This window comes from Camelina sativa, chromosome 3 (genome assembly GCF_030686135.1).
Source record: "Camelina sativa cultivar CO46 ecotype springtype chromosome 3, ASM3068613v1".
NCBI lineage: Eukaryota > Viridiplantae > Streptophyta > Magnoliopsida > Brassicales > Brassicaceae > Camelina > Camelina sativa.
In genome coordinates this window covers 24,482,477-24,553,967 of record NC_141882.1, presented here as the reverse complement: position 1 = coordinate 24,553,967, position 71,491 = coordinate 24,482,477, and the positions used below count along the sequence as shown (strand labels likewise).

The window sequence follows — 71,491 nt, the reverse complement described above, 5'->3', positions numbered from 1 at the left end:
GAAAAATAGAAAAAAAAAAAGGTTTGGAACAAGTAATCAGAACCCTTTTGCTGCAACCACCTTTGGAGTAATTTCCTAAGCCGCAGAGGGACTGACTTAATATTGTAGAGAGACTTGCTAGTTGTTGGACCTGTTTATGAAGCCTCTCGTAGAATAAGCCTTGATCATGATTTGATTTGAGAACTACAAAATGCTATGTGCGTACCTGAAGATAAACATTAATTGGTGGATGATTAATCCCTAAACTAAATAACTAATTCAGCTAACAAATCAAACACTAATACAAGGTTTTTCAACTCGGTCAAAATTGATAATTGTGTGTGAAAAAGAAAACAAACAGTAAAAGTTGTGAAATGGAGTGTTCTCCACAAAGAATAAAAAAGAAGAAGAGATTTTTAGATGTAAATTTGTTTGTACCAACTTTAGCATTACATGACTTTGACAATTTCCTCACCATGCGATCATAATGTCTTTCACTCACTTCAACCCTTTTCAATTCATTCCTACTTTTTTTTCTCTCACTTTCTCAAGAAAAATAAAAAGAGAGGGAAAATTGAAAAAGAAAGAAAAAATAAAGTGAAGGTGAGCGACAGAGTGAGTCTGAGTGCCCAAAAAGCAAAGAGAATTTTGTTCATTCTAACTTTACTTTCCAGTGCTAGCTACCAAAACACGAATCTTCCATATCATTTTCTTTTAGGTAAAAATATGTCTTTTTTTGTCAACTTCAGTAAATAGATTATGGATCGAGATAGTTGAGAGAATGAGTTGTTTTTTTCTCTCTCTTTTTAAAATATTTTGATTATTTTTCTTGTGAAAGACATCTGACTAGCTTTTGTATGAAACAAATCGAAAAACCTTATCAATGAAAATGGATCCAATGTGAAACATCAAATCATCAAGAGAACGGTTTTTATGTGAGAAGTCACACCAGTGATGGCAGTGAACATACATATTTTTTTAGTTTTCTCATTACAGTTCTAGGCTGAATTGCGTTGACGACCCATAAAAATCTTAGAACCATCACCAATTTTGAAAACGTTTTATGTTATGCAGGTTGAAAGATACTTTTGGAAAGAGTTCGTGATTTTTTGTATGACCAATTACTAGTAGTAGGAGTCCAAACAGTAATCCTAGTTCTAATAAAGGAGGAATGGAGAATGGTAAATATAAAATAGTGAGTGTGGCCGAGGACGAGAGAAAAAAAAACAGAAAAAAAAAAAAAAAAACCCTTTGGTTGTTCCTGTCTCAGATTTTGTTATTGGTCTTGTTCTTTTTCGCTTTTTTGCCGCATATATGGGATGGCTTAGGATCCTTATCAGTTCCATTTAGCCTTTGCCTTTTCTCCCAGTCCTTGTCTCCTTGATTCAGCTTGTGGTTCCTGTTAGGCTCGGCTCCTTTCTTAGCAGAGGTTTCGTGTTTAGTGTCTGGTTGGTAGTCTTCAAAGCTTGCAGTGGTTTCTTGCTCTTGGTGTTCGCGGCGTGTGTTAAATTTGAGAAGTTTTGCTTTGCTCCTTGTCCCCGCCTTCATGATCTGTTTAGATATGATAGCCTTTTGAAGGATTCTAATTAGACGTAATGAGACGCATCAGTTATTGTCGTCGCATCTGGGAGTTTGTTTGAGTCTCTATGATCTTCTATGAGTGCTTTTTGCTTGCCGAGTTATGATGTCCTTGTTCTCGAGAGATTGGCTCTCACCATGATAGGAGGAGGTAGGTGTTATCTACGGATTGGCCGTGGGCGGCCGTGATAAACCGCATACGCAGGTGTTTCAGAAGAAGAAGTTTCTCGGCTATCTTTGGCTCTTCCATATTTAAGGTTATGCCTTGTTATCTCTGTTTTTGTTTAAGAAGTCGTCTTCTTTCGATTTGGGTTCGATATTATCTGTTTGTATACTATTCCCTTAAATAGGACTCTTAGTTTCTAGGGATTTCTTTTTCCTTCGACAGTTGACTCTGGGGACTTCTAGTTGTTCGCCGGCTTAAGCGTCCCTCTTTTGGATATATGTAATCTACGTTTTGGTTCCAAAACAAATTCTAATAAAATTCAAGATGACAAAAAAACAATAGTGAGAGTGGCCGCAAACAATGTATCAATGTATCATCATTGACTGTGAACAATATCGTCGACCGTATTCAATATTTATAAAATAAATTGCTTCACTTAATCAAAGGGAAGGGATTGCCACGTGCGGATGACATGCACGTGCCTACGATAGCAAATTTGTTTGGTTGGATTACAATACGAATTGGTAATGATTGATGAATATTATTATGGCACCGATTGCTCCACTTAAGAGGTACTCTCGACTTCATCACCTATCTCTTTTGATTCAATCATTCTCCCTCGTCCTTTTTTGACCATCCCAATTTCTCTAACTCATGATCTATTTATAACACAAGATAGCCAATTTCTCTAACTCATGATCTACTTTTTCAACATTTTACGTGAACGACAATAGTAGATAACTAGTGCCACACTCTTTCCCGAATCTCACACAGTTTCTTTTTTACCTATATTGATGAATTGCAAGCATAAATACTTAAATATAAATTTCAGTAATAATGTCGTGATCTAGCTAAAATACTTAAATATAACGTTTAATTCTTAAGTTCAACACACTACTACGTTGTAAAAATAAAAATAACATACTATACTTTGTTTTGGTTTGAACTTTTTGAAGTATAGTTATTTTTGCTAAATCATGATATTTTCGTAGTTTACCTGAGACATGAATTATAAAGATAAAGTACAAGAATGTGTATATGGGTGGGTTTATTAGTGTCAAACGTGATATGATTACCCCCACGCACCATCTCTAGATGGAATGACACTTGTCTTTTCACATTTCCATTTAACATGATTGTCTTTTGTCATTTGTACTAGCTTTTTTTATTTGTAACCAAACATTTTATTTAATTTTTCAAAAATCTGAATTATACCCTACTTTGTAAAACATCGTTATTTCCGACAATACTCCACATTCCGAGAGGCATTTAGGATGGGTCAAACCCTTCCTATTAAATAGTACTCTCTCTGTCCCAAAAAAATTAATGTTTTAAGATATTTTTTTGTCCCACAAAAATTGATGTTTTGTAAATTTCAAAAAGTAATCATTGAAAATATTTAAATTTTTTGAATTGTTATTGGTTTATATTTTTTCTCTCTACCAAAAAGTAATTATAAATTCTTAATATGTGTGAAAGTGTCAAAACATCAATCTTTGTGAGACAGAGGGAGTATCGTTTAAAAAATTTAATAAATATTTCTTATAAACTATTCATTCCAGTTCATAAAAAAAAAGTTCTACATTCATATAGTATGACATTTTTATTAATACATCATATTATTTTACCTCTCTAATTAATAAGCAAATTAATAGGAATAAATTTTAATTTTTTGTTTGAAACATATCCTAAAATTAAGAACTCACATCCTCTGCAAATAAAAATAAAAAATATAAACTTGTTGTAAAACACGGATGGTGGATCTTCCATAACCGTTCCATACATGTCCTAGTGTGTAAGACCCATGGTCGAAGGCCCATTGCCTATTTCCTATTCCTAGTCGGTTTTGTACTAAGGGTTTATCTATCCCTATATTTATGTAATATTCGATTGAATTAATAATAAGAAGAAGAGAAAACCTCCTTCGAGTTTCTCTAGTTTACAACACGTTATCAGCACGATAGCCCTAAACTCCAACTGAGAAAAAGTTCCTAACCCTAAAAACCGCCGCCGCACACAGAGTCCCTGTTCGTTCAAGCTCGGCGATCAGCTTCCGTTCATGTTCGTGGTTGGCTCCTGTTCGTGATCGGTTCCTGTTCATGACTAGTCCGCGGTTCGTGATCAAGCTCAAGGTAAATCCGAGGTCTTTAGCTCCCGGATCAATTCCAGTCAACCCCCAAACGGTGGAAGGTAAATAAATCAAACCTCCTTAGAACATATGAATCGAACCTGATCTCTTAAATCTAATAGAACCCTAAAATCTACAAGTAAACAATCAACAAACAAAAAACCCTAAGCTTTGAAATCCTAAAACCCTAAAACCCTAAAACTTTAAAATCCAATGGTTGAGGTTTAGATTGCTTAGATTGTTTGCAATTAAACTAATTATGATATGTTTAAAATCCGGTTGTGTTTGATTGTTTGCTTGTTGCATGAGAACCTTAGAACTAGAAACCTAAAATCGAAATTCATAGAGAAAAATATTAATCTGTTTGTTCTAAGTTCAAACCCGATTATCTTTGATTGTTTGTTTAAAATCAAAACTCTAAAATCAGAATCCTTGAGAAAGTCTAGCTCCCTAAATTTTTTGTCATTATCCTGTTTATAGAAAAAGGAAAATTTAAGAAAATGAAATCTTATCTAAGAAAAGGAAAATTTCTAAAACTTAAAATTATGTGCATACTTTCCTGTTTCATATTAGACTTACGTAGGATTGTTTTCATGCACGTTAAACCACAAAATTATGTGTGAATGGCATGGCATGTTTCGGTCTCAAATACCGCATGGCCTAAGTTTAAATTGATGGCATGGTTCAGTCTCAAATACCGCATGGCCAAGTATAATTGATTGCATGGTTCGGTCTTAAATACCGCATGCTAATGATCAGATGCATGTTTTGTATTGTGTAAATGGCAAAGCACAATAATCTCCAATATTCTGCCCTTAACGTTTCTGGAGACAACTATCTCCAATGGGCATTGGACACTAAGATCAACCTGAAATCAAAGGATCTTTGCGAATGTATTGAGGATGATAATGAGTGCACTGAAATGAATAGATATAAGGCGATTTTGCATATACGCCATCATCTTGCTGAGAGTCTCAAGAACCAGTACCTTACCATTTAGAATCCTCTTGAGCTTTGGACAGATTTGAAAAACAGATATGGACACCAAAAGATGGTGCTCCTACCAAAGGCTCAATTCGATTGGAAAAACCTAAGGATCCAGGATTTTAAATCCGTAGATGAGTATAATTCAGAGCTATTTAAGATAATCTCAATCTTGAAACTATGTGGTAAGGAGGTTACTGTGGAGGACTTGTTAGAGAAGACATTCTCAACCTTTCACACCAATAATATACTGCTTCAGCAACAATATCGTGAAAAGGGTTTTAAGACATATGCAAGCCTCATCTCTTGTTTGCTACTTGCTGAGCAAAACAATGAGCTATTATTGATGAACAGTGCAGTGAGGCCTCCTGGATCTACCCCATTACCAGAGGCCCACAAGGTTTACATGGCTAAGAAAGAGTATAAAGAGCCCAAGGAGACCAAAGAGTCTAACTACGTCCATAGAGATAAGCATCATGGCTGTGGCCGTGGTGGAAGAGGACGTGGTGGTGGTGGTCATGGCCATTACCAAGGAAACCATTATGATGGTTATGGCCGTGGGAACCGGTCCGACTTCGTTTGTGGCCGTGGTAGAGGCCGCGGAATATTCAAACCGCAACACAAGTCTAAATCGGTTTGTCACCGATGTGGTATGTCGAATCATTGGGCTAAGACATGCAGAACACCTAAGCATCTCATTGATCTCTATTAAGAGAGTTTGAAAAAGGATCCAGAAGCTAACTTAGTTCATCTTGATGGTGAAGGAGATTTCGACCATGAGAATGATGACCAATTGGATTATGAAAGTTCTGATTGCCTAAAAGAGGATAATTAAACATTGGTTGTTTTTATTTATTTTAATTCTCTATGTTTTATGACTTTGGATTTTATTGAATTATAATTTTGGATTAAATTCAATTATTTTATTTCCTTCATTATAAAATTATTTGTTTATGTTTAAAACATAAAATTCTTGTCCATTTAAAAAATGGCTAAGGACAAGAAGAATAAAAGATACTTTGTTAATCTCATTTTGAAAAATGCTAATATTAGCACAATAGCGAGTATAGCAAGTTGAATTGAAGGCTACGGCCAGGCACATATTCTTTTGCCTAATAGCACACATCTTGAACTAAGTGATGCTTTATATTCACCCAGCTCAAAGAGAAGCTTATTGAGTTTTAAAGATATTTGTTTGAATGGTCTACATGTTGAAATTAAGGGTGAAGGAAACCAAGAGTTCCTATATATTACTGAAATCACCCAAGGACATAAGAAAGTCCTAGAGACTATACCCGCACTAGCCACTGGTCTTTACCATGCTAAGATTAATATGATAGAGTCTAATTTGGCAATGAACAACATGTTCAATGAACAATTCACTTTATGGTATGACCGGCTTGGCCATCCGGGTTCTAACATGATGTGTAAACTGATATTAAATTCAAATGGGCACACTCTAAAAGAGAGAAGAGTTATTCCTAAGAATCTCACATGTGTAGCATGTGCACAAGGAAAACTCATTATAAGGCCATCACCAGTAAAACTCACTAAAGAGACTTTAAACTTTCTGGAAAGGATACAAGGAGATATATATGGACCCATACACCCACCTTGTGTGACGTTTAGATATTTTATGGTCCTTATTGATGCATCGACTAGATGTTCGCATGTTTTCTTATTATCAACTAGAAACCTTGCATTTTCTAGATTGTTAGCCCAACTCATAAGACTAAGAGCACACTTTCCAGATTTTCCACTTAAGACTATACGTCTAGATAATGCTGGTGAATTTACATCCCAAGAGTTTAATGAATATTGTATGTCCATGTGGGTGAGTGTGGAACATCTTGTGGCACGTGTCCATACACAAAATGGATTAGCTGAATCCTTTATTAAACGTATTCAATTGATTGCTCGATCATTACTCCTGAGGTCGCATCTTCCTGTGTCGGCTTGGGGACACGCAGTATTACATGCAACAAAGCTTATACGTATCAGGCCATCTAGTGAACATAAATATTCACCATCTAAATTATTAACGGGTAATGAGCCAGACATATGCCATCTAAAGAAATTCGGGTGTGCCGTATATGTACCGATTGCACCATCACAAAGAACAAAGATGGGATCTCAAAGGAGGATGGGAATATATGTTGGATATGATTCTCCCACCATTATTAAGTATCTTGAGCCAACTACGGTGATTTATTTAAGGCCAGATACGTGGATCGTCAGTTTGCTAAATCCGAATTTCCTATGTTGGGTGGAGAGAAAAACAAGCTGGTTAAAGAAATATCATGGAATCAAACATCCTTAAATTAGCAAGATCCTCGGACTCTAGCATGTGAGACAGAGGTCCTAAAGATTATACATTTGCAAAAGCTAGCTAATCAATTGCCAGATTCCTTTGATGACCCAAAGAGAGTTATGAAATCGTACATACCAGCTTGTAATGCACCAGTACGTATTGATGTTCAAAAGGAACACAATAATCAAGTTGCTACAGAGTCTAAGGCCCGTTTGAAACGTGGTAGACCAATAGGTTCCAAAGATAAGAACCCTCGAAAATCTAAGAAAGGTGCAAATAAAACCGAGGTTAAGGAAATTATAGACATAGTCGCGGCAAATCCTAAGGCACCGAATGAGGTTTGGGATGCTGAACCTCAATGTCCTGAAGGTATTGATAATAATGAGATCTCAATCAATTATATCATGTTTGGAATACAATGGAACCGAAAAGATGTCGACATTGATGAAATATTTGCATACAAGGTAACAGTTTAAATAAATGAGGATTATGAACCCACGTCTATATTAGAGTGCACTCAAATTAAAGATTTGTTAAAATGGAAAGAAGTCATTGACGTGGAGTTAAATTCATTAAAGAAAAGGAATGTGTTTGGTCCGATCTAAAGGACACCATTCGATACAAAGCCAGTTGGACATAAGTTGGTCTTTGTAAGAAAAAGAAATGAGAATAATGAAATCGTGAGATATAAGGCACGACTTGTAGCACAAGGATTCTCTCAAAGACCCGGAATAGATTATGAGGAGACATACTCCCCTGTGATGGATGCAACGACTTTTAGATTCCTAATAAGTCTGGCTATAAGAGAAAAACTTGATTTGCGGCTAATGGATGTAGTGACCGCATATCTATATGGTCCACTGGATAATGAAATATATATGAGTTTACTAGAGGGTATTGAGCTCAAAGATAAGAGCGGTTCTCGAGACCAATAATGATAAGGCTAAACAAATCCCTTTATGGACTGAAACAAAGTGGGCGAATGTGGTACAATAGACTAAGTGAGAACCTAGCTAAAGAAGGCTATAAGAATGATCCAATCAGTCCATGAATTTTTATAAGGAAGTTTGCAAACAAAGGGTTTGTAATCATAGCAGTATATGTGGATGATTTGAATATCCTATGAACCTCTGGGGAAATCGCCCAAACAGTTGAATATCTAAAGAAAGAGTTTGAAATGAAAAACCTATGTAAAACTAAGTTCTGTTTGGGATTGTAACTTGAGTACAGAAATGATGGAATCCTTGTGCATCAAATGGCATATACTGAAAAGGTACTCAAGAGGTTTAATATGGACCAAGCTCACCCATTGCCTAGCCCAATGGTTGTGAGAAGTTTAAATTTGGATAATGATCCATTTGGTCCATAGGAAGGACGATGAAGAAATTCTCGGTCCTGAAGTACCATAGGAGTGTTAATGTTCTTAGCTAGCCACACTAGACCAGATATATGTTTTGCCGTGAATCTCCTAGCTAGATTTAGCTCTTGTCCAACCCAAAGGCACTGGAACAGTATCAAACATATATTGCGTTACCTACAAGGAACGTTGGATTTGGGTTTATATTATACTAACTATAACAAAGAAAATTTAGTTGGTTTTGCTGATGCAGGTTATTTATCGGATCAGCATATTGCTAGGTCTCAAACTGGCTATATATTTACACACGGTGGTACAACTATTTCGTGGCGTTCTACGAAGCAAACCATTGCGGCCACATCATCTAATCATGCGGAGATTTTAGCTATGCATGAATCCAGCCGTGAGTGTGTATGGTTGAGGTCGATGACTCAACATATCAGCACAGATTGTGGCCTGGCTGACGATAAGAAACCAACGGTTATATATGAAGCCAATAGAGCCTGCATCGCACAGCTCAAGGACGGATATATCAAGGGAGATCGGACAAAGCACATTCTACCGAAGTTCTTCTTCACACATGAACTACAAAAGGCCGGAGAAGTTCAACTGGTACAAGTTCCGTCTTGCGACAATTCAGCCGATCTTTTCACCAATTCATTACCGACATCGACATTCAAGAAGCTCACGCACCAGATTGGAATGCAGAGACTTAAGGACTGATGTTCATATATTTTACCCTGTTTTCCCTTAATATATTCACATCTTTTGCATCTTTTGCTATCTATTTTGACCATTATTGCATAGCTTTAGGACTGTTCTTGCATTAGAGTTTAGTTGTATTGCATTTGCATCTTTTCATGCATAAACAAGTGATTTTGGAGCTTAAGGAGCATGGAGGCAATGCTGAGGAGAAGTGAAGCAATCATGAGGAGAAAGCAAGAGAGCTAAGGCTGAAGAACCAAGGTCCGGAGTCCAACTCGACTGCCCACTCGACCAGACACTCGACCGTGTGCTGAGAGGGACTCGACCGAGTGGGAGGAGCACAAGAGGAGCCAACTCGACCGAGCACCAGGTCGAGTTGGTCGAGCCTGGCTATTTTGTCTTTTAACGTTTTTAGGGCTTCCACTACTTTTTCTATATAAGGGCTTGTACCTGCAGCCACCAAAGGGGTCCAGCTTTTTAGAGAGTCAAAAACCTAGTTTTTACCTTTTTGGGGATTATTCCTTTTGCACTTTTATTTTCTTAGATCTTGTACTTCTTTTAAAGGAGAAAAAGACTAAATTCTTCAATATGTTGGTTTCATAACTTTCTTAATATTGAGAATTTGAGTTTGGTTCTTTCTTCAATATTGTAGATCTTTGATTTATCTTTCTAATGATGCAAGTTTCAGTATTTTCTGGGTTTATGACTTTGTTGTTCATCATGTGTTCTTGTGAGTAGTTGCTTAGGATCTTGAGGATGGGTTAGGCTGGGTTGTGTTTGAGGTTTGTTTGATTTGGTCAAGCTTGATTGTTGTAGATCTCTTTTGGGCTAGATGTTCTTAATGCTGATCCTATATCTGAGAGGGTAGGATCTGATTTCAAGCCTCTTAGCATCACACCAATGTCTAAGGAGCATAGATAAGGCTAGATCTAGAGACTATCATTAGGCTTGCTAAGAGCTTAGAAGTCTTGTTTGATTTTTGACATATTGCTTAATGCCTGCTTGTGTAGATTCTTTACTTTGTGAGAACAAGTCTAGAGATGCATGAGTTTGATTGTTTCTTGCCATGAGAGTGGATTAAACATGTCTTAGAAATATATGTCTAGAGATTAGCTCAAGTTGTTTGAGATTTTTTGACCAAGTTAGATGACCTCAATCATACTCCATCCCATGAATCCCTCCTCAAGACCTTCCTTGTTTATTGATTTCTTAGCTTAAATCCTGTTGTTTGATCGTTGTTTGATTCGTTTTGGTATTACTCTGTTTTACTTGTATTGCTCTGTTTTGCGTATTTGTCAGGCTTGACCTTGCAATCGATCTACACTCGATCGAGTGCTTGCTCGAGTTCCAACCCAGAACTTGTGTTTATGATTTGTGTTTGTCCTGTTTCATTCTAGTTGCATTTCTGTTGCATTCATTTAGTATCATGTTCATTACTTACCTTGCATTAGTTCAATACTTGCATTATCATAGTTTCTATTTCTGTTTTAGCTTCATAATTGTCATAGTCATTCTGTTCCATTTGCATTTAGCTCCTAGTTCTTGTAGTTTTACTTTCTGCATTTTACATTTCATCATAGGATTGTTAGTGACAAACAACCTTTACATCTGGCTTGACTTAGACTCATATGCACACTTGATTGTTCACAAACACTGAGATTGGATTGACACCTCTTATACTACAACTGCATAAGGGGAATTGAAACATCTTGCTTTCATCATTGTTCATCATCATATCATCCATCTCACACACCAAAAAAAAATATGAGTTTCAATTTGGCGCTGTTGCCCATTTGAGTTTGTTTTGTGACAATTAGGATCATTGTTAGTCTAAGATTAAGTTCGTTTATACACTTGTGAAGTTACTGAACTCGAATCTTCTTTTGCTTGGTTGTCTTGAGTTTCAGGTACCCACTCGACTACCCACTCGACCACCACTTGACCGAGTAGTGATCGAGCACTTGATCGAGTCAGAAGCCGGATACAAATAGACATCACTTCCCAGTCGACTCGACCACCCACTCAAGCTTGCGCTCGACCGTGTACCTGTTCGAGTCTGTACTCGAGTTTGTTGATGCACACAAGGTCAAAAGGCAAAGACAATCTTCAAAGACCTATTGACAACATCCACAGGCTACAAAAGGGTTTGAGACATAAGAAAAGAATAGTAGTTTAAGAACAAGAACAACAAGTGCTAATGGAGCAACAAGATCAACAAGCTCCAAAGGCAAGAAACATTGGTGCTGGGGATGCACCTAACACACACAACCATAGAGCTGGTATTGTGCCTCATGCTGTGGCCAATAATAATTATGAAATCAAGAGTGGATTAATCTCCATGATACAAGCCAACAAATTTCATGGGTTGCCAATGGAGGATCCTCTAGATCACCTTGATGAGTTTGACAGAATATGTGGACTCACAAAAATCAATGGAGTAAGTGAAGATGGCTTCAGGTTAAGGCTATTCCCATTTTCCCTTGGAGACAAAGCTCATCTATGGGAGAAGACTCTTCCTACTGGAGCAATAACCACATGGGATGCATGCAAGAAAGCTTTTCTAGCCAAGTTCTTCTCCAATGCAAGGACTGCTAGGTTGAGGAATGAAATTTCTGGGTTTGCTAAAAGGAATAATGAGAGCTTTTGTGAAGCTTGGGAGAGGTTTAAAGGATTGCAGACTCAGTGTCCTCACCATGGCTTCAGCAATGAGTCCCTTCTAAGCACTTTGTATAGAGGAGTGCTTCCCAAAATAAGAATGCTTCTTGATACAGCCTCCAATGGAAACTTTCTCAACAAGAATGTGGAAGAAGGCTGAGAGTTGGTAGAGAATCTTGCTCAATCAGATGGTAATTATAATGAAGATTATGATAGAACCATAAGGATACCCTCCACTGATCAAGAGGACAAATACAAGCAGGATTTAAAGATGGTCAATGAGAAGCTTGACAAGATTTTCCTAAGCCAATCAAAAACCATTCACTTCATTGGTGAAGAAGAAGCTCCAGTCCAAGAAGGAGCTCCAGTCCAAGAAGGAGATAGGGAGTTTGTTGAGTTGTGTTATATTCCGAACCAAGGAGGAGGATACAAAGGCTACAACCAAGGTGGAGGATTCAAGCAGAAAAACCTCTCTTATAGGAGCACCAATGTAGCCAACCCTCAAGACCAAGTCTATCCACCTCCTCAGCTTCAACAACAGACCAACTATGCACCCAAGCAGCAGCAACAAGTGTTCCAGCCCCAATTGCGTCCCCCACCAGGGTTTCACACTAACCAAGGCCAGGAACAAGACCTAAGAGCAATGATACAACAGCTGTTGATTGGGCAAACCAATGGAAAGATTGAGGAAGCCAAACAGTTTGCTGAGTTGAATCAAAGGTTAACATCACAGTATAATGATCTCAATATGAAGTTTGAAGGTCTGAACTCAAGAGTGAAGTATATGGAAAGCAATATAGCATCTACTTCAGCTCCAAAACCCACCCAACTCCCTGGAAAAGCAGTTCAAATCCCAAGGGAGTTTACTGCCAAAGCCATTCATATCTTTGAATCAGAAGTCACTGAGGACGTGAAGTTCAAGTTGGGGAGGATTGGTCATTTCTTGAAGCTCAGAGTTAAGTTTGTGCAAAGCAGACTGAATCCGGTATTGCACTCGACCAGGTGCTCGAGCATGCACTCGACCGAGTGAGTGTTCGAGTGGTCGATCGAGCTGAAGAGTCAGAAGCTGTCAAGCCTGCTAAGTACATCCCTCCTGCTTACAAACCGCCTCTACCATTCCCAGGACGTTTCAAGGCACAGAAGCTTAAGGAATTAAGGGAAATCATTGAGAAAAAAAAATGTTGGCTTTGCAACAAGAGGAAGAGAATGCTTTGAAGGAAGAGGTTGTGATTGAGAAACAAGAAGAAGTGATGGCCATACAAGAGATTATCATTGCTTACCAAGAATAAGAGAGAGGACCTGCCTTGGAACAGTATGATCCATATCCTCTCTATAAGGATTTTTTGCTTGATTTATCAAAGAAGAAGGCTCAAGCTCAAGATGAAAAGGATCTTGAAGACCTTGGAGGATTTATCATCCCAATTAAGCTTAAGGATCCAGGTCCATTCTACCTGCCTTGCACACTTAGCTATCTTCACTACAACCAGTGCATATGTGACTTGGGAGCATCTATCAGTGTGATGCCCTATTCTATAGCACAAAATCTTGGGCACACTGACTTCAAGTCCACCAACCTTCATATATGCCTAGCTGATGGTTCAAAGAGAGATGTGGTTGGCAAGTTGGAGAATATTCCAGTCAAGATAGGAAGAGCAAGGGTTCATACAGATTTTGTGGTATTGGAGATGGACAAGGAACCTGAAGATCCTATCATCCTTGGGAGGCCATTCTTAGCCACAGTTAGAGCTGTTATTGATGTTAAGGAAGGTCTTGTGACCTTGAACATTTTTGAGGGTATAGCTATGAAGTTTAACATCTATAACCCAACCAACCTACCTACCATTGATGATCAACCTTTTACTATCAAGGACAAAGGTGGTCATGAAAGTTTAAGTGAAGAGGCAACTCCAAAGGACAATCTCTCTCTTCAAGATGATTTTGTGGAAAAGCTTAAGAGATCAGTTCAAGAGTGGACTGGTATGGTTAAGGATCTCCAAGTCAAGCTAAACAAGAGGTCTTTGAGGAAAGCAAGACCAAGGCTCAAAATCAAGAAGAAATATGGTTTGTGTGTTAAGGGTGAGGTGATCAAGGATCAGACTCACAGTGATCAAGAAGTGCCAGGGAGGATTTCATCACCTCCTTGGTATCTAAACAAAGCCTAAGAAGGCAACCAAAGTCAAGCTTAGTGACTCTAAACAAGCTCACTTGGGAGGAAGTCCCTAAGGTATCCTTTGTAAATATGCTTTATTTTCTTAGTAGTTTTGATGAGTTTTCTTTTATGTTTGTGTTGGACAGGCCTTTCAATGAAACTGTAGATGGGTATGGAGAGATTTGGACTTGGGGGAAGAGATTCGCAAGCCCACTCGACCAGCCCACGAAAGGTACTCGACCGAGTTGGCAAAGAAGTAAGGCCCATTCGATTCTCATTTCTCTAGAATAATCGAGTGGAGGAAAAAAAAAGAAGAAAAATTTTGAAATTTCAAACTTTGGTCAAGGAGCTCGACCACGCGCTGGTCGAGTGTGGAGTCGAGTGGCAGCAAAAAGCAGGTCAAAGATTCCCATTTCAAATTTGAATGGTATGGACGCTCCACCCTTGTCTCCTTGTCCCCTCAGCTTCTTTAAATAGAGCCTTACACGATCCTATATCTCTCACACTCTCAAAAAAACTAAAATCAAGTTTTAAAATCTCTCTCAAAGTTCATTTTTTGCTCAAGCTTAGCTCTTTTAATTTTTTGGGTCACTAACCTATTAACCTTAAGCTTTGAGTCTATTCCCTTTAGTTCTATTCGAAAATGTCTTCAAGGATTACTAGGAAGTCTCAACAAGCGGCTGCAAGCTCCATGGAACGTTGTGATGATCGCCTACAATCAAGAGGAGAAGCTGGAAGAACCACTCGACGCCCCACTCGAGCATGCACTCGACCGAGTGGTGGTCCGAGTGGTCGATCGAGTAAGATGCCGTGTTCAAGAAATCAGTCAGTTGAGGAAGATCCTGAGAGAACCGAAAGTGAAGAAGAAAGGGAGCCAACTCTTAGTGAGTTCATGAGGAGAAACAAGACTAAGGGGAAGAGGCCAGCAGTTGAAATTGAACAGGAGGAGATTGAAAGTGAAAGTGAGGAAGAAAGTGAAGAAGAAGAGTTAGAGGATGATGGAGAAGCAGAATCTTGTGGATTGACAAAGAGGCAACTTTATGAAGCCTTCATGAGAATGGAGTTCCTGGGAACTAGGTATCCACACAAGGAAACCATGGAGAAGCTAGCCATTGATGAAGATGTGGAGTATCTTTTTGAGAAAAGCAACCTAACCAAGTTCATGGGGCTTTGCATGGAGGGGTATAAAGAAGAAAGTTGTGAGTTTCTAGCCACAGTCAAGCTGCACACATATGCAAGGAAGGATGATGAGTTTGGAGCTGGTCATATTGCTTTCACAATCAAGGGGAAGAACTATGAGCTTTCATTGAAGAAGATAGCAAATGTGTTTGGTTTTGAAGTTGGTAGTAATAGGAGCTTGATGATACCAAGAGAGGAGCTCTATGCTATTTGGGAAACCAATGGAGACAACATCACCTATTCATCCTCCAAGACCAAGAGTTCAAAGATAAGAAGCCCAGTCCTAAGGTACTTCCACAAGGCCTTAGCAAATACATTCTTTGCTAGGAAGGAGACTGGAAATCTCAATGAGGGTGAGCTCAAGATAATTGACATGGCTCTCAATGGAATCATCCTTGAGGCAAGAAATGGAACCATCATTCTTGGGACCACTGTGGAGACTGACCTTGCAATGGTGCTCATTGACCACATGATATATTTGAGAAGTTGGGTAGGCAAGCTACAAAACAAAGGGTCAAGAGGAGCCTTAGCCATTGGAGGCATCATCACTCTAATACTACAAGCTACCAAGGTCCCACTTAGAGGAGAGAAGGTTTTGCCAAGATGGATTGACTCAAGCTACCTCACCTCTACTCTCATATTGGCCAAGGAAATGCATCAAGGAAATCACATCTTCAACTTTGAGCTTCCAACAGTTGGGAAAAAACAGTTGATCTTACCTAACCAAGAGCTCACCACCATTCAAGAAGGAGCAAACATAGACTTTTGGCCAGCTGATGAGTTCTTGTTTGATGGGATAGTTCAACCTAGAGTTGATGAAGCTGGAGATGTACAAATGGCTGATGGGGGGGAGCAATTTTACTTTGAAGATTATGAGCCCAACCCAAGGGATAGTAGAGGAGTGAGAGAGACTAGCAAGAGGTTGACTCTCCTACAAAAGTGGAACAAGTGGCATGGGAAGAGGTTTGATAAGCTTAAGAACAAGGTGACCAATATGGCTAAGTCCATCAAGGGCCTAAAGAAGGAGATTGCTGAGCTGAAGAGTGCAAACTCATCTCCAAGCCATTCAAGCCCTTTGAGGAGGAGTAGCTCAACTAGAGCACTCTCAAGAGTTGCAAACCCTGTGGAACCAGCTAGAGCTTCAATGTACGAGCCAAATCAGAGGAAGAGGAGTTCAAGTAGCTGAGAACAACAATTTTCGAGGCACTCGACCGGGTCACTCGAGCACCCACTCGACCGAGCACCCCAGATGCACACGGCCGAGTTCCAGCCCAGATCACCTTATGGCTTCCCACCTCCAGTTGCTTATCCAGGATATCCAGGTTACCCTCCCATCCCACCCCATTACTTCATGGATCCAGCACTCTACCAGCAGTTCTACCAGCAGCAAGGTCAGAATTTTGACACTCGCGGTCCAGCTCGACCCCCCCACTCGAGCACGTACTCGACCGAGTCCCGGTCGATTCCCATCGTCGAACTACCCCAATCTCCACTTCCAAGTCATCAACACGACCCCAACTACACTTTTGACAACATGCAAGAGGATGTGGACAGTTTCTTCTCCAATCCTGAAGGTACCACAATCACCTTCCCTTGTAAATATCATAGCATTTGATGTTGTGTTTTGTGTTTGGTCTTGAATCCTCTTACAAATTTCTTTCACACAGAGGACTGTGTGATTTAAGTTTGGGGGAGGGTTTTAGATAGCATTTGATGTTGTGTTTTGTTTTCTTATTTCAAATTTTTAGCATCATCATGTTAGTATTTGCATAGCATCTAAGGCATAGAAAACCCCTAAAAATTTGAAATTTTTTGCAAAAATCTTTATAAAAAAAGAGTGTTTATGTAGTTTGCATTGTATAATAGCATCTTGTTTAGCATGTTTCATGTAGGACTGTTAATTATTTGCATTAGGGATCTATGATGAGTTTTGCCTTGTTAGCTTGTTTAATTCACTAAACTAGGATCAATGCCCACGTTAATAGTACTTTGATGCTAGTTGAGTAGTTAGAAGCATAAGATTGAACCAAGCCTTGAATTCCTGCATTGCATTTGGTCTAAATTGAAGCATGTTGTGATTTGATGCCATTTCCTATTTATATGAACCGAATATTGACTTGTAATTATCAGTTCGTGCATTGCTTTAAACTCATGGATACCATATACATATTTGGATCATCTTTCTCCTTTTTACCACTCTTATTGATCCAAGTAGCTGATTGAATCATTAAAATCAGTTTCCAATACCCTTAACCAACCCTTCTTTCAAGCCATGTTTATTCTTGAGTGTGTAAGGCCTATTTTGGGATTGAGCTTGGTAGAAAGTGTTAGGTTTGAACTGACAAGAATAATGCCTTGTGTAGTTCTAGTTTGCATTTTCCAAACTAGATAGGACTAGGTGATTTCATTGTTGGGTTTGGGATTTGGTTGTTTAAAAAAGAAAAAAAAAAAGAGGAAAAGAGAAAGAAAAGGTTAGAGTCTTTAGGAGGGGAATGTGTTTAAGTAAAATCAAAAATCTAGTGAAAGAATGGGAAGTATGATATTGTTTAAAGATGGTTTCAGTCAAAGAAAAGAAAGAAAGAAAAAGAAGAGTATAGCAGAATGCTTTTATGTCTTAAGAAAAAGAAAAAAAGAAAATTATAGCAAATAAGTAAGAATCTCCCATTCCACTAGAAAGATCAAATAAGAAACCTCTCCTAAGGCTTAAAAACAAAAGAGAAAAGGGTATTTGAGAAGAGAAGAAGATAAAAGGTAGAACTAGGATCATTTGGGCTTAGAATGATAGGATCAAACACTTGGGTTACTTTTGGGTAGACAAGGTTTTGTTCTTGTATGTGTCTAAGTGTTCTTACCTTTAGCATTCATCTAAAGCTCAATCCGTTTTTTTATGAGAGAACCTTGATATTGATAAGCCCACTCTAAACAGAGACCATCATTGTCTCTAAACCTTTATTTCCAAGCCAAATGAGTTTCAAACATTGCATAAGATTGATTCATGTTCTTGATTAAATGAATGTTAAAGGAATTGGTTGATTTGAATGCATGTGGACATCTAAGGCTCAAATCAGTAAAGGTTGTGATAGGTTTGTCTAAAGTCTTTAAGTACAGCTCATTCAACTTGCATCATAGTACTAGTAACTTGGACATTGATTCTAGCTGGTTTATTTGCAAGCTTTAGGAGCTGAGATCCCACTTTCAATCCTCACCTACCTTCTTATGTCTTGCTTATTTGCTTGAGGGCAAGCAAAAACTAAGTTTGGGGGTGTTGATGTTCATATATTTTACCCTGTTTTCCCTTAATATATTCACATCTTTTGCATCCTTTGCTATCCTTTTTGACCATTATTGCATAGTTTTAGGATTGTTCTTGCATTAGAGTGTAGTTGCATTGCATTTGCATCTTTTCTTGCATAAACAGGTGATTTTGGAGCCTAAGAAGCATGGAAGCAATGCTGAAGAGAAGTGAAGCAATCATGAGGAGAAAGCAAAGGAGTTAAGACTGGAGAACCAAGGTCCGGAGTCCCACTCGACTGCCCACTCGACCAGACACTCGACGGTGTGCTGAGAGTGACTCGACCGAGTGGAAGGAGCACAAGAAAACCCAACTCGACCGGTCACTCGACCGAGCACCGGGTCGAGTTGGCCGAGCCGCTTGGCTATTTTGTCTTTTAGCATTTTTAGGGCTATTTTGGATTTTGCTTCTCCAAGAGTTTGACATGGAAATAGTTGATAAGAAAGGGATTGAGAATGGAGTAGCTGATCATTTGTCCAGAATGAGGATAGAGGAGGAGATTCCAATCGATGATTCAATGCCTGAGGAGAAACTGATGCAAATTGGGATAACTCGGCCTCCAACTCGCCCACCTACTCGAACAAGCACTCGGCCAAGTATGTTTGGGCACTCGATCGAGCAGGATGAGATGGAGGAGTGGATGGCACTTGAAAGTGAAGATCTACCTTGGTATGCTGACATAGTCAATTACAAGGTGTGTGAAGAAATCCCAGCAGACATGGACCCTTATAAGAAGAAAAAGCTCCTCAAGGACATCAATGGATACTATTGGGATGAACCTTACTTATACAAAAAGGGATCAGATGGGCTGTTTAGGAGGTGCATAGCAGAAAATGAAGTTGAAGGAGTGCTAGGGCATTGTCATGGTTCAACTTATGGAGGCCATTTTGCAACTTTCAAGACAGCCCATCAAGTCCTACAAGCTGGTTTATGGTGGCCTACATTATTCAAGGACACTCACAAGTTCATCACAAAGTGTGATGCTTGCCAAAGAATGGGGAATATCACAAGAAGGAATGAGATGCCCCAAAATTCAATTCTTGAAGTTGAGATATTTGATGTGTGGGGAATTGATTTCATGAGACCTTTTAATCCTCCTTCAAATGGGAATGTCTACATATTAGTGGCAGTGGACTGTGTCTCCAAGAGGGTAGAGGCTATTGCCAGCCCTACTAATAATCACAAAGTGGTTCTTAAACTTTTTAAGACCATAATCTTTCCAAGGTATGGAATTCCAAGGGCTGTGATTAGTGATGGAGGAACACACTTCATCAACAAGATCTTTGAAGGAATGCTAAGGAAGTATGGAGTTAAGCACAAGGTGTCTACAGCCTACCACCCTCAAACAAGTGGGCAAGTTGAAGTGTCAAACAAACAAATCAAGGCCATTCTATCAAGAATAGTAGGAGCAACAAGAAAGGATTGGTCTAGGAAACTTGATGAAACACTTTGGGCCTATAGAACAGCTTTCATGACACCTATAGGAAGAACCCCATTCCAACTTGTCTATGGCAAGTCTTGCCATCTCCCAGTTGAAGTTGAGTACAAAGCCCTATGGGCAATCAAACTTTTGAACTTGGATCTAGAGACAGCACAAGCTAAGAGAAGCCTTGAATTGCATGAGCTTGAGGAAACCAGATTGGAAGCTTATGAAAACTCCAAAATCTACAAGGAAAGAACTAAAGCCTTCCATGATAAGAAGATTCTCATCAAAGACCTAAAGGCTGGAGACCAAGCTTTGGTTTACAATTCAAGACTCAAGTTATTCCCTGGGAAGTTGAAAAGTAGATGGAGAGGCCCTTTTGAGATAAAGGAGATCCTACCATTTGGAGCTGTCACACTTCTCAACAAGGATGGTAGTGAGTTCACAGTCAATGGTCAGAGAGTTAAGAAGTATTTGGGAGAAAAGGAAACACCTGAGAAGTGCACAATGCTTCTCCAGGATGCTCCTCAAGCCTAAAAAGGCATCAAAAGTCAAGTTTAGTGACTTTAAACAAGCTCACTAGGGAGGAAGTCCCTAAGGTATCTCTGTTTATATTGCTTAGGATTTTTTTTGGTATTTTGATTTGTGTTTTGGTGTTTTCATGGTCAGGGAAGCAAGGGAGTTTAATTAAAAGAAGAAAAGGAGATTCACAGTCCAACTCGACCCCCCCACTCGACCATGCACTCGACCGAGTGCCAGTCGATTCCCATTGTCGGGTTGCCTCAATCTCCCCCTCAAAGTCACCAATCAGACCTCAACTACACTTATGAGAGCATGAATGAGGATGTGGACAGCTTCTTCCAGAATCCATGAGGTACCACTATCACCTTCCTTGTAAATATCATTGCATTTGATGTTGTGTTTTGTTTTTAGTCTTGAATCCTCTAGCAAATTTCTTTCACACAGAGGACTGTGTGATTTAAGTTTGGGGGAGGGTTTGAGATAGCATTTGATGTTGTTTTTTGTTTTCTTATTTCAAATTTTTAGCATCATCATGTTAGTATTTGCATAGCATCTAAGGCATAGAAAACCCCTAAAAATTTGAATTTTTTTGCAAAAATCTTTATAAAAAGAGTGTTCATGTAGTTTGCATTGCATAATAGCATCTTGTTTAGCATGTTTCATGTAGGACTGTTAATTATTTGCATTAGGGATCTATGATGAGTTTTGCCTTGTTAGCTTGTTTAATTCACTAAACTAGGATCAATGCCCACGTTAATAGTACTTTGATGCTAGTTGAGTAGTTAGAAGCATAAGATTGAACCAAGCCTTGAATTCCTGCATTGTATTTGGTCTAAATTGAAGCATGTTGTGATTTGATGTCATTTCCTATTTATATGAACCTAATATTGACTTGTAATTATCAGTTTGTGCATTGCTTTAAACTCATGGATACCATATACATATTTGGATCATCTTTCTCCTTTTTACCACTCTTATTGATCCAAGTAGCTGATTGAATCATTAAAATCAGTTTCTAATACCCTTAACCAACCCTTCTTTCAAGCCATGTTTATTCTTGAGTGTGTAAGGCCTATTTTGGGATTGAGCTTGGTAGAAAGTGTTAGGTTTGAACTGACAAGAATAATGCCTTGTGTAGTTCTAGTTTGCATTTTCCAAACTAGATAGGACTAGGTGATTTCATTGTTGGGTTTGGGATTTGGTTGTTTGAAAAAGAAAGAAAAAAAAAAGAGGAAAAGAGAAAGAAAAGGTTAGAGTCTTTAGGAGGGGAATGTGTTTAAGTAAAATCAAAAATCTAGTGAAAGAATGGGAAGTATGATATTGTTTAAAGATGGTTTCAGTCAAAGAAAAGAAAGAAAGAAAAAGAAGAGTATAGCAGAATGTTTTATGTCTTAAGAATAAGAAGAAAAGAGAATTATAGCAAATAAGTAAGAATCTCCCATTCCACTAGAAAGATCAAATAAGAAACCTCTCCTAAGGCTTAAAAACAAAAGAGAAAAGGGTATTTGAGAAGAGAAGAAGATAAAAGGTAGAACTAGGATCATTTGGGCTTAGAATGATAGGATCAAACACTTGGGTTACTTTTGGGTAGACAAGGTTTTGTTCTTGTATGTGTCTAAGTGTTCTTACCTTTAGCATTCTTCTAAAGCTCAATCCGTTTTTTTATGAGAGAACCTTGATATTGATAAGCCCCACTCTAAACAGAGACCATCATTGTCTCTAAACCTTTATTTCCAAGCCAAATGAGTTTAAAACATTGCATAAGATTGATTCATGTTCTTGATTAAATGAATGTTAAAAGAATTGGTTGATTTGAATGCATGTGGACATCTAAGGCTCAAATCAGTAAAGGTTGCGATAGGTTTGTCTAAAGTCTTTAAGTACAGCTCATTCAACTTGCATCATAGTACTAATAACTTGGACATTGATTCTAGCTGGTTTATTTGCAAGCTTTAGGAGCTGAGATCCCACTTTCAACCCTCACCTACCTTCTTATGTCTTGCTTATTTGCTTGAGGGCAAGCAAAAACTAAGTTTGGGGGTGTTGATGTTCATATATTTTACCTTGTTTTCCCTTAATATATTCACATCTTTTACATCCTTTGCTATCCTTTTTGACCATTATTGCATAGTTTTAGGATTGTTCTTGCATTAAAGTGTAGTTGCATTGCATTTGCATCTTTTCTTGCATAAACAGGTGATTTTAGAGCCTAAGGACATTAAAGCAATGCTGAGGAGAAGTGAAGCAATCATGAGGAGAAAGCAAAGGAGTTAAGACTGGAGAACCAAGGTCCGGAGTCCCACTCGACTGCCCACTCGACCAGACACTCGACGGTGTGCTGAGAGTGACTCGACCGAGTGGAAGGAGCACAAGAAAACCCAACTCGACCGAGCACCGGGTCGAGTTGGCCGAGCCGCTTGGCTATTTTGTCTTTTAGCATTTTTAGGGCTATTTTGGATTTTGCTTCTCCAAGAGTTTGACATGGAAATAGTTGATAAGAAAGGGATTGAGAATGGAGTAGCTGATCATTTGTCCAGAATGAGGATAGAGGAGGAGATTCCAATCGATGATTCAATGCCTGAGGAGAAACTGATGCAAATTGGGATAACTCGGCCTCCAACTCGCCCACCTACTCGAACAAGCACTCGGCCAAGTATGTTTGGGCACTCGATCGAGCAGGATGAGATGGAGGAGTGGATGGCACTTGAAAGTGAAGATCTACCTTGGTATGCTGACATAGTCAATTACAAGGTGTGTGAAGAAATCCCAGCAGACATGGACCCTTATAAGAAGAAAAAGCTCCTCAAGGACATCAATGGATACTATTGGGATGAACCTTACTTATACAAAAAGGGATCAGATGGGCTGTTTAGGAGGTGCATAGCAGAAAATGAAGTTGAAGGAGTGCTAGGGCATTGTCATGGTTCAACTTATGGAGGCCATTTTGCAACTTTCAAGACAGCCCATCAAGTCCTACAAGCTGGTTTATGGTGGCCTACATTATTCAAGGACACTCACAAGTTCATCACAAAGTGTGATGCTTGCCAAAGAATGGGGAATATCACAAGAAGGAATGAGATGCCCCAAAATTCAATTCTTGAAGTTGAGATATTTGATGTGTGGGGAATTGATTTCATGAGACCTTTTAATCCTCCTTCAAATGGGAATGTCTACATATTAGTGGCAGTGGACTGTGTCTCCAAGAGGGTAGAGGCTATTGCCAGCCCTACTAATAATCACAAAGTGGTTCTTAAACTTTTTAAGACCATAATCTTTCCAAGGTATGGAATTCCAAGGGCTGTGATTAGTGATGGAGGAACACACTTCATCAACAAGATCTTTGAAGGAATGCTAAGGAAGTATGGAGTTAAGCACAAGGTGTCTACAGCCTACCACCCTCAAACAAGTGGGCAAGTTGAAGTGTCAAACAAACAAATCAAGGCCATTCTATCAAGAATAGTAGGAGCAACAAGAAAGGATTGGTCTAGGAAACTTGATGAAACACTTTGGGCCTATAGAACAGCTTTCATGACACCTATAGGAAGAACCCCATTCCAACTTGTCTATGGCAAGTCTTGCCATCTCCCAGTTGAAGTTGAGTACAAAGCCCTATGGGCAATCAAACTTTTGAACTTGGATCTAGAGACAGCACAAGCTAAGAGAAGCCTTGAATTGCATGAGCTTGAGGAAACCAGATTGGAAGCTTATGAAAACTCCAAAATCTACAAGGAAAGAACTAAAGCCTTCCATGATAAGAAGATTCTCATCAAAGACCTAAAGGCTGGAGACCAAGCTTTGGTTTACAATTCAAGACTCAAGTTATTCCCTGGGAAGTTGAAAAGTAGATGGAGAGGCCCTTTTGAGATAAAGGAGATCCTACCATTTGGAGCTGTCACACTTCTCAACAAGGATGGTAGTGAGTTCACAGTCAATGGTCAGAGAGTTAAGAAGTATTTGGGAGAAAAGGAAACACCTGAGAAGTGCACAATGCTTCTCCAGGATGCTCCTCAAGCCTAAAAAGGCATCAAAAGTCAAGTTTAGTGACTTTAAACAAGCTCACTAGGGAGGAAGTCCCTAAGGTATCTCTGTTTATATTGCTTAGGATTTTTTTTGGTATTTTGATTTGTGTTTTGGTGTTTTCATGGTCAGGGAAGCAAGGGAGTTTAATTAAAAGAAGAAAAGGAGATTCACAGTCCAACTCGACCCCCCCACTCGACCATGCACTCGACCGAGTGCCAGTCGATTCCCATTGTCGAGTTGCCTCAATCTCCCCCTCAAAGTCACCAATCAGACCTCAACTACACTTATGAGAGCATGAATGAGGATGTGGACAGCTTCTTCCAGAATCCATGAGGTACCACTATCACCTTCCTTGTAAATATCATTGCATTTGATGTTATGTTTTGTTTTTAGTCTTGAATCCTCTAGCAAATTTCTTTCACACAGAGGACTGTGTGATTTAAGTTTGGGGAAGGGTTTGAGATAGCATTTGATGTTGTTTTTTGTTTTCTTATTTCAAATTTTTAGCATCATCATGTTAGTATTTGCATAGCATCTAAGGCATAGAAAACCCCTAAAAATTTGAAATTTTTTGCAAAAATCTTTATAAAAAAAGAGTGTTCATGTAGTTTGCATTGCATAATAGCATCTTGTTTAGCATGTTTCATGTAGGATTGTATAATATTTGCATTAGGGATCTATGATGAGTTTTGCCTTGTTAGCTTGTTTAATTCACTAGACTAGGATCAATGCCCAAGTTAATAGTACTTTGATGCTAGTTGAGTGGTTAGAAGCATAAGATTGAACCAAGCCTTGAATTCCTGCATTGCATTTGGTCTAAATTGAATATGTTGTGATTTGACACCATTTCCTACTTATAAGAACTTAATATTGACTGTTAAATATCAAAGTGTGCATTGCTTTAAACTCATGGATATCATATACATATTTGGATCATCTTTCTCCCTTTTACCACTCTTGTTGATCCAAGTAGCTGATTGAATCATTAAAATCAGTTTCCAATACCCTTAACCAACCCTTCTTTCAAGCCATGTTTATTCTTGAGTGTGTAAGGCCTATTTTGGGATTGAGCTTGGTAGAAAGGGTTAGGTTTGAACTGACAAGAATAATGCCTTGTGTAGTTCTAGTTTGCATTTTCCAAACTAGATAGGACTAGGTGATTTCATTGTTGGGTTTGGGATTTGGTTGTTTGAAAAAGAAAAAAAAAAAGAGGAAAAGAGAAAGAAAATGTTAGAGTCTTTAGGAGGGGAATGTGTTTAAGTAAAATCAAAAATCTAGTGAAAGAATGGGAAGTATGATATTGTTTAAAGATGGTTTCAGTCAAAGAAAAGAAAGAAAGAAAAAGAAGAGTATAGCAGAATGCTTTTATGTCTTAAGAAAAAGAAAAAAAGAAAATTATAGCAAATAAGTAAGAATCTCCCATTCCACTAGAAAGATCAAATAAGAAACCTCTCCTAAGGCTTAAAAACAAAAGAGAAAAGGGTATTTGAGAAGAGAAGAAGATAAAAGGTAGAACTAGGATCATTTGGGCTTAGAATGATAGGATCAAACACTTGGGTTACTTTTGGGTAGACAAGGTTTTGTTCTTGTATGTGTCTAAGTGTTCTTACCTTTAGCATTCTTCTAAAGCTCAATCCGTTTTTTTATGAGAGAACCTTGATATTGATAAGCCCACTCTAAACAGAGACCATCATTGTCTCTAAACCTTTTACTACCAAGCCAAATGAGTTTAAGCATTGCATAGAATTGATTCATGTTCTTGATTAATGAATGTTAAAGGAAATGGTTGATTTGAATGCATGTGGACATCTAAGGCTCAAATCAGTAAAGGTTGTGATATGTTTATCTAAAATCTTTAAGTACAGCTCATTCAACTTGCATCATAGTACTAGTAACTTGGACATTGATTCTAGATGGTCTATTTGCAAGCTTTAGGAGCTAATATCCCACTTTCAAACCTCACCTACCTTCTTATGTCTTGTTCATTTGCTTGAGGGCAAGCAAAGACTAAGTTTCGGGGTGTTGATGTTCATATATTTTACCCTGTTTTCCCTTAATATATTCACATCTTTTGCATCTTTTGCTATCCATTTTGACCATTATTGCATAGCTTTAGGACTGTTCTTGCATTAGAGTTTAGTTGCATTGCATTTGCATCTTTTCATGCATAAACAGGTGATTTTGGAGCTTAAGGAGCATGGAGGCAATGTTGAGGAGAAGTGAAGCAATCATGAGGAGAAAGCAAGAGAGCTAAGGCTGAAGAACCAAGGTCCGGAGTCCAACTCGACTGTCCACTCGACCAGACACTCGACCGTGTGCTGAGAGGGACTCGACCGAGTGGGAGGAGCACAAGAGGAGCCAACTCGACCGGTCAATCGACCGAGCACCAGGTCGAGTTGGTCGAGCCGCCTGGCTATTTTGTCTTTTAGAGTTTTTAGGGCTTCCACTACTTTTTCTATATAAGTCTTGTACCTGCAGCCACCAAAGGGGTCCAGCTTTTTAGAGAGTCAAAAACCTAGTTTTTACCTTTTTGGGGATTATTCCTTTTGCACTTTTATTTTCTTAGATCTTGTACTTATTTTAAAGGAGAAAAAGACTAAATTCTTCAATATTGTTGGTTTCATAACTTTCTTAATATTGAGAATTTGAGTTTGGTTCTTTCTTTGATTTATCTTTCTAATGATGCAAGTTTCAGTATTTTCTGGGTTTATGACTTTGTTGTTCATCATGTGTTCTTGTGAGTAGTTGCTTAGGATCTTGAGGATGGGTTAGGCTGGGTTGAGTTTGAGGTTTGTTTGATTTGGTCAAGCTTGATTGTTGTAGATCTCTTCTGGGCTAGATGTTCTTAATGCTGATCTTATATCTGAGAGGGTAGGATCTGATTTCAAGCCTCTTAGCATCACACCAATGTCTAAGGAGCATAGATAAGGATAGATCTAGAGACTATCATTAGGCTTGCTAAGAGATTAGATGTCTTGTTTGATTTTTGACATATTGCTTAATGCCTGCTTGTGTAGATTCTTTACTTTGTGAGAACAAGTCTAGAGATGCATGAGTTTGATTGTTTCTTGCCATGAGAGTGGATTAAACATGTCTTAGAAATATATGTCTAGAGATTAGCTCAAGTTGTTTGAGATTTGTTGACCAAGTTAGATGACCTCAATCACAGTCCAACCCATGAATCCCTCCTCAAGACCTTCCTTGTTTATTGATTTCTTAGCTTAAATCCTGTTGTTTGATTCGTTTTGGTATTGCTCTGTTTTTTTTTGTGTTGCTCTGTTTTGCGTATTTGTCAGGCTCGACCCTGCACTCGATCTACACTCGATCGAGTGCTTGCTCGAGTTCCAACCCAGAACTTGTGTTTATGATTTGTGTTTGTCCTGTTTCATTCTAGTTGCATTTCTGTTGCATTCATTTAGTATCCTGTTCATTATTTACCTTGCATTAGTTCAATACTTGCATTATCATAGTTTCTATTTCTTTTTTAGCTTCATAATTGTCATAGTCATTCTGTTCCATTTGCATTTAGCTCCTAGTTCTTGTAGTTTTACTTTCTGCATTTTACATTTCATCATAGGATTGTTAGTGACAAACAACCTTTACATCTGGCTTGACTTAGACTCATATGCACATCTTGATTGTTCACAAACACTCAGATTGGATTGACACCTCTTATACTACAACTGCATAAGGGGAATTGAAACACCTTGCTTTCATCATTGTTCATCATCATATCATCCATCTCACACACCATAAAAAAATATGAGTTTCAATGACTTTTAGTGATGCTTGGAACAGGGGAAGTAATGCGTGTTGTACTCTTTTTCCTTCACCATGGTTTTGACCCAATGAGTTTTCCTGGTAAGGTTTTAATGAGGCAGCACCCCCAAGAGCATTACGGAGATTCCTTAGCATTTGCACGGTTATGTCATCCAAGGGGGAGTGTTGTAAAACACGGATGGTGGATCTTCCATAACCGGGCCATACATGTCCTAGTGTGTAAGGCCCATGGCCAAACGTCCATTGCCTTTTTCTTATTTCTAGTTGGTTTTGTACTAAGGGTTTATCTATCCCTATATATATGTAACATTCGATTGAGTTAATAATAATAAGAAGAGAAAACATTTTTCGAGTTTTTCTAGTTTAAAACAAAACTGATATTTCTAATGAAATAGATGTAATATATATTTTCAAAAAAAAAAAAAATAGATGTAATATATGATGAGACAACTGTGGCGATATCATATAACCTCAAACAAAACTTTACCAAATTTAATTTTGAGATTGAGCAAGAAAACTAATACAAAAAAATCAAACAGAATTAAATAAAGAAAACGATAAAACAAACAAAAATAAGTACTATATAACTTTCAATATTATAACCCAAATTTAATATTTTGAACTTGCTATGCGGAATGGAGTGGATGGAAGTTTTTGTAGAGTTGTGAAGGCATTTTAGTTTGTTTGGTGAACTATGAGCATTTCATGTTGAAATCGATACTAATTTATGAAATTTTTAGAAGTTCAATTTTTTCTTATCTTTAACCAGAGACGTTTACTGATGGTCAACTATCACTACAAGAAAATAGGTGAACGGCTACTGTAGAATTAGTGGTAACGTAGTCGTTAAATAGTTTTCTGCGACAATTTAGCGACTAAACTATGTAGTAGCTTAAACTTTGTCGCTAAACCAAATAGTTGGTAAATAGTCGTTATTTAGCGACTATATTGTGATTAATAGCCGTTGTCGTGCCAATGTCGGGGTGTAGTCGCTTAATAGTTACTAAAGTTGGTGACTCATTAACGACTGTTTTACGATTATTTAAGCAATAATCATTTAATAGTCGTAAAATGTAACGACTAATAACCTACTATTTTATGACTGATTGATGGGTATAAAACTTGCAATATGTTAGTCCTACATTAGTCGTTTATTATCTGTGACTATGTTTCGTCTATTTAACGACTATTTTACAACTAATTAGCGACTACTCAGTTTTGTAAAATATTATAGTGTCTTTTTTTTTCGTTTTCCTATCCTCATTTTAATTGTTTTATGAAATGGAGAACAAAGTACAAACCAATATATAGAAAATCCAAAACTATAATATACACAATTAGAAAATCAAATGAAACTGACATTATAAACAAGTCCACAATCGAATTAAAACAGGAGTTTAAACAAATCCACCATCGAACTAAAACCACAATATACAGAAGTCCAAAATAGAATTCCAACCAAAAGCAAAGAAAGAACGAGTTGATCATGGAGCTGTTGATGTAAGATTGTTTGAGAGAGGATCCTCCTCAGATGTTTCAGCTGTTTCAGAGGCCATAAAATCCAGGAAGGCTGGATTAGTCTTGCGCAAAAACTTAGCCATCAAGGACAAGTGTTTGATCTCGTTCTTTTGTTCAGCCACAAGGAGAGCCGTCTGTTTTTCTCCAAAAGCAGCTTCAGCATTGAGAGTAGCCTGAACTTCGATTTGACGTTGGGCTTCCTGCAGTTGCTCTTACAATGTAAGAAACGCCTCGTTTTGGGATGGTTTATTGCCCTTGCGAAGAGTATCTTTGAGGCTTCCAAGTCCATAAGGATTTCCTCGTGAATTCCTCTCAGTTCACTATGAAAAGAAAGAGAAAAACAATATCCCATTGATAAGCTTTATCTCCCAGGGAGAATGGGAATAGGCACAGCTTGTAACCGTCCTCACTCACTCCATTGATCTTGGTGAGACTGCACAGACGGTCGAATCCATCCAAGTGGTCGAGTGGATCCTCCATAGGCAAACCGTGAAACTTGTTTCCTTGGATCATGGAGATCAGACCAGTTTTGATCTCAAAGTTGTTGTTCTTCACGGCGGGAGGGACAATTTCAGCACGTTGAGTATGAGTGTTTGGTGCATCCCCAGCACCAATGTTTCGCGGTCTCAGATTTGGTCCATTATGTTGTTCCATAGTGACTGGTGCGGGATGATCAGTGAGATGACGAGCTTGTCGTGGTCTTTGTAACCGATTGATGTCGTCGATAGCAGGAAGGAGATTCTGATGCCCTCTTGATTTGATGTGCATGCAAGGTTGCAATCAACAGGTACCTGAGATGCAAAACAATCAAGCAAACAACCAAAACAAGTCAGTACTCAGAATGATAAGTGTAACAGAACTTAATCTTGCAAAACTTGAAATCTTAAATGTAGCAAAACGAATCCCAAATGGCAACGGTGCTAAATTGATACTAGGCTTTCTGGGATGTTGCTAGCAATCAAGATGCAATCAAGCAATCACAAGTGAAGCCAATTCAAAATTGTGTTTGTCTAACAATCCTAGAATGATGAAAATGGAAAACGGAAATGGATTACAAAAATAGAAACGAAAATGTATGTCAAGAAGTAAATATGAGTAAAAAGTAAAAACGATTCTAAGCATGAACTAGATAGCAGGTTTAGAAACGGTCTCAGAAATGCAATATCAATCAAAAATATAGACATCCTAAGGATGGGGGTAATTGATGTCGGTGGAGTCTCTCAGTCTATAGAGTGTTTAACATGCCACAAGCAAATTATCCCTAGACAATGAACATCACGACTTAGCTAATCCAATCTCTTGGCAGAAGCTACTCATACTCAAACACTTCCAGATCTAGCTCTCGCGAGAGAAAACTAATCTCTTAGGCTAGGAACGTAAGTCTCGGGCACTAGTTAATCAAACATTTCATCAAACACCTTTTGGGTGCGGAAGTGTCTAAGACCTAGTTCCAATTGATCATAGAGAAACTAGTATTTCTAACTCTAGTCCAAAAGGGAATCACACGAATCTAAGCTTAAACACCCTACATACTAAGATTCTCCACCTAGTCTATCCTATCCTCAAGAACTCTAACACTACTCGGATCTAGAAATCATAATCAACGATACAAACTTAGAAAACATTCAATCAAGCATCATTAGATAGATAAGATTGGTCGAGTGGAGGGGTGTTGGCTCGAGTTGGGTCGAGTGGAGTGTTTCTGGCTCGACCCAGAGTGGTGTTGGCTCGACCCAGAGTGGTGTTGGCTCGATCCAGAGTGGTGTTGGCTCGAGCTGGGTGTATACGCATCCACCAAAACGATGATAACTCTTGAACCACACCTCCAATTGGCTTGAAATAAACGGCATTGGAAATATGACTCAATTCCCTACAGCTTTGATGGTGGCTCGAGTGCGTGAGTGAAATTGGCTCGATTGAGTGCAGCAGAGTAAGTGGCTCGATTAACTTCAGTGGTTGGCTCGATTGGTGAGGCTCGAATTGGAGACGAAGTCGGCTCGAGAGAGGGAGTTCGGAACATCGGCTCGAACGCCTCCAGTGAGGGAGTTCAGAATGTGGCTCGAGCATAGATGTTGGAGCATGGCTCGAGCGTTGATCTTGGAGTGTAGCTCGAGCGTTGATGTTGGAGCGTGGCTCGAGCATTGATGAAATCCATTCCAGGCATGATGGATCGAGTGGGATACTGGTGCTTCTTCCTGGGAGCGAGTCCAAGTCGCATGTCGGTCGAGTCACATGACGTCCATTCTGGTCATGCTTGGTCGAGCTACATGTCTCAACCTCCATTCGGTTCCAACAGTCTGGACATCTCCTAAACACCTTAAATAACTCCAATATGCAAGATGTATGCAGGACCAATGCAAAGACTACCTAGATATGCATATTATGCAAAAGAGACTAAAAACAATGCAAAACAATGAGTTAAGAGAAAAAAATGAATAACAAATGCATGATGAAAGAGTGTAAAATATATACATATCTGTATCTTTGAGGCTTCCAAGTCCATAAGGAGTTCCTTGTGAATCCCTCTCATTGCACTGTGAAAAGAAAGATAAAAATAGTAAATAAAGAGCATAACAAATGCATCAAGAAATAATACTTTACCTCAAGAAAGATGGCAGTACATTCATCACTGGTGAGCTCCCGAGGGTGTGAAGTACCATCTGAAAGACATGAATCTTTCTCGAGCTCAGCCAACTTCTCTTCCACCTTCTTCTGATACGCTTTGTGGATTTTCTCTGCCTTTCCATCAACATAAGAAACATCCGGCTTTGTATGTGTTTTGTAAAAAACATCACCTATACTGACCTCCCTTCCCAATTCCTCTTCATGCTGTGTTACAAATTAAAGAATGGCCATGATAGTGTTTTAAGTTAGAAATGAGATAAATGTATTACAGAAATTAGAAATGACTTAGTACTAGATCGTCTTGGATTTCTCTATATGACTTAGGGCCTGCTAAGTAGATGTGAGGACCGAGAAAATTACGGTCAGACATATGATAACTGGAGTAGGTGACACTCCTTTGTCGTTGTTCTTCAGTATCCCAGTTATCAACCATCTCTTGCCAGAGAGTACCGCTAATCCATGTAGGTTTAACTCGACTAGTCCTTGCATCGCTAACCATGCCCTTCATCCGCCGTTTACAGATGGAGTTGAAATGTTCTTGAATAGTTCCTGTTATCAAAGGATCCCATGTGTGAGTTTTCTACAAAACAAAGAGAGAAGGAATTATGTTAGTGGAAACTCCATGAAGAAAAGAAAACATGTAGAAAACAAGTTTATTACACCATTCTTACCGCAAACTCAATGAAGTATCTATCTTTTCTATCGGGAGGCACACAAGTCCAAATATAATATGGACCATCGAATTTATTTGTAAAAATCTTGGTAGTTTTTCGAACAATTGAGGCTTTTTTGTCCCGATCAAACCTCCACACAATTAGTAAACAATGATAGTAAGCATAGAGGCAACAAATCAGACAATTAAAGTTATTAATTGAGACAATCAACAAATCAGACAATCAATGAAGAATACTGAGACAATCATATAGTCAGACAATAACTCAGACAATCAAATACTAATTGTTTGTCAGATCAGTTAGAAAGCATCGAAAGAGAATGCAAGTATGCGAAATAGATTATGTGGCATCTTACATGATCAAACAAAGTCTTAGTACCAATTGCAATAAGAACCAAATCTAAGTTTTAATTAACAAAATCAAACAATCTAATTCTACACAATTCAAAGGAAATTATCTGAGAAATCCTTAGATAAACAATTGACTTAATTAACCGAAGTTTAATTGATAAAAAATCCTTTGTACCAATTACAATATCAATCGAAGTCTAAAAAGAAGAATTGCACATCAAGTACAAGATTGAAAAAAGGTTTTGTAAACAGGTTTGAAACCAAATATATTGAAAAAGAGGTAATAATTTAATATAGTTTGTAATTTCACATTACATATAAATTAAAGTACATGATTTCTATTACATATGTAGCTTAAAGCACTAATATGAAAATTAGATACCTTTAAATGTGTAATAATATCCAAAACTTTGTATAAAAATTTACCCTTTATATTTATATTGCACTAAATGATATAACTGAGTTTTAATGATCATATTGGAAGAAAAAAACTTATGTTATATTGGACATTATAAAAATACCATATGTTATGGGTTTTTCCAAAAACTCATATGATCTTGACATGTCTCAAATCTTTCTAAAACAAAATTAGAAATATACAACAATTTTAAAATTCTAAATTAGTAACTCATATGGTCAACTATATGCTAAATTCTAAATTAATAACTCAAGTATTTACGACTATATTCGACGACTAACTACATTAGTCGCTAAATTAGCGACTCTTTGGGGATAGTATTTTCAACTCCTTAGTTTCGTCGCTATTTAATCGTCATTTACCGACAAATTTAAGAACTATGTTATTTTGTTGCAATTTAACGACTAATAACCGACTACTTTCGTTTTGTCCCTTAACAGTCGCCATACAGTAGCTTCATAGTTGCTAAATTTGGTGATCACTAGTTTAATCGCCAAATATAATAGGAAATACCCTATTTTCTTACCGTGTATATAATATAAAATAACTCATAAAATACTTAAAGAAAACCGATATGTGAGCTAAATCTGTATTGTCGGTTACATACTACTATTATTCATTAGTACAATACCCATTATATTTGGGAAATGAAGTTCTGCAGTTCCAATGTACCAGAGAATAACAATACAATTACACTGATCTTAATTGAATGAGACTCTTGACATTATCGAACCAAACCATACTTTTGTATTAATATCGAATAAACATAACTTAAACTAATAATTTTATTGTTATTAAAATAAACCATGAAAAATATTAGTGCATTATAATATTTATAGCCTTTTCTTTTCCGCATAAAAGTCTGTTCTGGTTCATTATAAACTACCACTAGTTTAGGCAAAATCCGTATCTTAACAAAAGTAATGAGAGCAATTTCGAGTATTGGGATTGGAAGATACCTTTCTTCACTTATTCATTCTTCTTCTCATTCTTCTTTTCTCTAAATAAAGTAGTTGAGACTTGAGAGCCACCGAAAAGCATTAGACATCCTATCATTAAAGTTAACTTTTTCAGTGTTTTATTTCTTAAATAATCTCTTGAAATAAAGAAATGTGTGAGAGAGAAATTTTGTCCCTACAGCTTGTAGAATCAAAGATTGTCAAACTTTGGTTTGGAAATTTCTGATAAATCACATGCATTTGTTCAAGTTTGATCCCAAAAAAAAAAAAAAAACATTTTCAAACCTTTATTCTGTAAAAGCAAACCTATTGGCTCAATATCAATCTCAATGAATAGTGAAGTCTTTTATAACATACTATTATATTTCTAGTGGTTCATGTCCCTCAACATTCCGCCTAAATTATAGGAGCTCAAGATAGACCACTATAGTAAATATACTCTCTTTTCCTTACAAATAGATATATGAAAATATTATTAACGTCTAGTTACAGATATAGTTTCAGATAAAACACTTTCTTAATTATAACTATTAACTAGTAACAGTTCAGTAAATTCTGTTTTTTTCAATAATATTTCTTGAAGTTTGCTATTAAACTAATTTGTATACGGAAGAGAGTAGGATATATTAGATATTTGGTGGTTCCAAAATTAATTTAATTAGGTGTGGTACAAATATTACGTATAGATCGAAATAGTGCTCCATGCAGACATGAACACATCACACTTACGCAAATATTATGTAGTAGACACACGTACGCATATCTATACTCACACAAGTGAGATTTTCACTTTTTCAAGAAATAAAAAAACAGAGATCACTATCTTTAATTAGTTTCAAAATTTGTTCTTTACCAATTGATTAGTATCCGAGTATTTTTATTTGCAATAAAGACAAAGAGATTTTAAATGATAAAAGTCAAACATATCCCATCATTTGGTCTTTGGTTTCCCGACGTCCCACTTTTGTAAAAATCATCTGTTCATTTTCCATTCTTTTTCTTTTTCCTACCCAACTGGATATCACTAAGTATCATCATACACTAACAGTCTAATTTACTATCAATTTCACACTTCTCTTCTATATATATTCATAAGCTAAGTCTTGTAAAGAGAAAGGCATAGCATTTGACATTTCCTATAAAAAAAAACAATGAAGGTTCATGAGTTCTCTAATGGGTTTTCTTCGTCGTGGGATGAACATGACTCAACATCATCCCTTAGCATAAGCTGCAAACGCCTCCGACCTCTTGCGCCGAAACTTTCTGGCAGCCCTCCTTCGCCTCCTTCTTCTTCCTCCGGCGTCACTTCCGCAACTTTTGACCTAAAAAGCTTTATTAGACCGGATCAAACCGGTCCAACAAAATTTGAACACAAACGAGACCCTCCTCAAGTTAGTTCCCTTACTGTACGTTACAATTTCATTTACATACTTCTCTTTTGTTTAAAAAACAAAAAAATAATTGCGACATACCTAATACGTTGACATTTATAACGACGGGAGTGGTTCCTTTTTATTATTATATATTTTTCTTTTAATGTATGATTCTTAACAAATGTAATGAATTATAATGTGTGGGTTCAGTTGGAAACGCACCCGGGAGGGACAAGGTGGAACCCGACTCAAGAACAGATAGGGATACTTGAGATGTTGTACAAAGGTGGAATGCGCACTCCTAACGCTCAACAAATCGAGCATATCACATCGCAACTCGGGAAGTACGGGAAAATCGAAGGGAAGAATGTGTTCTACTGGTTCCAGAACCACAAAGCCCGCGAGAGACAGAAGCAGAAGAGGAACAACCTTATCAGCCTAAGTTTCCAAACCAGCTGCACGACCACTAGTGTCTCTAACCCAAGTGTAACAACGAAGACAAGAACATCATCATCACTAGACATCAGGGTATGTCTAATGTCTTATTCTTAATGAACGATTTTTTTTATAGTTCTACTGGTTTTTAATTAACAATATTTAAGGATATTTTATATGATTGTGTAGAGAGATTCAATGGTGGAGAAGCAGGAGTTAGTGGAAGAGAATGAGTATAAGAGGACATGTAGGAGTTGGGGATTTGAGAACTTGGAGATAGAGGGAAGAAGAAACAAAAATAGTAGTACTCTCGCAACTACTTTTCATAAAATCATTGACAATGTAACCCTCGAGCTGTTCCCTTTGCACCCTGAAGGTAGATGAAGATGAGGCAGAAAATTGTGGAATTCTTATGTAGATCTGGTTTAGGTTCAGAGGAAGCAATTGGTATCATCTAGAATTTCAAAAGAAAATAAACATAATAACAAGTTTCTAAAACTACAAAATCTACCTGAGAATTCCCTTATTGTTCTGTGAGTCTGATTTATCATTGTAGATTTTTTTTTTTTTTTTTTTGCGATGTAATCATAAATGATGATGCTTAGTTTAATTAGCTCGTTTCTTTTCGTCTTTGTTCGTAAACAATTCACTCGTGATTTGTTGTACTCTCTTATGATTGGTCATCTACGTATTCCGCGCTAGATTGTTGCTACGTACAAGGAACGTTTCATTTATAGAATTTTCTAAATAAAGACACATTTAATGTTGTTAAAATTATATCTCCATCCTACGAACGTATAAGAGTAGTAATAATAGCATTTCCAACGAAATAAAAAGGTGATTAGACCTAGTATATTCCTATAAGCAAACTTTGAAATCTGAATACTTTTTGTACTGTTCTGACGACTTGAGAACATATAGTAATATAGTATCTTTCCCAAAACAAAAAGAAAGAACATATACGTAGTATCAATTAATTTTGAAAATATATTTACACACGTACTAGTTAAGCTGAAGAGATGATCACAGAAATTAAGACTTCTTTTCAAGAATTTGATATTTCCGATGGAATGTGTACATAGAGTCATAGACATCGACATATGTAAGCTCTATGGTGTGTATGTGGTTAGTTGTTTGTCTGATGCTTTATTGACTCTCGCAAGTGTTTTTTTTTTTTTGTATTTTGGTTGAAACAAAGAGAGAGTTATTGCTTTTTAGGTTAAAAGTTAAAATGCCATTATATGAGACACACTCACTGAAGTCCATGCACTCGCTTTCCCGCTACATTGCATGCTAGCTAGCTGTTTTCTATACTTACGCAAATATATGTAGCTATTCTATATTTCTGCACTTTCTTGACATTGAATACATGACCTCATCATACTGTTTCGAAGAAGTTATTTGTATTACATCGATTAAGATATTGACTAATATAAGATCTTCGCATACAATAAAGTATATGTACTACATTTTATATGTTCATGTGTACGTACGTTAATAACAAAATTAATAATTTGGTTATGTTAACACATTTCCTGAAGAGCTTATCTTTAATAATCAAATTTAGGAATATTTTAATTCTATCTTTGCCGGTAATCATATTCACAAATGATTATTTGCCATGCATTATGAATTTGGTGCCCGTGGGCGTGGGGTATGGCGTTCCATTAGTTATAAATCTTGGAGGGAAGCGGGATTGAAATTTACAAATAAAGAACTTTATTCATTTGGTAATGGGACCATGACCATTTTTTTTTAATAATTCAATGTTTTCTCGGCTTTCAGGTGTACATAAATTAATAAGTCCAAAATAAATTCAAACAGCAATAGTATTAGGCCTATATATATAAACCAAAAGATGAGGTAAGTGGTGGAGTCGAACTATCAGTCCAGCAACAACAGTCTTAATTACTGATGTCATTATATTTTGCCATATTATAGGCCTTGTTTAGTTCATGTTTTGCAGAAGTGATTCTTTAAGTTTTATAGCCATTTCTATCCAAATATGCACTTAGGATGTATAGAAGCATGTGTTGAATACATTTGTTTATTTAGAGTATTATTATGTGTTATGGAGCTCTAAAAAGGTAAAGAAGGACTTGGTGTTATTTCTGGAGCTAAACAAGAGGATTTGACGTATCAGAAAAGGAAAAAAAAGGCACTCGACCAGGCACACGGTCGAGTATGTGATCTGATTCATAACGAGCTCCTCAAAGATCCATTCAAATGAAAATCTTCTGTTCCGATTCAGCTTCCGCATCCTTCATGAGAGTTGTAGTAAATGGAGTTAACTTTCTAATGCCGGTGGTTTCAAATCAATCACAGGTGTAGTGCAAGAGTTATCCCTATTTTACTGAACGGATATTATCCTAGAACGAAGACTCGAGCTACGTGACAGACCAACCACTCGACCATGCACTCGACCGAGCACATGGTCGAGCACTTCCAGCCAAATCTCTGTTTTGTCCTCTAGCTAACTAGCTAGGGCTTCTCTCTCTTTACTATATATATGTGCTGACACTTGTGGCCGAAAAAGTCATACCTTGTAGACGCCTCATAACCTAGTTTTTGCCAATTTTTAGCTAGTTTTACATTATTGCATCATCTCTTATCTTTTCTCTAGATTTTCATAGGTTTGTAACCTTCATAACTTTGAATATGTTGAGTATTTGCTTTCACTTCTTTGTATTAAATTGTTCATCTTTATGTCATCTTTCTAATCATGGTAGTTTCATTAATTTCTGGGTTTGTGTTATTCATGATGATTTTTAGATCTGATTAGTGGCTTAGGATCTTAGGGATGGATTAGTCAGGGTAATAGTTATGGTTGCTTAAACTGATCAAGCTTGATTGTTTAAATATCTCTTCTAGATTAGACATGTTCTATGCTATTCTTATACTGAGAGGGTAAGAATAAATCTTAAGTTTCTTAGCATCACACTAATGTCTAAGTTGCTAGATAAGGCTAATGCTAGAGATTATCATGAAGCATGCTAAGAGATTAGATGTTTAAAGTGATTTTTGACATTGATGATCTGGTTGTTTAATGCCTGCTTTTATATGTAATAGCTAGTGAGAGCTAGGTCTAAGAGTATTTAAGCTTGATTATTATTGTCATGAGAATGGATTAACAATTATTGGAAGATCATTGTCTAGAGATAGCTCATTGTTGATTGAGGTTTGTTGATCAATTTAGATAACCATAGCTTGAGCCCAGCCCATGAATCCATCTTTAGGACCTTTTCTTGTTTATTGATTTTCCTCTTTGTGTATTTTTATTTGTCTGCTGTTTGATTTACTTTCATTTTGCTCTGTTTTGATTGTTGTTCTATCTCTGTTCTTCATCCGGAAGTCCACTCGACCATGCACTCGACCGAGTGCTAGGTCGAGCTCCAGTTTACTTTCTTGTTTATGCATTGTTCTGTTCTAGTTTGCTCTTGTTTACTTCTGCTTATTAGTTAATTCTTATTAGTTAATTCTGCCTAGTCTTGTTTATTGCACTTGTTCTATAGTTTAATTATGCATTAGTATTACCTTAAGTTGCTTTAATCTTCTGTATTTACATTTCTGTCATTAGGTTGTTAGAAATAAATCAACTTGATATTTGGCTTAACTTGAATGCATTGATCACATCTTGACTGCTTACCTGTCACACTCTTTATGGATTGACATCCTTTATGCTAAAACATCATAAGGGTATTGAAACACCTTGCATCCCATTGATCATCATAGCCTAAGTCTGTTTGTTTGTTCATCATACATTTTCTAGGTTAAAACACAGAAAAATCTACCACTACCATATAATATAAAGACTTACCCGTTACCACTATCATTTAGTGACGTCCACATTACATAAAGAGTTTTTTTTTTCCTTTTAGAAGATTGGGTGACATGGTTTGCACATTTTCTTTTGGTTTGTAATATATACGAACCTTTGGCTCAAGCAAAGAAGTGGAATGGTGAGTGCTGTGGGGAAAAATACTCAATGATTCAAAACTTTGTCATCGGCACGGAAAAATTGGAAAATATATATCAACGGGTTTGAGCTATCTTTGATAAGAAAGGTTGGTCTGATATATTTTGTCAATATCTAGACTTTTCCAATTAAAACTGAGAAAATTTAGATGGTTTTAGGAAAAGCAAGAGATAAAGTTCTGAACTTTCTGAAAAACATCTTTAAAGATTGAGAGATATGTTGGTTGGCTTATTAATGTACATTACGAAGTTTAGGGTACAATACACATTAATCTTTGTGTAAACAGATTATCTAGTTGCGGTCTCCGTAAAACAACATCAAAAATTATACATACGTTTTTGAATCGTTCTTGATAGCAGAGAAAATGTCTGGCCATATGATGATTTCTGAAGTGAAGGGCAACTAGGCAAGAAGCTGGACATGTTAACGAAAAACACCAATGTGAAAAGACTAACAATTTACAACATAACTCACAATATTAAAATGTGATTGAATTCAAGGGAATGCCGAATGGTGTTGAAAGAAAGAAAGAACCATTGCAACATATATAAAGATGTTGTAAATTATATATTATAAGCTTGGAGGTAACAAGATGTTTGTTGAGAGAAGAATCAAAAGAAAAGAGATCTAGAGGAATGAGCGTATGGACTTCAAAGAGAAGCTATAGAGAAACTAGAGAGAAACTTAGAGAGATAATAAGACTTCTCACTACTCTCCTTCTCGTGTACATAGCTCTTATTTATAGAGGGAGGAGACAAAGATAATCATAGAGAGGTTGGTGACAAGTAGTGAATCAAGTAACCAGTGTCACATGCATTGCATGAGGAGGGACACTTGTTATGATGGATACACACATATTTTACAACACTCCCCCTTGAGTATCCATCACTAGTGATGAGTTACACACTACCTTATTAAAAAATTCATCATGGAAAAACCCAGTGGGATAAAAACCATGACAAGGGAAAAAGAGTACAATAGTGTAAACTCTCCCTCAAAAAAACTTCACAGATCTCGCAGATGCCGCATTCCAATACTCTGAATATGCTTTCGGAATGTTGAAGTAGGAAGTGCTTTTGTAAATTGATCTGCTGGATTGTCGCATGAGCGGATGTACTGAACATCAACTTCCTTGTTTTTCTCAAGTTCTTGAGTGTAGGAGAAGAATCTTGGATGTATATGCTTTATTCTGTCGCTCTTGATATAACCTTCTTTGATTTGGGCGACACAAACAGCATTGTCTTCAAATAATATTGTTGGGTCTTTACTGGTTACTATTCCACTCGATTCTTGTATATGGTTAGTCATTGATCTGAGGCATACACATTCCCTCGATGCTTCATGAAAAGCAATTATTTCTTGAAGATAACGGAGAATATGTTTTATCCCATTCAATACATGCGGGTAGGGGATGAGTCGTATCTTACAAGTAGATTAGTAGCAAATGTAATATCTGATCTATTGCAATTTGCAAGGTACATGAGTCCACCGATAGCACTCATATAAGGTACTTCGGGACCAAGAATTTTCTCGCTATCCTCACAAGGTATGAATGGATCATTTTCATCATTCAGAGATCTATTGACCATTTGAGTACTTAAAGGAGTCGCTTTGTCCATATTAAGCGTTTAAAAATCTTTTCGTATAATTTGAGTGATGCACAAATATTTCATCTTGGAAATTCTCTATCTGAAGCCCGAGACAGAATTTTGTCTTTCCAAGATCTTTCATTTCAAACTCTTCTTTCATATGAATTCTTGCATCATCAATCTCCTTTTGAGTTCCAATTATATTCAAATCATAAACATATACAGCAATGATCACAAATCCTTATGGAAATTTCTTTATAAAAACGCATGGGCATATTTCTTTATTAACATGCCCTTTCTTTAATAGGTATTCGCTTAAGCGATTATACCACATGCGCCCAGATTGTTTTAATCCGTAAAGTGATCGCAGTAATTTGATCGCACAAATTTCATTAGACTTAGAGTCTAATGCCTCAGGAATCTTAAATCCTTCTGGGACTTTCATGTATATATCATTATCCAATGATCCATATAAATATGTTGTCACTTCATCCATCAGGTATATTTCTAAATTCTTATAAGCCGTTAGATTCATTAAGTACCTGAATGTTATTGCATCCATGACTGGAGAATATGTTTCTTCATAATCAACTCCAGGTCTTTGAGAAAAACCTTGTGCAACAAGTCGGGCTTTATATCGTGTGATTTCATCTTTCTCATTTCTTTTTTTTGCACAAATACCCACTTAAAACCAACATGCTTTACATCTTTAGATGGAGTGACAAGAGGTCCAAAGACATTTCTTTTATTGAGGGAGAGCAACTCAAGTTGCATAGCCTTTTTCCATTTCTCCCAATCAGGCCTATGTTGGCATTCTGATACGGACAATGGATCTGGATCATCTTTTTCATGATCGATCTCTTCATATACATAAAAAGAGAATATTCCATTATCATCATTGATTTCATCTATATGCCATAATATTCCATTTTGGGCATAGTTAATAGAAATCTCATATTTTTTGTATCATCCTGAGGACTTTCCTCTTTATTTGGTTCTTCTTGAACCTTTTCATCCCCCGTTTTCTTTTTATTTCGGGGATTTTTATCTTTAGAGCCCATTAGTCTCCCCGTTTCAATTGAAACTTAGGTTTATTAGCTTTGCTTCCATCGAATTCCTCTCTAGGAATTTCAACTCTTGATGGTGCATTTGCAGCGGGGATATATGACTTTGTCACCCTTTTTGTATCTATGAACGCATGTGGTAATTATTTGCCAAATTTTGTAAATGTACAATTTTCTGAACTTCCAGCTCACGTTGATTTGTAGGGGGAGCAAGATATATCAAATATGGTGTATACCATGTCATATCTTTTGGTACTTGTTTAATTTCCCCCCCCCCTAATGCTGGAAATTCATCTTCATTAAAATGGCAATCGGCAAAATGTGCCGTAAACATATCACCAGTGTGCGGTTCAAGATATCAAATTATACTTAGTGATTCATAACCAACATATATACCCAATCTCCTTTGTGGCCCCATTTTTGTTCTTTGTGGTGGGGCTATAGGAACATAAACCGCACATCCAAAAATACGGAGATAGGATATGTTTGGCTCTTGACCAGATGCTAATTTTAAATGAGAATATTTATTATATGTGCTTGGTCGTATTTGGACCAATGCTGCAACATGCAATATAGCATGACCCCATACAGAAATTGGGAGCTTTGTTCTCAATATTAATGATCTAACAATGAGTTGTAGCCGTTTAATAAAAGATTCAGCCATGCCATTTTATGTATGAACATGAGGAACCGGATGCTCAACATTGATTCCTATTGACATACAATAATCATTTAAAGTTTATGAAGTGAATTCACCAGCGTTATCAAGTCTGACTTTCTTTATGGTGTAATCAGGGAATTGAGCTTTCAACATGATTATTTGGGCAATGAATTTTGCGGAGGCCGTGATTCGTGTTGTCAATAGACACACATTTGACCATCTACTAGATACGTCAATCATTACCATAAAATAACGAAATAAACCGCTTGAAGGGTGGATAGGCGCGGATAGACCTAGGAGCATCGGTCGATGCCATGTGGAGGCGTCGGTCGATGCCATGTGGAGGCGTCGGTCGATGCCATGTGGAGGCGTCGGTCGATGCAATTAGGGACTTCGCGTAATGTCGAGCATTGCATCGGTCGATGCAAGTGTAACTTGTGTCGGTCGATGCAAGCTTGCGTCGGTCGATGCAACCCCAGTTGGTGTCGGTGGATGCATGGTTGGTGTCAGTCAATGCAAAGTCTTGGTTTGTTGTTGTTTAGTTATTGATTGTTGGTTGATGGTTAGAGATGTCTCTATTGCTTGTGTGTATAGCCCAGTAGATGGAAGGATGTCCTTACTGAGTGTTTATAAAATACTCATGCATTGCAATTTGTGTTTGTGGTGCAGGTAAAGACAAAGTGTGATCGTGGAATCAAGGCAATGAAGAGGAGGATGTTCTAGGGACTCGATTGGTTGTTGTCTGACATTTGCTCGGTTGGTAGAGTTGGGTCATTAGAACATTGCTAGGTTGCTGGTTCTATGATTCTTGATGTTTGGTTATTGGAATTGTTATACTATGATTATTGTTTATTTAATGATTGGATTATTGTTATGGTTTATGTTATCCGCTGTTGTGTGTTGTGGTTAGGTGGCTAGTGGGTATGGGACCACTAGCTGTAGAGTATTTATTTATTATTATTTATTATTTATTACAAAAAAACGGGTCGGGTCGTTTCAAGTACTCACGCTTCTAGCAGAGTCTTCTATTTTGAGAGAGAAGAAATATTTTTTTCTTTTTAAGTATTGAGTGCGTTATAGCACTGTCTGCTAGACACATATCTCCATCCTCAATCTCAAATTTTGACATTTTCTGAGATAAAATACTTATAATAAAATAAACATTAATAAAATAACATAAAATCTTACAAAAAGGCCCTCAGGGCCCAGGTGTGGAAGCTGGATGTTCCCCCAAAGGTCCAACATTTTTTCTGGCAGATTGCGTCGGGCACCCTCCCAGTGCTCGAACGACTTGCGTATAGGGGTATCCGGTGTGATACACTCTGCAAACGGTGTGGGGCTGCACCAGAAACTATCAATCATGCTCTCTTTGAGTGCCCTCGCTCGCTCGATGTTTGGGGGTTGTCCCTAGTTTCGTTAGTCCCCGATGGCTTTCCATTTGCTTCAATTTATGCAAATTTAGACTTTATTTTTTGGCGGGCAGCCTCTCAGTCGGGGGATTCGGATGTAGCTAATCGTCTTCCTTGGATACTTTGGACATTATGGAAAGATAGGAATAAAAAAGTTTTTCAGGGGTTACAGGCCGAGCCGACGGAAATTCTACACCAGGCGAATAATGATAAATTACTATGGGAAGAAGCAAAATCCTATTCGGATAGGTATTTGCATACTACGCCTCTGGTGGAGGATAGGGGAGCGTTTCCTCGATGTCAGATTGATGGTTCTTGGAAAGGGTCAGATGCTATGCAGGGTCTAGGATGGTGGTGTTGTAGCGATGATGATGCGACTCTCCTTTTGGGAGCACGGAGTCAGAGATGCGGTCCTACATCCTTACATGCAGAGCTACAAGCCTTGATTTGGGCTATGGAGTCACTCTTGGCGGCTGGAGTTGGATGTCAAAGCTTTGAGACAGACTGTGCAGAATTGGTGGCGATGGTGCAGACGCCTGACGATTGGCCATCTTTTTCGAACCTGTTAGAGGAGTTTCTTGTGCTCAGACCATGCTTTTCCTCGTTCTCCCTGATCAGGATCTCTAGAGAGCTCAATGTAAGGGCAGATTGTCTAGCCCGTTCTTCAAGATTGCTTTCCTCTGAAATTTCCTTTGTAAACTCTTTTCCTCCGGTTTGGGCAACCAATCTTGGAGTTATTTTTTTAATTTGATTAATGTTTGGTTGAAAAAAAAAAAAAAAAAAGGCTTATTATATATTACAATAAAACTATTATCCAAAAAGACATATATTAAAACATAAAGTACATATCAAACTATGGCAAAGCATATTATGGCATACAGGCCTTATTCGCATGATTTTTCGTTTTCATGATCAACGAGAAAATCTGCTATATCAAGATGGGGTTCATCGTTTAGGCCATGGAAAGAAGGTCCAGCTTCATTAGAGATGAGGTTGGTCTCAACATCTCTTTCTTTTGTCTGTTGATATGCTTGATACAAATCGGCCAAATGTTTTGGAATACGACAGGTTTGATACCAATGTTCTTTCATCTCGTATCTGTAGCAAGTACTTTCACCTTGTTTCTTTAAAACGCGACCAACATTATTGATTTGAAGATGCTTGTTGGTTTCTCTTGCGTTGAAGTCATTAGGAGAGGAACCCCTTCCTTTTCCTCTTCCACGACCGTGACCACGGCCTCAACCGCATCCGCATTCGTGTCCTTGTCCTTGCCAATTATAATAGCTGGATGTAGCAACATTTACTTCTGAAAATGTAGCTGATCGAGTTGGACAGGTTTGATGATTTATCATCACGAGTTCATTATTTTGTTTAGCAACATGCAAAACTTGCATCAATTCAGAATATCGAGTATACCCTCTTTCTTGATATTGTTGCTGCGGGAGTACATTTGAAGAATGAAAAGTTTGGAATGTTTTCTCGATCATATCATAATCGGAAACTTCTTCTCCACGGAGAGCCTTCCTTGAAGTGATTCCCAACAAAGCGGAATTGACTCACTTACACTTTTATAATCCTGAAACCGCAGGTTTAGCCATTCATGTTTGGCTTTTGGTAAGATTACATACTTTTGGTGATCAAACCTATCTTTGACCGCGATCCAAAGATCTGCGGGATTTTCTTTCGTGACGTATTCATGTTTTAAACCATCATGGAGATGGTGACGCAAGAACATCATGGTTGCTAGAGTTGGGTCATTAGAACATTGCTAGGTTGCTGGTTCTATGATTCTTCATGTTTGGTTATTGGAATTGTTATACTATGATTATTGGTTATTTAATTATTGGATAATGATTGGATTATTGTTATGGTTTATGTTATCCGCTATTGTGTGTTGTGGTTAGGTGGCTAGTGAGTATGGGACCACTAGCTGTAGATTATTTATTATTATTATTATTATTATTATTCTTTATTATTTATTACAAAAAAAACAGGTCGGGTCGTTTCAGTTTGGTATCAGAGCCCTTACGGTTCTAGGTTTGGGTTCACTAGGCTTTGTGCTGTAGATTTTTGGGACTGCATGTCTTGATTGATTATGTGAGTTAGTCAATTGCTTGTGGCATGGAGTCCTAGAACATCCTCTTCGAGTCTATAGTGTGATTCAACGGTGAGTATATGTTTTTTGTGTATGTTTAATTGTGTGCTTAGCATTCTGTTCGTGGTAGTGCAGATGGTTAGAGAAGGTGCTGTTGCTGGTCGTGGTCGAGGACGTGGTCGTGGACGCGGACGTGGTCGTGGTAGGGGCAGAGTCCCAGCGGTGAGTGAGACTGCGGACCAGAGTGTGATAATTGAGGGTCTTGGCAAGTCCCAGGGTGTCCAGGGGGATTCCATGAGTGTGGCCGGAGGGGGCGGTGTTGATGCTTTAGTAGCCGTTGATGTTAGGGTTCCAGGTGTGGGAGTCCCAGTGGGTGGAGTCCCTAGGGTCAATCTTGCGGGCTTGTTAGCACAATTGATAGAGCGGTTACCAGGAGTGGTACCGGCTTAGGCATCGGTAGTGCCGGCAGTGGCAGCGGGGGTGCAGCAGCCAGTTACTACGGATGTAGGGGTTCACTCTCGTTATGTCAGTATGCTGACAGAGATGAACCATATTGGTACCGAGCGGTTTTTGGGAGGTACTGATCCAACTGTTGCTGATGGGTGGAGGATGAGAGTTGTGGTGGAGTTCTATGGCTTCTAGGAGAGTGCAGAGGGAGATGTCTTGGGCTGACTTCGTCTTGGAGTTCAACCGCAAGTATTTTCCTAGAGAGGCACTAGATAGGTTGGAGTTGTAGTTCCTTCAGCTACCTCAGGGGACTCGGTCCTTGCGGGAGCTTGAGTTAGAGTTCAGTCGACTTTTGAGGTGTGGGGGTCGGGCTATGGAGTTTGAGGAGGCTCAAATTCACAGGTTTTTGAGGGCCCTACGTGATGATTTGAGGGGTCAATGTAGAGGGAAAAATTATGCTACACGTGCAGAGCTGGTTGAGACTGCGGCAGAGATCGAGGAGGACATCATGGCACAGTCAGTGGCAGTTATTCCAACAGTTCAGCCTAGGCAGGCTCAGCAGCATGGAGGTTTTAGCAAGGGCGGCAAGCCTGCGCAGGGAGCCAAGAGGAGGTGGGAGGCTAAACAGAGGCAAAGTGGTGCGGGTTGCTTCGTGTGTGGGAGCAAGGATCACAAGGTTGCTAGCTGTCCCAATAGGAGTGTTCCGACGGCAGCGGCTCGTTTATGCTATCATTGCAGGAGCCAGAGCACATCAGGCCCTTGTGCCCCAAGTTGCATCCGGTAGCTGTGGCAACGTTGTAGCAGGTGCAGCCGGAAGGGCAGCAGGTGGCACGGATTGAGCATGCGCCACAGGTTTACACGACTGCAGAGACTGGTGGAACTAGTGTCGGGATGATCACATGTATAATTTCTGGTACTTAAACTTTGTGAATTTTAGTAGATTCAGATTTTATGTTTGCCTGTGATAAAATTTTGGGTTCTCAACACATGAAGTTTGTGTAGGGACCTTGGTTGTGGGCGGGAGAGTCGTGGCCTGCGTATTTGCTTATCAGCCCAGTGGAGCTATATGACGTTATCTTGAGGATGGACTGGTTGCATCGGCATATGGTTCATTTGGATTGTCATCGGGGTAGAGTGGAGTTTGAACGTTCAGGAGGGAAGTTAGGTTTTCAGGAAATTTGACCGACTTCGGGGAGTCTCGTGATCTCGGCCATTCAGGCTGGGAAGATGATTGAGAAGGGCCGTGAGGCTTATTTGGTTACTATATCTATGCCAGAGTGAGTTGGGCAGTCTACGGTTAGCGGTATCCAAGTTGTGGAGGAGTTTGAGGATGTGTTACAGTCATTGCAGGGATTACCACCATCTCGGTCTGATCCTTTTACGATTGAACTGGAACCAAGAACAACACCGTTATCCAAGGCTCCTTACATGATGGCTCCAAAAAGATGGCAGAGCTGAAGAAGCAGATGTGAGGAAGACTGCTTTCAGGAAGAGGTTCGGGCATTATGAGATGAACCAATATCCGTTAATTTATCCCAAACTTTTTCGCGGTTTTGGGGGACCGGATCCCCATAAACAAAAGACATAAATACCAATTGTTGCCCAATGCAGGCCTGTGTATCAATAATACGATCATTATCAAAGAGACTAGAAAGATTTATTTCATCCTTCAAAAATAACGCCAAACCACCACTAGCCCCGCGGGGTTCAACAGTAAACAATTTCTTATAACCAAACTTATTTTGAAATTTTTGCAAATAAGAAAAACATTTTTTTGTCTCTAAAAATAAAATATATGGTTGATGCTTCCTCCATAAATCACCCAAATAATTCTATGTCAGCTCAGCCCCAATGCCCTGACAGTTCCAGCTTAGAACCTTCACGTTTGAGCCGGTGGTTTCGGGAGAGCCACCATCCCTTTCTTGAAAGGCCGACTTCCGCCACCAGCAGAACTGCCATCTTTAGCCTTTTGACCGTGCTTACCCACACCCGCCTGTTTAACGCCTTTACCTACAGGTTTTAGAGACAAAGCTTTAGCCAAAAGTCGTTTTCCAGGTGAAGCCAATGGCAAAATAGTCTTCTGTTTAGGATTAAAACTGTGGACTACCCGCTTTAGGATTAAAACTGATCCGCTTTCCCAAAGATACTGTTTCCATAGCAGAATTCCTGTCAAGCATACTCAAAGAAAGAGAATCAGAAACATGAGTACCGGCTAAGATTATCAGAATCAGAATAAGATTATCCTCCGTCTCTAACACCGATTCAGTGCCATCCTTAAGCATTAAATCCGATGCTAACCTTGAATCCTGAAGATTAGTATCATCGTCAAACTCCCCATCCTCCAGCAGATCATCAGTACTCTCATTAAATCCCTGATCCTGAAGATCCTCATCCCCCTCTCCTGAACCATGTTCAACAGGTACCTCCACAGAATTATCCTCGACCACCACAGTGTCATCACCACCCTGAACAGGCCGATGGTTTCCTTTCTCACCAGAAGATTGTTTGACCTTGTACAATGGTTTTGGCAACATCGGTCGAATGCCCTTTCTTTGTTGGGGAGCACTGGATAAATGATCCACCACATAACTGTTAATAACCTACGAATCCGAGTGATCGACACCAAGATTATTTCCTGACCCACTACCATAATATCTCATCTTTTGTCCCCAAGCCAGACCTTGGTTTCTGACTTGTGAAGGGTAACCAGACGAACTGGAATCCCTACCCCTAAACTGAGATTGTTTCCTCTCATTGACCTGCTCAGTTTGGAAATCCAAAACATGCTTCACATGTTTTCTTGGTTTCTCCCACCCACCATCATGTTGAGCAGAACCTTGTTTAACCCCGCCCTGCTGTCGTTGAGTACCCCTCTTATTCGCTTGTTCAACCAACCCTCGAGTAGCTTAAACATTTGTCAACCCAGGACAGACCAACACATCGTGTGTTAAACGGAAGCAGTGCTTACAAAAACCAGAAAGCTTCTCGTACTCGATAGATACCACTACCTCCTCACCTGTATCAAAAGGGACCACCATATGGAAAAGCAAAGGATTGAAGCCGTTTACCGTAACACAAATGCTACCCATTTCCTCATCTAACTCCTTTATTCGACCAATCTTCTTCCCAATGGCTTCTAAAGTCGCCAACTCCCATAGGTGCATATGGATTCCACCCACCTTCACCCAGAAACTGATAGCCGAAGGGTAGGAATCAGAAACAATAGGCTCCCAACGAACCAATGAGATCATCCAGCCATCAAAATGATACGGACCATTGAGCAAAACTTCCTGAAGATCCGTTTCTTCCTCGAAGTTGAACTGAAAGGTACCCTGCCCCAAATCTGCTCCCAAGACTTTAGCTTGCAGCTTCCAAATCTTTGGTAGATTAACAATCAAGGATTCTATCCTCTGAACTGCCGGATTCATTAGCCTTCCGATCAGAATAAGTGAGAATAGTTGAATTCGCTGTGCCAAGACAGAACTCGAAATCTTGACAACCACAGTACGGACCATAGCTGCCTTGCCTTTGTTGATTGCCAATTGAGCCATGAGCAGTCTCACACACATTGACAAAGATGAACGTTGAAACTCCAAGAAGGAAACCCCGAGAATGGTACACCAGCAAAACCACCAGTTTTTGAAAACGAAGAAAGTAATACCGTAATACAAACCTCCTCTCAAGCAAAATAATATACAGCCACAATCCACGATCACCAACCGGGAAGAAATCAGATACCATATCCTCATAGTTACCAAAAAAACCTTTGATTGTAAATAACCAAATATTCTCTTCCTCCTCAACCACCATAAACAAAGAAAGAAGATACCAATTCCCGAAAACTGAGAGATCGTATCGCCCACAGCCAAAATCGTAACCTCAATAACATAGATCCCATAAACCCTCAGAATCAATTCGAGATACGTATCAATCCAAGCATCCATAAAAGGAAGATCCAAAAACAACCGACCTGGGACGTGAATCCAACTAAGTAAACATGAGAATCTTATCCAACCTCTCTCAGTCCTTACTCGCAATACCCAAAAACCGGCAGATCCCCCACATGGAGCCGGATCTGAAATTAACTGACCCAATATCTCGAAATTTCGACATCGAATAGCCATCCAATGTCAAATTCTACAGCCATCAAGAGCAATCGAGAGACCGTCCCTCAATCCTCCCCCCTCTTCACCGGAATTCGCCATCTCAGATCGAAACCCTAAAGATCTCCATCGTAGTTGTCTTTTATTTACTAATATGCAATATTTTAAGAATAAGTCATGCGTTATTTAGCCAATGGACTTATTAAAAAACTACATATATCTATATAATATTTCATAGTTAATAACAAACATATTTTCAATATTTTGCTAAGACTATTATGATTATTCTCTTATCTTTGTTTGATTTTTGTCATATCTTATTTATAGAAAATTTAGTTTTCAAACATAGTAACTCACATGATCATGACACGTATCAATTTTATCGATAAAAGATTTTGTTATGTATAATACAAAAGTTTTGTTTAACAAATTTTTAAATTTAAAAAAAAAACGAATTATAATGTTAAAAAATACTCCCATAAATATGCGGGCCGAATCTAGTAATATATAAAATTAATAAAAATATAGTTTTGTTTTTTGCATATGTTGTGTTTCAAATTTTTTAAAACAAAAGATATTATTCAATTAATAAATATTTAAAATAACATAAACTCAATAACGTGATACGAAGTTATATGACGAGATGATTTGAATCTATATTAAAAAGGAGAATTTGTTAAAAATACCCTTTATGATATACCCCTTTTCAAAAATAACAAATTTTTGGTCATTTTTATTTTTGCCCTCCTTTAATTTTTAATGACCATTTTACCGTTAGATAAAAAATTATTTTACTCAATAAAAATAAAAACAAAATTTTCCCGCCAAAAGAATTTCCGAAATATTTTCCCGCCAAAAAATCTTCGAAAAAATTTCCCGCCAAAAGAATTTCCGAAATATTTTCCCGCCAAAAAATTTTCGAAAAAATTTCCCGCCAAAAACTTTTCCCGCTAAAGGTTTTTTTTAACACCTTTTAAACGCTTTTACACGGTTTTTATAAAGTTTTTAAAAAGTTTTTAAAAGGTTTTTAAAAACCTTGTAAACATTTTTAAACGAATTTACAAGGTTTTTAAACACCTTTTAAACGCTTTTACAAGATTTTTAAAAGAGTTTTAAATGGTTTTAAAAGCTTTTTGAAAGGTTTTTTTAACACCTTTTAAACGATTTTACAAGGTTTTTAAAGTCCTTTAAAACACTTTTACAAGGTTTTTATAAGGTTTTTAAAAAGTTTTCAAAATATTTTTAAAGACCTTGTAGACGCTTTTACAAAGTTTTTAAAAGCGTTTACAAAGTTTTTAAAAGGTTTTTAAACACCTTGTAAACATTTTTACATGGTTTTTAAAAGGTTTTTAAACACCTTGTAAACGAATTTACAAGGTTTTTAAAAGCGTTTACAAGGTTTTTAAAAGCGTTTACAAGGTTTTTAAAACGTATAAATTTCAAAAATTTGGCGGGAACATAATTTTTGACGGGAAAATAATATTTTTTGGCGGGAATTTTTTTTGATTTTGGTGACTGTGCATTCTCGTTGTCACTCAAAGAAAGAGTTATTTGGTCATTTTGTACATAAATATGAGTAGTTTTAAAAATGGTCAACATGAAGGGGTATTTTAAAAAAAAGACACAGAAAAGGGGGTATTTTTGAAGATGCCTTATCGTTAAATTCTCATGTTATTATTTTGTTGATACCACTAATATTACAATATTAAACATATTGAATCATCAATTGAGAAAGTCTGAAAAATAATTATGCGGTATACTAGGAGCTAAATAAAACCTAGTATATGTTGGTTTAACCTTGAGAAGTACTTAAAGTGGAAAGATATTCTATTCCTAATCAAGTTATGATTAGAGAAGGTGTAAGGATCAAGTCTTGTTTGGACTACAAGAAAACAGGCAAATAACAACTACACTATTAGTCGTATTTAATCGCTAAAAAGTGTGTTAGGACTACACAACGACTAAAATTAGTAGTTGTTAATCGAGAGTCGCTAAAGTAAAATTAGTCGCCAAATGACAACTACATTACGACTATTTTGTATAGTCGTAAAGTAGTCATTAAATTTAGTTACTACGCTACAACTACATTAAGACTATTTTGTATAGTCGTAAAGTAGTCTCTAAATTTAGTGACTACGCTACGACTACAATAAGACTATACAAAATAGTTTTCGTGTAGTCACCAAATTTAGTGACTAATTGACGACTAATTTACGATTATGTATTTAAAAAATATTATATATAAATATTTAGTGTTATAACAAAATAATTTCGCTATATAAATATTTATTTTGATTTATATAAAATTTTATATTTGAATTTTGTTTTATAAATTCTATTTAATTGGATTTACATCTAATTCCTATATTTGAACAATTATAAAAATAACTACAATTAATATTACATTAACAAAACACATCTTAAGTAATATCATATTCATTACAACCCCAAGTTCAAAAGATAACAAAAAGAAAGAACACTAATCAAAAAAACAACAAAAAAGGCTTCTTCCAATCTTTTCCCAAGTGAGGCTTCTTATGCTTGTATCCTTCTCAAATCAAGAACTGATTCCTAATTAGGAGTTATCTAAGGTATTGGTGTTTCTTAGTAGTAATAGGATTCGTGTTCCCATATAAATATGTGTGTCGAGTTATGACATAAACGCATATAGAGATTGAGAGTTTGAGAAAGAAAAATTGTGAGAGCTTTAGTTTCCGAGGGATTTTTCTAAAGCTAATAATAAGAGAGTTATTCTTACTTGATCTTTTGTTCTTTACAAAACCTGCAAAACTGCATATTTTCCATAGTATATATGTGGAAACTGTTATGTTAATATACAAGAGAAAATAATAAGTGAGATGTCCAATCCCTATAGTTTCTTAAAATTCTATGTGGACAACTTAATTAAAAATATTAATTTGTGAGATAACTAACCATCAATATTTACAATAAATTTAGCTCACATAATTTGGGTAATGAGTTGTATTTGGTCTTAGAAATATAAATATAATAATTACAGATAGGAATGTATTTTACTCTTACATTATTTTAGCAAATCTGACTTTTATCATATTAAAAATACACATATTTATAGTTCTTTCAAATCTAAAACATATATATATATATATATATATTTAATAACAATTACAACTTTTTATTGTAAAGAAATCAAAATCTATAACACCGGAACAGCTATATCTAAAATCAAAGAAATCAATCATTTTATAACACAAAATCATAAAGTTATATATAAAAGGAAAAATGTATTTGTCCCACAGTAATAAAATAATCATCCAACCAAACAAAATAAAGTAACAACTGCAAAATTTAGAATCGAGAAACGTTTGGGCTTCACAATACAAATGGGTCGGCACGGAAATATACCCAATTAAAACGATGCGTACTAAACGACAACATTTCTTTGTTGTAAGCTTCTTGAGTTCTTTCATATACACTTGCCTAGGTCGGTCCACTTCGTCTATTCAGACGTTTCAACTCCCTTCTTCTTCTTTAGAGATTATTTGTTGTTCGATTTCGAGTTCTATTTGAGAGATTATTGAGACGAAAATGGTCCGTGTTGTGGCACGGATAAAGCCATCACGGACCCGTCATCAATAACAAGTTCAGTATTAGTTGAGAAGGGTGTGGGTGAAGTTTCGGAGAGTGTTACGATTTCATTTGGAGCTCCATTCGCTGGGTAATTTCTCTTCTTCCCCTCTCTCTGATTCTATTGGTTATTTACAATTTGCGAATTGAATTGCATCTGGATGTTTCGAAGACAATTTCACACTCATGTTACTTTTCTTTTAAATTAAAACAGAAATATGAACTTGATCTTCGTTTGAGAAGTTGAAAATACGATGGCGACTATAAACAATTATTTATAAAACTCACGAACAATGTTGAACAAAAGTTGCACACTTTCACTCCAAAAATATTATGCCCACAGAATTGCATCCACAAAACACCATGATAATTTCTTATGGAGATTTGATTTCTAAGATTTGTTCTTTTAACATTACTTGGAATGGTGAAGTTAAAATATTAGAAAACAATCGCAACATTCAGGAGAAAATAGAAAGACCATGAGAACATATCAAACATGAAAGTTGATATATTAAACTTAGGATGCTTCATATATAACACTCGGAGTTAGTGTTAATGAAACAAAGTGACCCGTTTTTTTTATTAATAATAAATATATATAATTAAGCATACTATAATATTTAATTAAACCAATCCAATTACAATACAACAATAAACCAACAACAACAGTTAAGCACAGCGGAAACATGACAACAATATAAAACCAACATATCATCAATACAAACACATTCTTAACCATTATATCCAACAACCTAGCAGAACTCTAACCAAGGTTCCAACATCAATAACATAACCATAACACAATAACCGAGACCCTAGATCATCCTCCTCCTCCTCATCGCCTTGATTCCACGATCACACATTGCCTTTACCTGCACCAAAAACACAAATTGAGATGCAAGAGTATTGTCAAAAACTTCAGTGAGGCCATCCTCCCATCTATTGGGCTATTATTAAAGCAAACAAACCAAACCCAAACAACACATCAAACCAGGAAAAAAAAAAGTCTCGGTTAAGTCTGGTGTCGACCGACGCTAGGTTGGTGCCCACCGACACAAACACGTCACTGGTGTCGACCGACGCTAGGTTGGTGCCCACCGACACTAACACATCACTGGTGTCGACCGAAACTTAACAAACACTCACCTATTTTGCCGGAAGATTGGGTTAAGAAACGGTGGAAACAACACCTTACGAAGCTTCTCCTTTGTTCTCAGCAACAGCTCTCCCTTCAACAGCCACAGATCTCCCAAAAACAGCAAGAACATTCCCAAAATCTCACAAAAACACTCTCAAACGCTTTTTCTCTCTTTTTCTTCTGCAACCGGCGGCAAAAAACTCTCCTTAAACCCTCAATTTGTCACTTCCCACTTATATATTCGGTTTAGATAACCCAAATAAACCAAACAGACCCAAAATCACGAATTAAAACCATCTGGTCGAACCAGAAAAAGTTGGTGTCGATCGACACCCATCCCCAAATCACACTATTTAGTTCACGGATGTTACGATTCTCCCCCACCAACAACGATTCGTACTCGAATCCCGCAGCTCTGTCCATCCGCCAAGTACCTCCATGCCACCATCAACACGGCCCACACGTCCTCCGACCAGACTGAACACCGTCAGCCAAAGTTTCCCGTGCAACTGTCGCAACAGCCCGCACACCTCCAACTGAACCTCGAGGTCTCCCTCTAGCCAATATACTCACATCCTATAGGTTATTTGCTCTAAACTCATCACTTCCCCCACCTGTGGGTCGCTACCCACGAGACATGCGGGCTCGATGTCAGGCTCAGTACCTTCAGCTACAACATCCATGAAGTCACACACACTCCCCCATTCTTAGGTCGCAACCTTCGAGTCATACCGACTCACTCCCAGGCCATAGCTGTAACATCTGCGAACCAGAATCCAGGTTTGGGATGTGCATTGGTCGATGCTAGTGATGCATCGGTCAATCGAAGGTCCCGTTTGTGCGGTTCAACTTAACTAAAACGCTGCTTTTGGGTAGGGAAAACCCTTAAGTCGAGTTTCTGTCGCATTAGTCGTGTTTAGCCGCTTTTGAGAGAAACGAAAGAGAGAAAAGTTTCTTGAGCGTTCTTGAGGGTTTTGGGTGATTTGAGGAAGTTTTTGTAGAGTTCTGTAGCTGGGATCGTCGTAGGAGCGTCCTGGAATATTCTGTGGCAAAGGTAAGTGCATGACCATGGCTTATCTAAGCTAGAGATTCTCTGATATGTGTGTTTATGTGTTGTGTGGCTTGTTAGATTATTATTTGAGGCTTTGTGGCGCTTTCTTGTGGCTTGGGATCGAGTTTGACGTTAGTAGGAACGAAGATCCAACAAGAATCTTCGAGGAAAAATGATGCTCGACATGTGTGTCGGTCGATGCACTTTGTGCGTTGGTCGATGCAATACGAGGACGGCGTGAATTTACCTGGAAGCATCGGTCGATGCAATGAGGAGGTGTTGGTCGATGCAATTAGGGGTTTTGTGTTATGTCGAGCATGCGTCGGTCGATGCAATTTGCGTGTCGGTCGATGCAAGTAAACCTTGTGTCGGTCGATGCAAGGTTGTGTCAGTCGATGCAACCCCAATTGGTGTCGGTCGATGCATGGTTGGTGTTGGTCGATGCATGGTTGGTGTTGGTCGATGCAGAGGCCTGCTTTGTTATTATTTGATTATTGTTTGTTAGTTGATGGTTAGAAATGTCTCTATTGCTTGTGTGTATATGTGACAACTCGTCCCGCGGACCCCACTAGCCCACCGCTAGCCATCCCAACAGACCCCAAGCTGGCCTTGCAAGGCATCGATCCTAACCCCTCACCGTGAAAATGAAACTAATCATCCAAATCCACCAGTAGGTTATTGGTGCGCCAAAATTCGGTAACTTTGGTCCCAGGAAATAGGCTCGTAATAAAATTTATTCTTGCATAATCTGGTATGAAAGCATTGTTCTTTGTGTTTTTAGGTATCACCAACTTCAACTTCACTAGAGATGGTGCGTTCTTGGCAAATAACTCTACGATATCAAGCTCATACGAGTAGCCTTTATATCCAAAAATCTTGACTTTCTTGAGAAAAAGATACATGTTGTTTGAGTTATTCTGAATTTCATCCTTACGATCACTCTGCCAAAAATGCAATCGAGGTCCAAAAGTTAAATTGTGAATCTGCATACATTTAAACACAGCTCATTAGTGGGAGAAATTTAGAGATATATATAGAGATAGAAAAAGAGAAACGTACATCGATCACAACTCCTTCGAGTCTAGGGCATTCTTTGAGGAATTCAGCTATGTCGAATAGAGTGCAAAATGTAGGAGCTTTAAAGGTTATCTTCAATTTTCTACAGTTCTCAAACTTGAAAAGCAGCTTTTCGTGATTTCCTCCCCCTATGTGTTTATTCGTGAGAGCCTACATATAATATGTGTAAAACGCCACCAAAACTCGCTCTAAACAAAAAAATGGTTATGAACAAAAGAAAATAGGGACCTTCAGAGGTGGAAGAATATATTTGAAAATTGCATTGTCAGCTATACATGATGAACATTATCTGTTGATCGTCCAAAGAGTTATACAAATATATTGATAATCTCTAGATCTAGCCTTATCTATGCACCTTAGACATTGGTGTGATGCTAAGAAGCTTGAGATCAAACCCTACCCTCTCAGTTATAGGATCAGCATTAAGAAACATCTAGTCTAGAAGAGATCTACAACAATCAAGTTTGACCAAATCAAATAACCACAACATCCATCCAGCCTAAACCATCCCTAAGAGCTAAGGAAACTACTCACAATCACACATGATGAACAACAAAGTAATAAACCCAGAAAAATACGAAACTTGCATGATTAGAAAGATAAAACAGAGATCTACAATATTGGAGAAGGAATCAAACTCGAATTCTTGATACTTTGAAAGTTATGAAACAAACAAGTATGAAGAATCTTGTGTTTTCTCCTTCAAAAGAGGTAAAAGATCTAAGAAAATAAAAGTGCGAAAAGCATAAATCTCCAAAAAGGGTAAAATACTAGGTTTGAGAATATTTAAAAAGCTTCCCCCTTGTGGCTGCAGGGTACAAGGTCCTTAAATAGGAAAAAGGAGAGGAAGCCCTAAAAATGCTAAAAGACAAAATAGCCAAGCGGCTCGGCCAACTCGACCCGGTGCTCGGTCGAGTGACCGGTCGAGTTGGGTTTTCTTGTGCTCCTTCCACTCGGTCGAGTCACGCTCAGCACGCCGTCGAGTGTCTGGTCGAGTGGGCAGTCGAGTGGGACTCCGGACCTTGGTTCTCCAGTCTTAACTCCTTTGCTTTCTCCTCATGATTGCTTCACTTCTCCTCAGCATTGCTTTAATGTCCTTAGGCTCTAAAATCACCTGTTTATGCAAGAAAAGATGCAAATGCAATGCAACTACACTTTAATGCAAGAACAATCCTAAAACTATGCAATAATGGTCAAAAAGGATAGCAAAGGATGTAAAAGATGTGAATATATTAAGGGAAAACAAGGTAAAATATATGAACATCAACACCCCCAAACTTAGTTTTTGCTTGCCCTCAAGCAAATAAGCAAGACATAAGAAGGTAGGTGAGGGTTGAAAGTGGGATCTCAGCTCCTAAAGCTTGCAAATAAACCAGCTAGAATCAATGTCCAAGTTATTAGTACTATGATGCAAGTTGAATGAGCTGTACTTAAAGACTTTAGACAAACCTATCACAACCTTTACTGATTTGAGCCTTAGATGTCCACATGCATTCAAATCAACCAATTCTTTTAACATTCATTTAATCAAGAACATGAATCAATCTTATGCAATGTTTTAAACTCATTTGGCTTGGAAATAAAGGTTTAGAGACAATGATGGTCTCTGTTTAGAGTGGGGCTTATCAATATCAAGGTTCTCTCATAAAAAAACGGATTGAGCTTTAGAAGAATGCTAAAGGTAAGAACACTTAGACACATACAAGAACAAAACCTTGTCTACCCAAAAGTAACCCAAGTGTTTGATCCTATCATTCTAAGCCCAAATGATCCTAGTTCTACCTTTTATCTTCTTCTCTTCTCAAATACCCTTTTCTCTTTTGTTTTTAAGCCTTAGGAGAGGTTTCTTATTTGATCTTTCTAGTGGAATGGGAGATTCTTACTTATTTGCTATAATTCTCTTTTCTTCTTATTCTTAAGACATAAAACATTCTGCTATACTCTTCTTTTTCTTTCTTTCTTTTCTTTGACTGAAACCATCTTTAAACAATATCATACTTCCCATTCTTTCACTAGATTTTTGATTTTACTTAAACACATTCCTCTCCTAAAGACTCTAACCTTTTCTTTCTCTTTTCCTCTTTTTTTTTTCTTTCTTTTTCAAACAACCAAATCCCAAACCCAACAATGAAATCACCTAGTCCTATCTAGTTTGGAAAATGCAAACTAGAACTACACAAGGCATTATTCTTGTCAGTTCAAACCTAACACTTTCTACCAAGCTCAATCCCAAAATAGGCCTTACACACTCAAGAATAAACATGGCTTGAAAGAAGGGTTGGTTAAGGGTATTGGAAACTGATTTTAATGATTCAATCAGCTACTTGGATCAATAAGAGTGGTAAAAAGGAGAAAGATGATCCAAATATGTATATGGTATCCATGAGTTTAAAGCAATGCACAAACTGATAATTACAAGTCAATATTAGGTTCATATAAATAGGAAATGACATCAAATCACAACATGCTTCAATTTAGACCAAATACAATGCAGGAATTCAAGGCTTGGTTCAATCTTATGCTTCTAACTACTCAACTAGCATCAAAGTACTATTAACGTGGGCATTGATCCTAGTTTAGTGAATTAAACAAGCTAACAAGGCAAAACTCATCATAGATCCCTAATGCAAATAATTAACAATCCTACATGAAACATGCTAAACAAGATGCTATTATGCAATGCAAACTACATGAACACTCTTTTTATAAAGATTTTTGCAAAAAAATTCAAATTTTTAGGGGTTTTCTATGCCTTAGATGCTATGCAAATACTAACATGATGATGCTAAAAATTTGAAATAAGAAAACAAAAAACAACATCAAATGCTATCTCAAACCCTCCCCCAAACTTAAATCACACAGTCCTCTGTGTGAAAGAAATTTGCTAGAGGATTCAAGACTAAAAACAAAACACAACATCAAATGCAATGATATTTACAAGGAAGGTGATAGTGGTACCTCATGGATTCTGGAAGAAGCTGTCCACATCCTCATTCATGCTCTCATAAGTGTAGTTGAGGTCTGATTGGTGACTTTGAGGGGGAGATTGAGGCAACCCGACAATGGGAATCGACTGGCACTCGGTCGAGTGCATGGTCGAGTGGGGGGGTCGAGTTGGACTGTGAATCTCCTTTTCTTCTTTTAATTAAACTCCCTTGCTTCCCTGACCATGAAAACACCAAAACACAAATCAAAATACCAAAAAAAATCCTAAGCAATATAAACAGAGATACCTTAGGGACTTCCTCCCTAGTGAGCTTGTTTAAAGTCACTAAACTTGACTTTTGATGCCTTTTTAGGCTTGAGGAGCATCCTGGAGAAGCATTGTGCACTTCTCAGGTGTTTCCTTTTCTCCCAAATACTTCTTAACTCTCTGACCATTGACTGTGAACTCACTACCATCCTTGTTGAGAAGTGTGACAGCTCCAAATGGTAGGATCTCCTTTATCTCAAAAGGGCCTCTCCATCTACTTTTCAACTTCCCAGGGAATAACTTGAGTCTTGAATTGTAAACCAAAGCTTGGTCTCCAGCCTTTAGGTCTTTGATGAGAATCTTCTTATCATGGAAGGCTTTAGTTCTTTCCTTGTAGATTTTGGAGTTTTCATAAGCTTCCAATCTGTTTCCTCAAGCTCATGCAATTCAAGGCTTCTCTTAGCTTGTGCTGTCTCTAGATCAAAGTTCAAAAGTTTGATTGCTCATAGGGCTTTGTACTCAACTTCAACTGGGAGATGGCAAGACTTGCCATAGACAAGTTGGAATGGGGTTCTTCCTATAGGTGTCATGAAAGATGTTCTATAGGCCCAAAGTGTTTCATCAAGTTTACTAGACCAATCCTTTCTTGTTGCTCCTACTATTCTTGATAGAATGGCCTTGATTTGTTTGTTTGACACTTCAACTTGCCCACTTGTTTGAGGGTGGTAGGCTGTAGACACCTTGTGCTTAACTCCATACTTCCTTAGCATTCCTTCAAAGATCTTGTTGATGAAGTGTGTTCCTCCATCACTAATCACAGCCCTTGGAATTCCATACCTTGGGAAGATTATGGTCTTAAAAAGTTTAAGAACCACTTTGTGATTATTAGTAGGGCTGGCAATAGCCTCTACCCACTTGGAGACACAGTCCACTGCCACTAATATGTAGACATTCCCATTTGAAGGAGGATTAAAAGGTACCATGAAATCAATTCCCCACACATCAAATATCTCAACTTCAAGAATTGAATTTTGGGGCATCTCATTCCTTCTTGTGATATTCTCCATTCTTTGGCAAGCATCACACTTTGTGATGAACTTGTGAGTGTCCTTGAATAATGTAGGCCACCATAAACCAGCTTGTAGGAATTTCTGGGCTGTCTTGAAAATTGCAAAATGGCCTCCATAAGTTGAACCATGACAATGCCCTAGCACTCCTTCAACTTCATTTTCTGCTATGCACCTCCTAAACAGCCCATCTGATCTCTTTTTGTATAAGTAAGGTTCATCCCAATAGTATCCATTGATGTCCTTGAGGAGCTTTTTCTTCTTATAAGGGTCCATGTCTGCTGGGATTTCTTCACACACCTTGTAATTGACTATGTCAGCATACCAAGGTAGATCTTCACTTTCAAGTGCCATCCACTCCTCCATCTCATCCTGCTCGATCGAGTGCACAAACATACTCGGCCGAGTGTTTGTTCGAGTAGGTGGGCGAGTTGGAGGCCGAGTTGTCCCAATTTGCATCAGTTTCTCCTCAGGCATTGAATCATCGATTGGAATCTCCTCCTCTATCCTCATTCTGGACAAATGATCAGATACTCCATTCTCTATCCCTTTCTTATCAACTATTTCCATGTCAAACTCTTGGAGAAGCAAAATCCATCTCAACAACCTTGGTTTTGTGTCCTTCTTTGAGTAGATGTGCCTCAAAGCAGCATGATCAGTGTACACAATTACCTTGGACCCTACTAAGTAACTTCTGAATTTTTCAAAGGCAAAGACCACAGCTAGAAGCTCTTTCTCTGTTGTTGAATATCTTCCTTGAGTTTCATCCAAGGTCCTGCTTGCATAGTGAATAACATGCAGCTTCTTATCTTTCTTCTGTCCCAGAACTGCTCCTACTGCAAAATCTGAAGCATCACACATAATCTCAAATGGAAGATCCCAGTTTGGAGCTTGGACTATTGGGGCTGATATCAAAGCAGCCTTGATCTCTTTGAAAGCCTTCAAGCAATCTTCATCAAAGTTGAACTCAGTCTCCTTGCAAAGCAACCTTGTCAATGGCCTAGCTATCTTTGAGAAATCCTTGATGAACCTTCTATAAAATCCAGCATGACCAAGAAAGCGTCTTATGTCCTTGACTGTTTTTGGTGGTTGAAGTTGAACCATGACTTCAATTTTTGCTTTGTCAACTTCAATACCCTTCTCTGAAATCTTATGACCAAGAACTATCCCTTCTTCAACCATGAAGTGACACTTTTCCCAATTCAAGACTAGATTTGTCTCCTCACATCTCTTTAAAACCCTGCATAGATTAGTAAGACAAGAAGAAAAGGAATCTCCATAGACAGAGAAGTCATCCATAAAAACTTCAACCACATCCTCACTAAGATCAGAGAAGATTGACATCATGCACCTTTGAAAGGTAGCTGGAGCATTACATAATCCAAATGGCATCCTCCTATATGCAAAGGTACCATATGGACATGTGAATGTTGTCTTCTCTTGATCATTGGGATGAATAGAAATTTGGAAAAATCCAGAATATCCCTCCAAGAAACAGTAATGGGTATGATTGGCTAATCTTTCCAACATTTGATCAATAAATGGAAGAGGAAAATGATCTTTCCTAGTAGCAGAATTAAGTTTCCTATAGTCAGTGCACATTCTATGTCCTGTTATGGTTCTAATGGGAATTGACTCATCACGGTCATTCTTTACTACAGTGATTCCTCCTTTTTTAGGGACACAGTGGACTGGTGAGACCCAAGTACTATCAGAAATAGGATATATCACACCAGCTCCAAGCAATTTTAGAATCTCTTTTTTGACTACTTCCTTGAGGTTGGGATTAAGCCTTCTTTGAGGTTCAATACTAGAGTAGGATTCATTTTCAAGGTGGATTCTATGCATGCACAGACTAGGTGAAATTCCTTTAATGTCATCCAAAGTATAACCAATAGCTTTTCTAAACTTCCTTAGCTCAACAACTAGCAAATCAAGCTCTTTCCTACCCAATTTAGCATTTACTATCACAGGATAAGTAGAGTTCTCACCTAAAAAGACGTACCTTAGCCCAGATGGGAGAGGTTTTAGCTCTACTTTTGGTGCATTCAGTTCAGACCAGTCGTCTGTGGAGGACTCGGCAGTGCACTTGGTCGAGTAGTCTTGGTGCTCGGTCGAGAGTATGCTCGAGTAGGTGGTCGAGCTATCCGTAATTGCTGTTTGAACTGACCAGACTTCCTCTCTTAATGCTGGTAACCCCTCAAAAACCTCTGGATGGTGTGATTCTCCACAGGAGTCCAATATATCTTCATAGGCCTTGGTTTCTTTATGGATGAACCCTTCCTCTCCACTTTTGGTCAAAACAGTTCTAAGGTGATCTTGTTCTGCTAGCTCTTCCATCAATTCTCCTGATAATTTGTCCAACTCTTCAACCCAAAAGACTTGTCCTCCAATTGTTGGTTTCTTCATAGCCTCTACAATGTCAAATGTCATTTTGAGGTCTTCTCCCAAGTTGAGATCAATCTTCCCTTGTCTCACATCAATTATTGCTCCTGCTGTAGCCAGGAAAGGTCTCCCCAAGATCAAATGATCTTTTGGTTCTTCATCCATTTCCAAGACTACAAACTCTGTTGGGACTTCCACTGCTCCAACTCTAACTGGTAGATCTTCCAAAACACCATGTGGTAATCTTATTGATCTATCAGCTAAGATCAGGGAGATGTTGCATGGCTTATACCTTGTAAACCCTAGGCGCTTAGCAACTGATAGAGGCATTAGGCTTACTGAGGCTCCCAAATCACAAAGGCATCTATTGAAGGTTAAGGGCCCTATAGAGCAAGGTAAAGTAAAGAACCAGGATCTCTTAGCTTTTGAGGGTTCACTTGATTTTGGATTATGGCACTACACTCATGGCTGAGAATCACCATCCCTTGAACTTCTTTGATCCTTTCCATCACAGCATCCTTCAAGAATTTTTGGTAAGGAGGGATCATCACAAAGGCATCTATTAGAGGCATCCTAAGCTCAATTTCTCTAACTTGTTTGTCAAACAATGTCTTGTATTTTTCAACCATTTGTTTCTTAAATCTTCCTGGGAAAGGTAGTGGAGGCTTGTAAGGAGGAGGAATGAACCAGACTTCTTTTTCTTTGGAGGTAACTGGATTGATTTTCTCCTGAGAAGCAGCTCGATCGGGTACTCGACCACCTACTCGGTCGAGTGAGTGGTCGAGTGGTGCGTCGAATTCAACGATGTTTTCATTCTGAGTCTCTTCTTGTTGGAAACCCTCCCCTTCCTGAATTCCAGTGTCCTCAGTGTTGGGATGTGCTACTAGCCGTGTTGGTAAGACTCTTCCACTGCGAAGATTGATAGCATTGGCAAATTCAGTAGTTTGCACAATAGCTTTGCCCTTGTGAAGGTCATGCTATGAGGCAGAAGCTTGTTGATTCTCCATAGTCACAATCCTGGATGTCAGTGTGTCAAACTTGGCATGAAGTTCACTGTAAATATCATCTATCCTCTTGTTCAGCTCAGCAATTCTGTTTGCTGCCTCAATCTTCCCATTGGTTTGCCCAATCAACAGTTGTTGTATCATTGCTCTTAGGTCTTGTTCCTGGCCTTGGTTAGTCTGAAACCCTGGTGGGGGACACAATTGGGGCTGGAACACTTATTGCTGCTGCTTGGGTGCATAGTTGTGCTGTTGTTGAGGCTGAGGAGGTGGATAGACTTGGTCTTGAGGGTTGGCTACATTGGTGCTCCTATAAGAGAGGTTGTTCTGCTTGAATCCTCCACCTTGGTTGTAGCCTTTGTATCCTCCTCCTTGGTTCTGCATATAACACAACTCAGCAAACTCCCTATCTCCTTCTTGGACTGGAGCTTCTTCTTCACCAATGCAGTGAATGGTTTTTTACTGGCTTAGGAGAATCTTGTCAAGCTTCTCATTGACCATCTTTAAATCCTGCTTGTAATTGTCCTCTTGATCAGTGGAGGGGATCCTCATGGTTCTATCATAATCTTCATTATAATTACCATCTGACTGAGCAAGGTTCTCAACCAATTCCCATCCTTCTTCCACATTCTTGTTGAGGAAGTTGCCATTTGAAGCTGTATCAAGAAGCATTCTTATCTTGGGAAGCACTCCTCTATACAAAGTGCTTAGAAGGGACTCATTGCTGAAGTCATGGTGAGGACACTGAGTTTGGAATCCTTTAAACCTCTCCCAAGCTTCACAAAAACTCTCATTATTCCTTTGAGCTAACCCAGAAATTTCATTCCTCAACCTAGCAGTCCTTGCATTGGAGAAGAACTTGGTCAGGAAAGCTTTCTTGCATGCATCCCATGTGGTTATAGCTCCAGTAGGAAGAGTCTTCTCCCATAGATGAGCTTTGTCTCCAAGGGAAAATGGGAATAGCCTTAACTTGAAGCCATCTTCACTTATTCCATTGATTTTTGTGAGTCCACATATTCTGTCAAACTCATCAAGGTGATCTAGAGGATCCTCCATTGGCAACCCATGAAATTTGTTGGCTTGTATCATGGAGATAAACCCACTCTTTATTTCAAAATTATTATTGGCCATAGCAGGAGGCACAATACCAGCTCTTTGGTTGTGTGTGTTAGGTGCATCCCCAGCACCAATGTGTGTAGGTCTATGATCATGGTGATCTTGCTGCTCCATGACTACTTGTTCTTCTTGTTCTTGAACTACCCTTCGTTGCTTATGTCTCAAACCCTGTTGTAGCTTGTGGATGTTGTCAATAGGCCTTTGAAGAGTGTCTTTGCCTTTTGACCTTGTGTGCAACAACAAACTCGACTACAGACTCGAACAGGTACACGGTCGAGCGCAGGCTCGAGTGGGTGATCGAGTCGACTGGGAAGTGATGGCTATTTGGATCCGGCTTCTGACTCGATCAAGTGCTCGATCACTGCTCGGTCGAGTGGTGGTCGAGTGGGTGGTCAAGTGGGTACCTGAAACTCAAGACAGCTAAGCAAAAGAAGATCTGAGTTCAGTAACGTCACAAGTGTAAAAATGAAATTAATCTTAGACTAATAATGATCTTAAATGTCACAAAACAAACTCAAATGGGCAACGGCGCCAAATTGAAACACATTATTTTATGGTGTGGTGATGAATGTATGAAATGATGACTTATGAATGAATGGATGGCAGGGTGTTTCAATTCCCCTTATGCAGTTGTAGTATAAGAGGTGTCAATCCAATCTGAGTGTTTGTGAACAATCAAGATGTGCATATGAGTCTAAGTCAAGCAAGATGTAAAAGATGTTTGTCACTAACAATCCTATGATGAAATGTAAAGTGCAGAAAGTAAAACTACAAGAGCTAGGAGCTAAATGCAAATGGAACAGAATGATTATGACAATTATGAAGCTAAAACAGAAATAGGAACTATAGTAATGCAAGTATTGAACTAATGCAAGGTAAGTAATGAACACGATACTAAATGAATGCAACAGAAATGCAACTAGGGTGAAACAGGACAAACACGAATCATAAACACAAGTTCTGGGTTGGAACTCGAGCAAGCACTCAATCGAGTGCTGATCGAGTGCAGGGTCGAGCTGGACAAATACGCAAAACAGAGCAACACAAAAAAAACAGAGCAATACCAAAACAAATCAAACAATGATCAAACAACATGATTTAAGCTAAGAAATCAATAAACAAGGAAGGTCTTGAGGAGGGATTCATGGGCTGGACTATGATTGAGGTCATCTAACTTGGTCAACAAATCTCAAACAACTTGAGCTAATCTCTAGACATATATTTCTAAGACATGTTTAATCCACTCTCATGGCAAGAAACAATCAAACTCATGCATCTCTAGACTTGTTCTCACAAAGTAAAGAATCTACACAAGCACGCATTAAGCAATATGTCAAAAATCAAACAAGACTTCTAATCTCTTAGCAAGACTAATGATAGTCTCCAGATCTAGCCTTATCTATGCTCCTTAGACATTGGTGTGATGCTAAGAGGCTTGAAATCAGATCCTACCCTCTCAGATATAGGATTAGCATTAAGAACATCTAGCCTAGAAGAGATCTACAACAATCAAGCTTGACCAAATCAAACAAACCTCAAACACAACCCAGCCTAATCCTTCCTCAAGATCCTAAGCAACTACTCACAAGCATACATGATGAACAATAAACTCATAAACCCAGAAAATACTGAAACTTGCATCATTAGAAAGATAAATCAAAGATCTACAATATTGAAGAAAGAACCAAACTCAAATTCTCAATATTAAGAAAGTTATGAAACCAACAATATTGAAGAATTTAGTCCTTTTCTTCTTTTAAAAGAAGTACAAGATTTAAGAAAATAAAAGTGAAAAAGAAATAATTCTAAAAAAGGTAAAAACTAGGTTTTTGACTCTCTAAAAAGCTGGACTCTTTTGGTGGCTGCAGGTACAAGCCCTTATATAGAAAAAGTAGTGGAAGCCCTAAAAACGCTAAAAGACAAAATAGCCAGGCGGCTCGACCAACTCGACCTGGTGCTCGGTCGAGTGACCGGTCGAGTTGGCTCCTCTTGTGCTCCTCCCACTCGGCCGAGTCCCTCTCAGCACACGGTCGAGTGGGCAGTCGAGTTGGACTCCGGACCTTGGTTCTTCAGCCTTAGCTCTCTTGATTTCTCCTCATGATTGCTTCACTTCTCCTCAGCATTGCTTCCATGCTCCTTAAGCTCCAAAATCACCTGTTTATGCATGAAGAGATGCAAATGCAATGCAACTAAACTCTAATGCAAGAACAGTCCTAAAGCTATGCAATAATGGTCAAAATGGACAGCAAAAGATGCAAAAGATGTGAATATATTAAGGGAAAACAGGGTAAAATATATGAACATCAGCAGTGCACTCGGTCGAGTGGTGTTGGTGCTCGGTCGAGTGTATGCTCGAGTAGGTGGTCGAGCTCTCTGTATTTGCTGTTTGAATTGACTAGACTTCCTCTCTTAATGCTGGTAACCCCTCAAAAACCTCTGGATGGTGTGATTCTCTACAGGAGTCCAATATATCTTCATAGGCCTTGGTTTCTTTATGGATGAACCCTTCCTCTCCACTTTAGGTCAAAACAGTTCTAAGGTGATCTTGTTCTGCTAGCTCTTCCGTCAATTCTCCTGATAATTTGTCCAACTCTTCAACCCAAAAGACTTGTCCTCCAATTGTTGGTTTCTTCATAGCCTCTACATTGTCAAATGTCATTCTGAGGTCCTCTCCCAAGTTGAGATCAATCTTCCCTTGTCTCACATCAATTATTGCTCCTGCTGTAGCCAGGAAAGGTCTCCCCAAGGTCAAAGGATCTTTTGGTTCTTCATCCATTTCCAAGACTACAAAGTCTGTTGGGACTTCCATTGCTCCAACTCTAACTGGTAGATCTTCCAAAACACCATGTGGTAATCTTATTGATCTATCAACTAAGATCAGGGAGATGTTGCATGGCTTATACCTTGTAAACCCTAGGCGCTTAGCAACTGATAGAGGCATTAGGCTTACTGAGGCTCCCAAATCACAAAGGCATCTATTGAAGGTTAAGGGCCCTATAGAGCAAGGTAGAGTAAAGGAACCAGGATCTCTTAGCTTTTGAGTGTTCACTTGCTTTTGGATTATGGCACTACACTCATGGCTGAGAATCACCATCCCTTGAACTTCTTTGATCCTTTCCATCACAGCATCTTTCAAGAATTTTTGGTAAGGAGGGATCATCACAAAGGCATCTATTAGAGGCATCCTAAGCTCAATCTCTTTAACTTGTTTGTCAAACAATGCCTTGTATTTTTCAACCATCTGTTTCTTAAATCTTCCTGGGAAAGGTAGTGGAGGCTTGTAAGGAGGAGGAATGAACCAAACTTCTTTTTCTTTGGAGGTAACTGGATTGATTTTATCCTGAGAAGCTGCTCGATCGGGTACTCGACCGCCTACTCGGTCGAGTGAGTGGTCGAGTGGTGCGTCAAATTCAACGGTGTTTTCATTCTGAGTCTCTTCTTGTTGGAAACCCTCCCCTTCTTGAATTCCACTGTCCTCAGTGTTGGGATGTGCTCCTAGTTGTGTTGGTAAGACTCTTCCACTGCGAATATTGATAGCATTGGCAAATTCAGTAGTTTGCACAATAGCTTTGCCATTGTGATGGTCATGCTTTGGGGCAGAAGCTTGTTGATTTTCCATAGTCATAATCCTGGAAGTCAGTGTGTCAAACTTGGCATGAAGTTCACTGTAAATATCTTCTATCCTCTTGTTCAGCTCAGCAAATCTGTTTGCTGCCTCAATCTTCCCATTGGTTTGCCCAATCAACAATTGTTGCATCATAGCTCTTAAGTCTTGTTCCTGGCCTTGGTTAGTCTGAAACCCTGGTGGGGGACACAATTGGGGCTGGAACACTTGTTGCTGCTGCTCGAGTACAGACTCGGACAGGCACTCAGTCGAGCGCAGGCTCGAGTGGATGGTCGAGTCGACTGGGAGGTGAGGTCTATTTGTATCCG

General features: G+C 38.3%; 4 protein-coding genes, 2 non-coding genes and 1 pseudogene across 13 annotated transcripts; 4 read left to right on the top strand and 3 right to left on the bottom strand.

Annotated features, from left to right (window-relative positions):
* The first annotated feature begins 4,632 nt into the window (after positions 1 to 4,632).
* On the top strand, positions 4,633 to 5,670 carry LOC147947652 (uncharacterized; annotated as a pseudogene).
* A 6,131-nt stretch (positions 5,671 to 11,801) lies between these two features.
* LOC147947651 (small nucleolar RNA R71) lies at positions 11,802 to 11,908 on the bottom strand. Its single transcript, XR_015595655.1, has one exon. It is a non-coding gene; the product is annotated as a small nucleolar RNA R71 (small nucleolar RNA).
* Positions 11,909 to 35,727: 23,819 nt separating this feature from the next.
* LOC104777642 (WUSCHEL-related homeobox 4) lies at positions 35,728 to 37,193 on the top strand. 2 transcript variants are annotated; one of them, XM_010501929.3, is made up of 3 exons: positions 35,728 to 36,178; positions 36,356 to 36,673; positions 36,770 to 37,193. In XM_010501929.3, the coding sequence occupies exons 1-3, from the start codon at positions 35,924 to 35,926 to the stop codon at positions 36,962 to 36,964; spliced, it is 768 nt and encodes a 255-aa protein (XP_010500231.2). In that variant the 5' UTR covers positions 35,728 to 35,923; the 3' UTR covers positions 36,965 to 37,193. The 2 variants fall into 2 exon arrangements, with proteins under 2 accessions (XP_010500231.2, XP_010500232.2); XM_010501930.2 differs by having other exon boundaries at positions 35,814 to 36,163.
* Positions 37,194 to 41,561: 4,368 nt separating this feature from the next.
* LOC147947650 (uncharacterized) lies at positions 41,562 to 42,175 on the bottom strand. Its single transcript, XM_087507376.1, has 2 exons — positions 41,955 to 42,175; positions 41,562 to 41,868 (listed from the first exon to the last, which is right to left on the bottom strand). Exons 1-2 carry the CDS (start codon positions 42,173 to 42,175, stop codon positions 41,562 to 41,564), a joined length of 528 nt encoding a protein of 175 aa, XP_087363502.1.
* Positions 42,176 to 44,270: 2,095 nt separating this feature from the next.
* Positions 44,271 to 48,016, top strand: LOC147947649 (uncharacterized). The gene is made up of 3 exons (XM_087507375.1): positions 44,271 to 44,300; positions 45,128 to 45,916; positions 47,825 to 48,016. Exons 1-3 carry the CDS (start codon positions 44,271 to 44,273, stop codon positions 48,014 to 48,016), a joined length of 1,011 nt encoding a protein of 336 aa, XP_087363501.1.
* A 1,440-nt stretch (positions 48,017 to 49,456) lies between these two features.
* On the bottom strand, positions 49,457 to 52,204 carry LOC104777640 (uncharacterized). Of its 7 annotated transcripts, none has more exons than XR_015594386.1 (3): positions 51,651 to 52,101; positions 49,929 to 51,612; positions 49,457 to 49,831 (listed from the first exon to the last, which is right to left on the bottom strand). XR_015594386.1 is itself a non-coding variant. In XM_087506747.1 (3 exons), the coding sequence occupies exons 1-3, from the start codon at positions 50,353 to 50,355 to the stop codon at positions 49,701 to 49,703; spliced, it is 426 nt and encodes a 141-aa protein (XP_087362873.1). In that variant the 5' UTR covers positions 50,356 to 52,204; the 3' UTR covers positions 49,457 to 49,700. The 7 variants fall into 7 exon arrangements, 3 of the variants coding, with proteins under 3 accessions (XP_087362873.1, XP_087362871.1, XP_087362872.1); XR_015594388.1 differs by having other exon boundaries at positions 50,120 to 51,612; XR_015594385.1 differs by having other exon boundaries at positions 49,929 to 49,987; positions 50,120 to 52,079.
* Positions 52,205 to 67,169: 14,965 nt separating this feature from the next.
* LOC147947648 (small nucleolar RNA R71) lies at positions 67,170 to 67,276 on the top strand. The gene has a single exon (XR_015595612.1). It is a non-coding gene; the product is annotated as a small nucleolar RNA R71 (small nucleolar RNA).
* The last annotated feature ends 4,215 nt before the right edge of the window (positions 67,277 to 71,491 follow it).

Excerpts from the sequence above, each read along its gene's own strand:
- LOC104777642 (XM_010501929.3), top strand. The coding sequence starts at position 35,924 with ATGAAGGTTCATGAGTTCTCTAATGGGTTTTCTTCGTCGTGGGATGAA. Across the intron at positions 36,179-36,355 it reads CTCAAGTTAGTTCCCTTACT|TTGGAAACGCACCCGGGAGG; the intron begins GTACGTTACAAT and ends GTGTGGGTTCAG. Across the intron at positions 36,674-36,769 it reads CATCATCACTAGACATCAGG|AGAGATTCAATGGTGGAGAA; the intron begins GTATGTCTAATG and ends ATGATTGTGTAG.
- LOC104777640 (XM_087506745.1), bottom strand. The coding sequence starts at position 50,355 with ATGTTGCCAAAACCATTGTACAAGGTCAAACAATCTTCTGGTGAGAAA. Across the intron at positions 49,832-49,928 it reads CAGTTTTAATCCTAAAGCGG|GTAAAGGCGTTAAACAGGCG; the intron begins GTAGTCCACAGT and ends TAAAACCTGTAG.
- LOC147947650 (XM_087507376.1), bottom strand. The coding sequence starts at position 42,175 with ATGGACAAAGCGACTCCTTTAAGTACTCAAATGGTCAATAGATCTCTG. Across the intron at positions 41,869-41,954 it reads GACTCATCCCCTACCCGCAT|ATCAATGACTAACCATATAC; the intron begins GTATTGAATGGG and ends TGTATGCCTCAG.
- LOC147947649 (XM_087507375.1), top strand. The coding sequence starts at position 44,271 with ATGTCGAGCATTGCATCGGTCGATGCAAGT. Across the intron at positions 44,301-45,127 it reads TTGCATCGGTCGATGCAAGT|ATTGCGTCGGGCACCCTCCC; the intron begins GTAACTTGTGTC and ends TTTTTCTGGCAG. Across the intron at positions 45,917-47,824 it reads GGATCTCTAGAGAGCTCAAT|GCATCGGTAGTGCCGGCAGT; the intron begins GTAAGGGCAGAT and ends GTACCGGCTTAG.